General features: G+C 40.4%; 4 protein-coding genes across 4 annotated transcripts; 3 read left to right on the top strand and 1 right to left on the bottom strand.

Moving 5' to 3' along the window:
• Positions 1–4,247: 4,247 nt before the first annotated feature.
• On the bottom strand, positions 4,248–14,995 carry LOC307250333 (zona pellucida sperm-binding protein 3-like). Its single transcript, XM_080027381.1, has 10 exons — positions 14,837–14,995; positions 13,123–13,311; positions 12,537–12,649; positions 11,747–11,865; positions 11,032–11,135; positions 10,233–10,410; positions 9,002–9,119; positions 7,926–8,008; positions 6,486–6,556; positions 4,248–5,301 (listed from the first exon to the last, which is right to left on the bottom strand). The coding sequence occupies exons 1-10, from the start codon at positions 14,964–14,966 to the stop codon at positions 5,204–5,206; spliced, it is 1,203 nt and encodes a 400-aa protein (XP_079883507.1). The 5' UTR covers positions 14,967–14,995; the 3' UTR covers positions 4,248–5,203.
• Positions 14,996–19,153: 4,158 nt separating this feature from the next.
• Positions 19,154–28,203, top strand: LOC307250331 (zona pellucida sperm-binding protein 3-like). Its single transcript, XM_080027379.1, has 10 exons — positions 19,154–19,316; positions 21,326–21,514; positions 22,229–22,341; positions 23,022–23,140; positions 23,705–23,808; positions 24,476–24,653; positions 25,405–25,522; positions 26,411–26,493; positions 26,839–26,909; positions 28,109–28,203. Exons 1-10 carry the CDS (start codon positions 19,187–19,189, stop codon positions 28,171–28,173), a joined length of 1,170 nt encoding a protein of 389 aa, XP_079883505.1. The 5' UTR covers positions 19,154–19,186; the 3' UTR covers positions 28,174–28,203.
• Positions 28,204–31,466: 3,263 nt separating this feature from the next.
• Positions 31,467–37,698, top strand: LOC307250925 (zinc-binding protein A33-like). Its single transcript, XM_080028196.1, has 2 exons — positions 31,467–31,590; positions 34,764–37,698. The coding sequence occupies exon 2, from the start codon at positions 34,773–34,775 to the stop codon at positions 36,186–36,188; it is 1,416 nt and encodes a 471-aa protein (XP_079884322.1). The 5' UTR covers positions 31,467–31,590; positions 34,764–34,772; the 3' UTR covers positions 36,189–37,698.
• A 2,710-nt stretch (positions 37,699–40,408) lies between these two features.
• Positions 40,409–62,447, top strand: LOC307251150 (uncharacterized protein; the record flags this gene model as incomplete). Its single annotated transcript, XM_080028471.1, has 4 exons — positions 40,409–41,842; positions 54,995–56,038; positions 56,783–57,166; positions 60,038–62,447. 4 exons carry the CDS (start codon positions 40,409–40,411, stop codon positions 61,568–61,570), a joined length of 4,395 nt encoding a protein of 1,464 aa, XP_079884597.1. The 3' UTR covers positions 61,571–62,447.
• Positions 62,448–63,766: the final 1,319 nt, after the last annotated feature.

The following is a 63,766-nucleotide window of genomic DNA, read 5'->3' as shown; positions in this document are numbered from 1 at the left end:
CACACACACACACACACACACACACACTCACACACACACACACACACACAGCCCTCCCCCCACACACACATTTAAATATAACAAGCACCAAATAAAGCCACCCAACAAAAGCAGTAATAAAACGTTGGCCCAGCTGTGCGAATGAAGGTATCAGCCTGGACAGCGGCCGAAAGATATTTACGATCGATCGCGGGGACACACATCACGTCGTTTATGTGAGGAGACGTTTATGTGACTGTTACTAAGAGATTGATGGGACCGTCCCGACCACAAGCAGTTTTTGCGTCTATTATTTTTCTTTATTAAGTGATGAGGCGATACATGACAATAAAAGCTACAGAGACATTACAAAAACAGCATTGTGTCGGGGACATGACACTATGTGAAAAAATTAGGGACAAGCAAGCAATTACTCCCCTCCCCCCAACAAAGTAAAAATAACATTAAAACATTTAAAATTAATAAAAAATTAAATAAAAAAGATTAACAGTTTGAAAAAATAAGAATATTAAGATTTTTTTTAAAAATTAAAATGTAAAGCAGGGATTCATGGCATATTGTGTGCATGTACGTGTGTGTCTGTGTGTGTGTGTGCATTCGTCTCCACCTTCAATCGGCCCTGGCTGTCCATCACGTCTGGCAGAGATTATTGTCTCAACGCAGCTGCACCCGATGACTCATGAGTTGAACTGAAAAAACATCCTCTCAGCTTTGCTCTGGAGAACTACGTATTTCTTGTGTGTATGATAAATCAAGAAACTTTCTGTGTCTATCTGTGTTTTTTTTTTTCTAACCTTTATTTATACAGGTAAATCCCATTGAGACCGAAGACTCTTTTGCAAGGGAGACCTGTTTTCCTTTCCCACGTTACCATTCACACACACATTCATACACCGATAGCAGCAGGCTAACTATCGACATTCACACGAGGCAAGGTGGGTGAAGTGTCTTGCCCAAGGACACAACAACTATGACACAGGTGGCAGGGCGGGGATCGAACCTCCAACCCTTTGATCATCGGCCGACCCGCTCTACCAACTGCGCCACAGTCTGTCTGTCTGTCAATGTGTTGGTCTTTCTGTCTGTCTCTCTGTCTGTCTGTCTGTCTTTCTCTGTCTCTGTCTATCCGAGGAGATACTGAGGTTCAAGCTCTTTAATAAGAAGCAGATTTCTAATAAATTAGTGCTAATAGCTAATAGCTCACCCACTATTTATATCAGACTAATGCAGCATGATGAGCTACGGTCTCAATTACAGAATGTTTCACGATATAATAATTGATGTTCATCTCTGTTTCAGTTCATTCAGATAAAGAGAGAGAGGGAGAGGGAAAGAGGGAGGGAGGGAAAGAGAGGGAGAGAGAGAGAGAGAGAGAAAGAGAGAGAGACAGACAGAGAGAAAGGGAGGGAGAGAGAGGGTGAGAGAGTGAGAGTGAGAGTGAGAGTGAGAGAGGGAGAGAAGAGGGGGAAGAGAGAGAGAGAGAGGGAGAGAATAGGGGGAGAGAGGGACAGAGGGAGAAAGCTCAATATTGTATTTCAAATCAAATCAAATCAGTTTTATTTGTATAGCCCAAAATCACAAATACATTTGTCTCAGTGGGCTTTACATTTCATACAATATGATACAATATGACACCCTGCCCTTACACCCTTAGCTCGGCTGAGAAAAAAAAAACTCCCAGTAAAAAACCCTTTACCGGGATAACAATTTTTGAAGAAATCTCAGGGAGAGTCGACAGAGTAAGGGATCCCTCTTCCAGGACGGACATGCTGCAATAGATGTCATAAGTAGAGAAAATCACGAAGGAATTTGATCATTGACCAGATGTTTACATGGTAATACTAAGTAAAGTGCGAATAGTGTGGATGTAGTTACATCATCTTCTAAATGTAGTAAGCTTAATCAACAAATAAGTAGCCTACTCTACTAGGCAATAGAAAAGTGTAGAGGACACATTAAAACTGAATTGGAATAATTGTTTCTCTATCTCACATTTTCCATGTGATATTATCACTACTTGTATCACAAACTGATAATTAGATGATCAGGTTTAAAGCAGCTCCGAGTCACATTTAAATATCTTTTAAACAGCCTCATGTTTCCTCTGAAAATCATAAATTACCTTTAACAGCAAACGAGACCATCAGTGCAAAGAAAGACATTTTTAAATAGTTTTTAAAACTGCTTTTGGTCTGGTCGCACACCCAGTCCTCACACTTTCAACACACGGACATGCACTATATTGCGCCCTTCTCAGTTCACACTCGCGCGCCTGGCACGCGCTAGAAAACAGCTTTGCGACAGCGGGCGTCGTAAAAATACTACCGCTTTTGTCCAAAGGGGACGCCAACGTGCCATCTTACTCGTAGAGGCTTTAACTAGTGTGTGCCTATACCCAGACAGTTCTGCTATACACCTTACCTCATGTGATGTGTCCAGAAGAACAGGGTACAAAGCTTCATATAACCTCATTTCAGTGATTACTTTAATTAATCACAATCACAAAGTGTCACACCATAACATTTTATGCAGTTTAGAACATGTTAATTCAGATCACGTGCTGCATTAATAAGTAGGTCTGCGTGCTGCTAATGCAAGACTAATAAATGTCCTATATCAATTATATTTATGATTTGCAGTTATCACATCAAAGCACAATCAGTACAAATGTATAGTAAGAGCTTACCCCACAAACAAATCACAAGATTTGGACTTTTTAAAATATTTGTGGATTTACTAAACATATACATGCGGTCAAAATGAAAAATACAAATCAACCAGTTTAAAACTAGAATGCACTCACAATTGCATACCTCCAAGTAAAGTTTTGTATGGCGTTATTTTATTAAGAGAAAATGAACAAATACCCAAAATGCTCTGGCATGTGCCGGAACAAGACTTTATAAAACAAAACATAAAACTAGTAACTTAGTCCTTGGTCTGTAGCCCAACTGTTTACCATATTTAATCAAAATCTCCCCTACCTTTTAATATGTCTAACAAATAAACAGGACTCAGTATGTCACCTCATTTACTGCAATCAATATGATTATGAATTGAGTATGATCTGACTTTGTCTAGATTTATAATAATCACAATCTAAAAACTGAAAACAAATTGTGTGTAGAGTGTAGAGTCAGACTGATGTGCTGTGACTGCCAGGTGAGTTCCACGCTGCTCCATCTTCAGAGATCTTCTCAAGGCAGCAGGAGCAGTGAAGTCTTCAGTTATCTGGAGTGTCCGTGACCGTCAGTCCAGACACTGCTGTGGCTCCGGACAGAGATTGTGAAGCAGCTCAGCTGTTTATTAAACCACCGCAGGTCCTGGTGTTTAATGGGTATCCCCTTCTCAACTTCACCGTGTCACGTAATAAGCCTCCTGTCCTGTCTAAAATGATCGGGAAACCACCTCAAAGCTAGCTAACGCGGCTTATTTACTGTTACAGACACCTTGGACTACTTTTCCTCAAAGGCTGGAGTACACAATATACTTCTCCATTACTTAAAAAAATGCAATGTAAAACTACAGAAAAAAAAGGAACACACTAAATGACAACAGTTCAATTCACTACTACCTACTACTTCGCATTAGTTTGGTAGTTTGTCGCTCATTTAGTCATTTCCTACAATTTCTGGTGAAAAGAGACGAAGGAAAAAGGCGTTTCCTCCATTTGTTCAAAAGCTGACGTCACGGGTCCCGACCGGCGCTGTCATTGGATTATGGACAATGTTGTCCCGCCCACCAACGCTCTGCTTCTGCAGATACAACTCTGTTCTACGGGTACGAAATACTTTTGCACCACATTTACCACCTAGACGTGGTGCAAAACAACCTCCAAAAAAAACCCACTGCTGAGACTTGCAGGAGCAGATTCGAGCAGAGAAAACCCTCAGCTGAGACTTGCAGGAGCAGATTCGAGCAGAGAAAACCCTCAGCTGAGACTTGCAGGAGCAGATTCGAGCAGTTGTATCGATGGATTTGTGCTCGCTCATTAAAATGCTGTGCTCGATATCATTTTATTTGTGAGCAAATTTTTCACAGATGTGCAACTTCTGATGCATTAGTTCACATTTGGGTTTACGAACGCACAAATTTTGGGCATGTTCTTGTAGCCGGCCTGCTGCTGCTGCTGCTGCTGCTGCTTCGGCTAATTCTGCGTTGTGTAATGAACGTGAGTCGGGACAACTGCTTTCTTGCCGAGGGAGTCTTTATTTTCCTGGGATCAGTAAACAATAAACCAGCACGGCCAATAATGATGTGCTCGACACGTGAACTCCTCTCTTCATCATGGCAAATTGCCGACTCGAGAACATATTACAAATATGCTTATTAAACAAATGCAATGAATTAAAAGTACATTCAAATAAATACACAGAGAGCTCACATACCTGGGATCAGACAACAAATAACCAGCACGGCCATTAATGATGTGCTTGACACGTGCACTCCTTTAAAACACAAGGAGACACGACAACAAAAACTGCCATACTGGATATATAACAACATTCCTACACTAAAACGAGCGTCTTACATCACTAAACAGCAACAGCAACTTCCTCAAAACATTATTTACAAATCGGTTACAGGTTATACCGTGTTTAATCACTTTTATACACTCATTTAGAGGAGCACTGTACATTCTTACCTCTCTTCATCATGGCACATTGCCGACTGAAGAGGCTAGCGCGAAATAACAGGAAGTGACCTCACGGGTAACAACAGAATCACACATCCCAGGGTTTCAAAATAAAAGCTCTCAAAACAAACATTCATTAATACAGAAGTGTATTAAGGAAAAATAATAAATTAAAGGCATAAAAGGATTATTGGTGAAATATAATTATACACCGGTTACACTCGCTCATTAAAATGTTGTGCTCGATATCATTTTATTTGTGAGGACATTTTTCACAGATGTGCAACTTCTGATGCATTAGTTCACATTTGGGTTTACGAATTCACAAATTTTGGGCATGTTCTCACATTATGAAACACGGGTGTGCAAATGTGTTTTGCACCAACTGTGCTGCAATGATTGTAGCAAAAGTGTCAAGCGCATGACTCTTTGGAGTTGTGATGCACAGGATAGGATTAGTGCAGCCGTAACAACGATTTGTGAACTCGTAGTAGCCCCTATTTTGTGTCCACAATGGTAGAACAAATATATTTACGACTTCAAATTTACTGTTACACATTTGTGACTTTAGTCTACGCATTCTAAACCTGCAGTTACATGTGCCACAGGCTTGTGCACCATATATAACTTCATACCAACCACCGTTTCCTGTTCCCACTGGGCGTCTGCAACACAGAGAAAATTTCAAAGTCATTCAAATTTCTTTTGTATCTTATTTTTCTATTCTGTATGTTCTATGTGATGTTAAGCGTCTTTGAGTGACCTTCCAAAAAAGCGCTATATAAATCCTATCTATTATCCGTTTATGCAATATTACCCACACGGAGCAATCAAATACATTTCCCACTGTGTAATAAAATAAAAGGTATACCAAATATTGTTAGGAATATTGCTGAAGCCTTTATATAACCTCACACATATCACCAACAGTTTTGTTTTTATAATGATGTCGGACAGCATCTGTATCGGCCAATATCTCAAACCCAAATATCAGAATAGGAATTGAAAAATAGTGGATCGCTGCACCTTACCAAATGCATACAATAAAGAAATCTCATTTATAGAATACAATTTCAATCCATTATCATCGACTGCTGTTAGCATTAGTGTTATTTTGTTGTACAGATATGCTCTCTGGGAGGCGCTATCGTTCTATTAAGACCAACACATCCAAACCTCTGAACGTTTTTTTTTTTTTTTCTCCCCATCAATGTGCTATAAAAGAACTGAACTCACTAGATATTATACTTCTGGAATTGTGCAACACAGACTATGCAATACCTCTTGTATCTGCTGCGCACAGTTTATAGGAGTGAGTTGGGTCTTTCTATTGATTCATTTATCTTTTAAACTATATTCTTTCGTACAGAGTTAGGAATTGCTCTAAATGTTGTTGTACAGCTGTGCAATGATTAAAAAAGGCATTCTGATTCCGAGTTTATATTGGTATAAATCGGCACAAATCAATTAACCCTGCGTTCCAAATCGCCTACTCTTTTGTATTCTACATACTACATCTGACCATTAAAATAATCTAGTTAGCATGCAGAAGGCATACACTTGCACTTTTATATCCGTTGTATCCCCAGTTGTTTTCATATGGAGGCTCTGTCGATGTGACCTCACTTTCCGTGTGCACTGGATTGTGGGTCAAAATCACCCAGATAGCATGCCGTTTTCAACACTAAAAATCTTGGGCGGATCTAGTAGACATCCAGGTATTTTTAAGCATACTAAATAGTCCACAAGAATTGGGACATCCTTAATCTATTTTCTACCACACTAAATAGCAGAAAGTATGGGGATTGGAACGCAGCCCATGTTTTTAGACGAGTTTGTGCACACTCACTCTTGCTTCCTGTGCCACAGTCTGTATCACAGCAGGAGCACGTGTGATGGCTGCCACTCACCTCACTCCACCTGTCAACAAACAAACAAAGATCCAAGTCATTTAAAGCTAAAGGGCGTAACTTTCTCACATAAATTAATTGTTGGTTACATTAGAGCCATTGTCTAAGGCAGGGGTGTCAAACTCATTTTGGTTCGAGGGCCACATACAGCCTCTCTGATCTCAGGTGGGCCGGACTAGTAAAATAATGGCAAAATAACTCCAAATCCCTAACTTTGTTTTTCAGTAATATGCTTTATCACTCAGCCTACATTTGTAACCTACATTATCACAGATCACAAGGGATCTCTGTACCCCCCAGGAGATGTCTTAGTAAAGGTTGCTGCCGGCCATGGGAATAGGAGGTGCGGCGCGCAGCGCCGCAGCAAAAATTTTGGGGGTATTTTGCTCAAAGATGCCAATGTGCACTAATGAAATAAACAACTGTTTATTTGAATACACAAATACAACAGGCACTGACCTTACAGTTGTCCAATTTTGTTTACTATATGTACAGGGACACATTTTGTGCAAACATGCAGACTGTACAAAATACAATTAAATAAAAGTGCAACTTCTACTGTTTTGATTTATTTTTAAATACAGATGTTATTGGTTGTTTTGGAATTCGTTTTTCCCAATTTAAAACATAAAAATAAAGCAGCATTGAAAATTAGGAAATAAATCTTGTAGGCCTACACTAGCATGCTCCTGCTCGTTTTGCGCACACAGAGCCGCAGACACACCACGCTTGCTAGTACATTAATTGTTCAGCACTAAAAATAAAAATAGTTTTATTTTTATAAAAAAGTAATAAAATAAATGTACTAAAAATAATTTTTTTTTTTTTTTTTTGGTTTTTACTTTGCCATAAAGCACTGTAGGAAACATTAATAGCGGTGAAGCAGGATTGCCATTTACCATTTCCCACGTTGCTAAAATGTGCTTTTTTTTTATTTAGGCTGCCCCCTAGCGGCAGGAGTGAGCATTTCGGTTATTTCTTTAAAAATTCATAACTCCTCACAGGAATGGGCTAGAGACTTACTTTTTTTTTTGACATACTCAGAAATTTATGCTCTACAGGTCGCGGGCCTGATCAAATCATCTCGCGGGCCGGATCCGGCCCGCGGGCCGTATGTTTGACACCCCTGGTCTAAGGGGTTGACACAAGGTTGATTAAGGGACCACAAAACTTTCTGTATGGCAGTGTCACACCCACCCCGCCCCCCTATTTATCACCTGTAGAACTGGGCAGGTAAGAAGAGTAAATACAAAACTAAACAAGATACAATAATATATAAACATGGGCTTAAACATTAAAAAGATAAGATACAATGATATATAAATACATAAGGATAAAAATGTAAAAGTTTACACAATAAAATCCATTATTATTTTTACCCGTTGGAGAAGGAACAGGCTTTGTGAGAGGCATCAACACCTGCAGCAGCGGTCCTGGCTCTCACTTTACACGTTATGTAGATCTAAAAGACACAAAAAAAAAGATACAATTAACCAAAACTATGGTTGCGTTCCGAATCACATACTCTTTCCTTTTTTCTATTCTACATACTACATCCGACGATAAAAATAATCTAGTTAGGATGCAGTAGGCATACTATTGGGACATACTTTTCTCTCTTATTTCATCATAACATGGCGCCTTGCTCTTGCCTCTTGCTTTTATATCCGTCGCATCCCCGTTTGTTTTCATATGGAGGCTTCGTCGATGTGACGTCACTTCACGTGCACACTGGATTGTGGGTCAGAATCGCCCAAATAGGATGCAGTTTTCAACACTAACAATCTTGGCCGCATGAAGTAGGACATCCGGGTACTTCTAACCATCCTAAATCTGGCCACAAGAATCGGGACATCCTAAAGCTTTTTTCTACATACTATAAAGTATGCGATTTGGAACGCAACCTAACATTCATTGACGCTATAACAAGTTCTAGGAAGAACTGCTTTAGATATTAATCTTGACTTATCTGGCCATGCCAATAACTACTGGCATGGCACTGGCTTTTGTATGGATTGTTATGGACCCATTTGAGAGTCTGAAATTGGTAGATAACAGCTACCTGAACAGGAGGAAACAATAGAAACACTAGTAACTTCACAATGAGCGGTAGATTAACGGGATGTGTGTCTTTATACTGTGTGTGTGTATGTGCAAATGTGTAAGTGTGTGTGTGTCTATGTGGAAATGTGTAAGTGTGTGTGTGTCTATGTGCAAATGTGTAAGTGTGTGTGTGTCTGTGTGGAAATGTGTGTCTATGTATAAGTTTGTATCTATGTGTAAGTGTGTGTGTAGGTATGGGTGTGAGAGTGAGTGAGTTAGTGAGTGAGTGAGGAAAAGTGTTTTTATATGCAAGTGTGTGTCTGTCTTTATACTGTACGTGTGTGTCTACATGTAAGTGTGTGTCTGTGTAAGTGTGTGTGTGTGAGTGAGTGAGTGAGTGAGTGTGTCTGACCATGCCACTGTTGTCCTGCTGGAACCTGAACGCCTCCAACTCAAACTGCAGCCGGTCGTCTTGAGACCGAGGAAGGAACCGAGAGCTGGAGCCCGTCAGCTGACTGTCGAACAGGCACCTGAAGGCAACACGGAGAAGCCGTCAAACAACATCACATTTGTTAAAGAAAATAATGTTGTTTCTATCCGTTCTATTTCTATTCATTTGCTTTTAAACGTTTTATTCATTCTTGCTTTTCTAATGTGTATTATGTATTTTAATCTTGCCCCCTGTAAAGCACTTTGAATGACCTTGTGTCTGGCGTGTCTTAAACCTGCAGTGTGTAGAATTTTGAGTTTTATTTCCTAGCAGATTTTGTAGAAAGTAATTATAATATCCATAAGTACATTTAATTTAGTGCATAATAGCTGAACATTTTTTTTGAATTCTTTTTTTTACCCTTAGAAAGGGTCTCATATATGTCCATATTTCTGCATATTTTGGACCAAGGCCTAGTGCCGCCATGTTGAAAGTGTCATAGTTGGAATGTCATCAGTTGCATTGTTTAAAATTTTGAATTGTTCTTGAAGGCCACTGTAGCTTCTGTTATTATTCGAAAGGGTTGGGGTTACCCAGGGAGCGTTGCATTCTAGAACTTTCTTGATGATGTCATATTACACACTGCACCTTTAACATTGGAGTTTTTAGCGGCATCTAGTGGTGAGATTCTTGACTGCAATGCTAAAGGTTGTTAACCTATTTCATTACATTTGTGCATTTCTTTTTCTTTTTTAGTCAAAGTGCAGTCTGAAGAGATGTGTTTTGAGGCTGCGGTGGAAGATGTGTAAACTATCAAATTACCCCTCCCTTTGGAGAATTTAAAGTCGCTACGGAGGCCTTCAAGGACAAAAAGCTAGTTACTAAAGCTCCTGAGATGAGTAACAACTATGATCCATTAGCAAGATTACTTTCAAATCTTGCATATTGAACCCAGTTTGTTTTGGCGTGGACTTAAAATAAATAAGCCATCCGGTATCTTAAGGCACTGATTAAGCATTTTTGAGCTACAGCACTTATACATGTCATAGAGTAACCGCTTTATTCCTATGTGCAATAACCCCCTGACATCTTGAATTCATCTACTGTTTTGTCATGCGTCTATTTGGCATGGAGCCGACAGTTTCACAACAATTTATGTATGTGACTAATAAATTCTGAATAGCAATTTAAAAAAATAAAAGCCAAAACTGACCCGTGGTTTCCAAGGAATGTGTATCTCGGCACTGTGTCTATGTTTGGGACGACGGTTGCCACGCAGCTGTCCACAGTCACTCGCAGCGGCGCGTGGTGAAACTGTTTGACTGACACCTCAAACTTCAAAATGTCGCCAAGAAGGAACTGAGCGGACGGACGAGAGAACCGCCAATCATCTGAGAGAAATGGGAAGAGATGGAGACGAAAAGCTTTATTTAAAATGAAAGTAAAAAGTTATCACACTGTCTGAGTGTTTCAATTGTTTATTGTCTACCAGTTTTGTATTTGAATTGTATATTGTGTTTGTATTGTTGTTTTTGCTTTGCATTTGTTCGACATCATAGTGAATAAGGGTCACACACACACACACACACACACACACACACACACACACACACACACACACACACACACACACACACACACACACACACACACACACACACACACACACACACACACACACACACACACACACACACACACACACACACACACACACACACACACACACACACACACACACACACACACACACACACACACACACACACACACACACCAATTGATCTCTCCAGTATAAATAAAGGTTAAATGCATATAGCAAATGTTTCTACTGTATAGTTTTGTAATTTTTATTGTAGAACCTGCCTAATGGACTACAGATGGAAATGAGCCCCCGGGCTACAATCTGGCATTTTTAGGTGTACTGCTGTACATGTTCATTAATGTGCATTGTCCTGAAACAAATGAATAAAAAATAAATGAAAAGTGAACTTCAGTGGGAGAAAACTCACCCGTCATGAGGCTGATTGAGAAGAGCAGACTTTCCTCTGACACGTGTGACTCAGTGAACGGATTCCAGGTCGGAGACACCACTCCTTTGCTCACGTCCTGCTTCCTAAAAAAATAAAAGTAAAGTAAATAAAATAAAAATAAATAAATCATTTTCACCAAACATCTATATAATCACTTCTCAAAAAGAAAAACAGACTTTCAATTGAGCCTAAAATGACAGGAACATTAGGTGGAGTAAGTGATTCTGATGCTTGTTGTCGAAATCCAGATTTTTTTTTTTTCCCCACATCAATTGATTTTTTTTAAACCACCCCTACACGTGCAGGTATTATATCGTGAGGAGATATTCAGTGATTTTGACAACAAGCGTTCTCCAGAATTGCTGAGTCCATCTACAAGTGGAGAGTTAAATGACCAAATCTTAAAGCTGGGGTGGATGATTTGTGCAGAAAATGGCAGCTGGGATAGAGATTCGAACCAAATACCTCAACCGCTAAACTTGTTCTCTTTGGTCCCTCCCCTATGGTCCCTCCCTGACATGCTCTACACCAACAAAGTCATACCAAAGTGAATGGACAGTCCCAACAGCCAATAAGAACAGAGAATCGGCGCCTCGCTCCGATTGGTCAAAGTGTACAGCTCATGTTAAACTTTGACCAATCAGAAATCATATACCCCAGCTTTAAGGGGTCAGTATATTGCATAATGTCTGACCTTTGGTAGTGACACTCGACGCTGACTTGGACTTCCCTGGTCCTGACGATCTGACTGCTCCCCAGCGGACTCGGTGTGTAGAAGAGCGTGAACGAGTAGACGACCGAATCCTCCGTCATCTGAAACCAAAGAGGTAACAGAATAAAGCCTGTTACAAACTCCGCGAGAACAAAGAACAAACTTCTCGCTGACAAGAGCTGCGAGAAGTTCTTTCTGGTCTGGACATTTCATACTTCACCAGAACTCAAGTGCTGAACTCCACATTCACGCGCTGTTACCATAGTAGCGCCAGCTGATTTTTTTCTCATTGACTTCAGACTGACCAAATCACACAATAGTTCTCGGACAAGCTGCGAGAAGAAAGTGACGTTGTTTTCTTCTCGCAGCTCTGTCAACGAGAACTTTCTTCTTGCGGAGTCTGTAACAGCCTTAACTTGTCAAGTTGCAATACTGTAGGAAATAATAACTAAGGTCAGTTGTATTTCAGTTAAATTTTACTCATTTGGACATTAGGTAAAATTAGAGCGTTTCAAATAAAGCAAAAAGAAAATTGCACTCGTTACATCTCCATGTAGCACTTGCGTGTGTGTCGTAGTTCAGTTTATTTGAAGCTACAGTACTGACGAGATTCCTGTTCTGAGTTTGTACCTTCATAGTTGAATGCACTTAATGGAAGTCGCTTTGGATAAAAATGTCAACTAAATAAAATGTTATGTAGTGTAATTCAGAAATATTAAAAAGTTCCTCATAGCACCTTTAACAGTATTGTTTAAAAAAAAAAAAAACACACATGCAGTTCGCTTCCACATCCGTGTAGCTCCGTCTCAAACACCATGACTTCTGCGTCCTCCGCTGTTGCCATACATCCTCCCAGAGTGACGTCAGCTGTTAGGACGGGCGCACCTGTCAGTGAAATTCAAATGACTAATTTATTAAAACCCAAGAGCTTCAATAAAAGACATCCGAGTCTGGCAGTTTCAAAGTCGGGTAGATTTTTTACTTGCGAGCAGAGAAAGGGATCAATCATGCATCACAAGTGTTTACAAGATTGAACAGAGAATTAACAGCTGTATATCCCCAAGATGTGTATGCGTTACATTTGGTTTGTGTGTGTGTGTTATCAAAACAGGTGTTGTCTCCCCAGACAAATATGCATAGGGAGTCATCTTGGGGAGATTTCTTTCAAGGTCTTCCAGTGTTTCTCATGGAAAATTATCCATGTGAAAAAGTCTATGTTGCATATGTGTGTGTAGCCAAAAACTTGGGTTTCTTTCAGTTACTGGAACAAAGTTTACAGCAAACAGCATGAATGTTTTAGCAATAAATGTTCATACAATCATTAGGGAAGAAATTAAAATCTGTTAACAGTACAGTACCGATCCCCAGTAGATCTCTCTTGGCCTCCACACGGACAGAGCTTTCCCCACACAGGGCGCTCACACTGTCGGCCGGCGATGGGACCTTCAGCTCAAAGTTTCCCGGGTAGTTAGGAGGCGCGGCGGTCGGGGGCTCCGGGTAACGCCACGCCAACAGCTCGTGGAAAGACTGTTTCTGTTGCTGCTTAGCTGAAAGGGAAAGATGCCAATCAATTAATGTTAAAAAAAATAAATGTAAGTACGGTTTGTTAGGCCCATAAAAAAAAAAGTCGATATATATAAATAACATGGGGATAGGTAGACGGACAAATAGATAATTGATCCCTTGGGAAGGTTTTTAATCAATATGTTTAAAAAAATATTAATGTACATTATGTTAGACAGGCCTATAGAAATAAAATCAACTAAAGCAGATAAATAAATAACATTCAGTGTATCAAAAAGAGTGCACCAAGCAGTTCAAGAGGGGATTTGTTTACATTCACAGCCTGCAGTTAGTTTACAAAACATATTTTCTCTACATGTAATTCTTAGTATTGAATACTTTTATCAACATAAAACTAAATTATTTTGGAGGAACCTGGAACCAAATGTAAGCCTAGAAATATGTTTGTAAACCAAACTGTGGGCCCTGCTGCTGTAAACAACAACAGTGAAACAGTAACTTTTCAGGAAGCTTTCTAACTTCAAACAGTGTTCCAGGGATCACATTTTCCCTGTGAGGAAAGTTTGTTTATTCAGTTATGAGAATATACCTTAGAAAATGTTCACTTCTGACACAACCAAAGTTACACACTGCAATGGACACACATCCCATCATGATGATTCCATTGCTTGTTTACAAATCTCTGCTGTGGCTCTGGGCCTAAATACATTTTAGACATTATTGTGCAATTATATAACCCTTGTACAAGTCATAGCGAACTTGTACTGAGGTCAAAATGGGGCTGGCCTATACTGGTTGTTTCAATAGATAGAACAGAACACATTGAAGCAGCATTCTGTTAATATGCAACTAAATCAGACGTGAAATAGCCTTCCATAGTATATCAGTAAAAGCTCAAATAAAAAAATCGAATTTACATAGCCTATTCCACTGTAAATAGTACTTTTTTTTATAGTTTAAAATTATACTCCATAACTTGTTCAATTGATTAGTTTTAGTGGAATTCCGTAAAGCACTTTGGAGTTGCCTTCGTGTAAGAAATGTGCCAGACGTGTAAAGTTGCCTCATCTTGCCTGAACCAAAAAGGCAGAAAATATTTCAAAATCTTCAACTAATCAAGGGCATGTTTGATCTGGTCCTTGACTGGTAAATATCAAACCACATTCAGGCGCTGTTTCCATTAGATGTTGAAATGCCAAGTGCAGAGTGTATCAGTGGATCTGTGTTGATTTGCACAATAAAAAAAACTTATGCAACAAATATAACAAATATACATAGGAAAGGAACATTTGAAGAGAAAGACATTGTGTAGGTGAAATGTTAAAGAGGCTTGTGTGTGTGTGTGTGTGTGTGTGTGTGTGTGTGTGTGTGTGCGTGTTCTTGGAGTACTGTGTCAAACCATGAAAACATTACAACTTTCTCAAGTAAGAAAATATATATATATTTCACTGAACTACCTCAAACTAGTGTGTGTGTGTGTGTCTGTGTTTAATAAAAATTAAAGTAATTTAATCCACAAATGTATATTGTGTAGTGAATCTTTCCCACCTGTTTGTTGCTTCGGTGCTTGTTGTTGTTGTGTTCTGTGGTTTCCAAATCTGCCGTTCCAGTCCCAGTCCTGAGCTGCTGCTAAAGCCGTACAGAGGAAAGACAGAAGTATTTGTAAGTACAGCGTCATTTTGCGAAGTGTTATTTACAGCTGTGTTTCTGTTGTTTGAGCCAGATTAACTGGGGCAGCAGTAGGTGGTTTTGTAGAGTTGATTTTTAGGCCCTGCCCCCTTCCCTCCTACCATTGATTGACCCAGGGGCGTTGCACCAAATTCTGGGCCCCTATAGAGGAAGCACTGATGGGCCCTCTGAGAGGCGGTCTTACAATACAAACGTGTAAAAGCTATGTTTGTCTATAGTCCAAAACGTATGAGTGACTGGTCCCTCTCTGAGCCAGATAACACAATGTTTCTATTGATGAATGACCAAATCATTACGCGTACTTGAACACAACCCCTGGTCTAATGACTCTTAATAACCATGCACACACACAGTGTTTCTCACAGGAATTTGGGAGACTGTTGGGGACCCTGGACCTTCTAGAGGGGTCCGGGGGAATGCTCCCCCGGAAGGATTTTTTTAAAATGTTAAAGTAAAATTCATCTGGTGCACTTTGAGAAAAAAACTAAGGCTAAATCAACTGTTTCCTATGTAAGCTATTTAGTACTATTTTCTGGAATAATGTATAGACACAGATGACCAAAAAGCAGAAAGAAGAAATGTACATGTTTAAAAAATCCAGTCAGCTTCTGGAATTTTTGCCCTTCGTTTGTATTTTTTAATGGGCCAATAGGCCCCTGATCTTCGTAGCCCCGAACAATGTTATTTAAAAAATAACAAAAATGTACTGACGAATGAAAGGCCCCTGATATCTGTTTCTTTTCTTCCTAAATAAAATTTTTCGGGGCCTTCAAAGATTAAGCCAGAAAAAAAAAAAAAAAAAAGTTTTTATTTTTTTGGGTGCAGTCCCCCTCTGCCTTGGGCCCCCAAGCCTGTCCGCAGTCCAACGGCCCTGAACGTAACTGACCATAGTCAGATACTCATAATTACCGAGTAGAAGTTGAATGCGTCATAATACAATTCAATGCAGCCTCTGAATGGGCGCATAGGCTACTGGAGCACTGTCAGACAGTAATATGTGTAAAACAAATAGTCACTGTAGTAGTAACGTTCAGTTATAGTTACTGTAGGAACCCTTGCTCTACAATGAACTGGCGACTTTTTATTTTTTTTTATTTTTATGAACTGGCGACTTGATCAGAGTGTAGCGCGGCCAGATGACAGCTAACGTAGGCTTCAGTCTGCGCCCCGTCAAAGGCAATGTTATGAATGAACAAGTAGTAGGCTAATTGTTTCAGCCTCCCTCTGTAGTTTTAAGCCCAGTTCAGACCAAAGATTCGCCTTGCAACTGCAACTCCTTGCGACGAGACGGCTGAGACGTTCTAAAACTGGACCTTGCAATTTGACATGTTGAATCTTCTGTGACGCCTTGCTTAATCTCACCATTCTTAGAAAAAAAAGTTTTTGATGTCCTGGGCCCTGCTCTGCTACTCATACTCCTGGCCTCCTTCTCAACTCTTTTCTGGTGCGAGCTTTTTTGGGGGCATCCTCGCCTGCTGGAGTTTGCTCGCGCTCACTTAATTACGATGAGGAAGAACGAACCGCGGGGTGGACCAAACCATTTTTTTAAGAGGGGGCCAAGGGGGTTATTGAAATGATTAAAATTAGAATTTTGTATGACTTGTGGCTTTGTTTTTATTCGGACTCATTCGTATGATTATATATTAGTTCACTGTCTGTATGCATAATAATTTTGTCATAGATTATACTGGGGGCTGTGTGGTCCCTAGCTGGCTGTGGGCCCTTGTAATCGTCATAACCTTTACCCCCTATACGACGGCCCTGGATTGACCTCATGGTTTTCTACAGCTGTGCCTCGTTTACCTGTGCCAACCTGCTTCATTCACACACACAGCAGAATTTTGTGTTTCTAAAAACGTTTTCGCTCTTCCATGAAGGTTGTCCCAAAAAAGCTGCTGACGTCATCATTGTGTGTGTGTGTCCGAGAACAGACCCTTGAAGTACTCCGTATTTCACGTCAGTGAATATGGATGTACTGTTGTTGTAGGAGACGCACTGAGTTCTACCGGATAGGTATGAGTTCAGCCAATCGTGGGCCGGCCCTGTAAAGCCAAACAGGTTTTCCAGCCGATCCAGGAGTATGTCATGGTCGATGGTGTCAAACGCTGCACTGAGGTCCAACAATAGAAGCACCGAGGCCGTATTGGAGTCCATCATCAACAGAGTATCATTGACTACTTTAGTGAGCGCGGTTTCAGTCGAGTGACGTGCCCTAAAGGCAGACTGAAACGGTTCAAAAAGTTGGTTACTAGTCAAGTGATCCGAGAGCTGTTGCGCCACTACACATTCTAGTATTTTTTATAAAAAAGGCAAATTAGACACTGGGCGATAATGACTCTGATCATCAGGATCCAAATTGGGTTTCTTGAGAAGGGGTTTCACCACAGCAGCCTTAAAGGAAGTGGGAACAGTACCAGTCATTAATGAAAGGTTGACAACATCATGTATTGTAGGACCCAGGGTTTGCCAGAGTTCTTTGAACAATGTGTCAGGCAAGGGATCAAGAAGGCAGGTCGTTGTTTTTGAGTTTTTGACTATTTGAGTCAGTTCTTCATACGCAAAGGGCTCAAAGTTATTAAGTAAACCGATATTACGCTTACACGCAGCTATCGTGCAGTTCGTTGTACTGAAGGAACTGATTTGGTTTCTAATATTGGTAATGTTACTATCAAAATAGTCAATAGAATTTTGCGCAGTGTGGATTGAGCGATTTGATGATTGCGTTTTTTTTGTAAGTTTGGCAACAGTGTCAAATAGAAATTTTGGATTACTCTTATTCCTATTAATAAGAGAAGAGTAATAGGCCTTCTTTGCTACATTCAGAGCACGTTTGTAGATTGAGACGCTATCTCTCCAAGGCTGGGAGGTGGACTCTTGTTTTGATTTCGTCTTCATTCTCTAAATTTCAACCTTCTTCTCAAAATGCGTACAAATAATAATAATACTCTTCTGTACTTTTGCACCATTTATCTCAGAGTGTGAAACAGAAATTATTTGTGCCCTTGAAGACCTAGGGTCGGGGCTAGCACAACCTTTTTGACACAAACACACAGACACACACAGACACACTCACACACACACACACACACACACACACACACACACACACACACACACACACACAGACACACTCACACACACACACACACACACACACACACACACACACACACACACACACACACACACACACACACAGACACACTCACACACACACACAGACACACTCACACACACACACACACACACACACACTCACTCACACACACACACACACACACACTCACACACACACACACATACACACACTCACACACACACACACACACACGTGCACACACACTGTGTAGGAATGTGATTATGGGTTGGATGGTCGAGGTCGGGGTTGAACTGAAATGCGACAATCAGCAGATTTCACCACAGCGCTCGCTTGTCTTCCAACCACCTCTGACATCAGACTGTCCACGCAACAAACTGTACACACACACACACACACACACCAACACATACGCATACACACATGCATGTACACATACACACATGCATACACAGAGATGCACATACACACACACCAACACATACAAACGCATACGCACATGCACACACCCACACGCATACACACACATGCATGTACACGTACACACACGCACACACACACACAGAAAAAACTGCTGCAACCTCCTGAGGCCAGCTCACCTTCACTGATATTAATGAGCGCTCTCTGCTCGTTGCCTTTATTTATTAACCGCTAAGTGTGTGTCTGTGTGTGTATGTGTGGGTGTGTCTCTCTCTCTGTGCATGTGTGTGTGTGTGTGTGTGTGTGAGTGTGTAAAGGGTTCAGTCATTTCACTTTAATTTCGTGTTATTTTTACGCAGACGTGGCTGTTTGGCTGTTTTGCTGTTTTTGTTCCTAAACGAAGCAGTTTATTAATGATGATGACGGCAGCAGCTTTTTGGGACGACCTTCATGGAGGAACAAAAGAGTTTTTAGAAACACAAAACTCTGCTGTGTGTGCGTGTGTGTGTGTGTGTGAATGAAGCAGGTTGGCACAGGTAAACGAGGCACAGCTGTAGAAAACCATGAGGTCAATCAATGGTAGGAGGGAAGGGGGCAGGGCCTAAAAAATCAACTCTACAAAACCACCTACTGCTGCCCCAGTTAATCTGGCTCACACAACAGAAACACAGCCTTAAATAACTCTTCGCAAAATGACGCTGTACATACAAATACTTCTGTCTTTCCTCTGTACGGCTTTAACAGCAGCTCAGGACTGGGACTGGAACGGCAGATTTGGAAACCACAGAACACAACAACAACAAGCACCGAAGCAACAAACAGGTAGGCAAGATTCACTACACAATATAGTCAAGTCAAGTCAAGTCAAGTTTATTTATATAGCACATTTACAGACGGCTAAGCCCCACCAAAGTGCTTCACATAAAGAACAATTAGTGCAGTAAAAACAGGATTTAACACAATTAACAATATACATTTGTGGATTAAATTACTTACATTTGCATTGTATTAACACAGACAGACAGAGAGACACTAGTTTGAGGTAGTTCAGTGAAATGTATATATTCTTACTAGAGAACGTTTTAGTGTTTTCATGGTTTGACACAGTACTCCAAGAGCGCGCACACACACACACACACACACACACACACACACACACACACACACACACGCCTCTTTAAAATGTCACCTACACAATGTCTTTCTCTTCAAATGTTCCTTTCCTATGTATATTTGTTATATTTTTGTTGCATAAGTTTAAATTTTTTATTGTGCAAATCAAATCAACACAGAGCCACTGATACACTCTGCACTTGGCATTTCAACATCTAATGGAAACAGCGCCTGAATGTGGTTTGATATTTACCAGTCAAGGACTAGATCAAACATGCCCTTGATTAGTTGAAGACTTTGAAATATTTTCTGCATTTTTGGTTCAGGCAAGATGAGGCAACTTTACACTTGTCTGGCACATTTCTTACACAAAGGCAACTCCAAAGTGCTTTACGGAATTCCACTAAAACTAATCAATTGAACAAGTTATGGAGTATAATTTTAAACTATATAAAAAAAAGTACTATTTACAGTGGAATAGGCTATGTAAATTCGATTTTTTATTTGAGCTTTTACTGATATACTATGTAAGGCTATTTCACGTCTGATTTGGTTGCATATTAACAGAATGCTGCTTCAATGTGTTCTGTCCTATCTATTGAAACAACCAGTATAGGCCAGCCCCATTTTGACCTCAGTACAAGTTCGCTATGACTTGTACGAGGGTTATATAATTGCACAATAATGTCTAAAATGTATTTAGACCCGGAGCCACGGGAATGATTTCTAAACAAGCAATGGAATCATCATGATGGGATGTGTGTTCATTAATGGTGCAGTGTGTAACTTTGGTTGTGTCAGAAGTGAAACATTTTCTATGGTATATTCTCATAACTGAATAAACAAACTTGGAACACTGTTTGAAGTTAGAAAGCTTCCTGAAAAGTTACTGTTTCATTGTTGTTGTTTACAGCAGCAGGGCCCACAGTTTGGTTTACAAACATATTTCTAGGCTTACATTTGGTTCCAGGTTCCTCAAAATAATTTAGTTTTATGTTGATAAAAGTATTCAATACTAAGAATTATATGTTTTGTAAACTAACTGCAGGCTCTGTGAATGTAAACAAATCCCCTCTTAAACCGCTTGGTGCACTCTCAATACACTGAATGTTGTGTTATTTATTTATCTGCTTTAGTTGAATTGATTTTATTTCTATAGGCCTGTCTAACATAATGTACATTAATATTTTTTTAAACATATTGATTAAAAACCTTCCCAAGGGATCAATTATCTATTTGTCCGTCTGTCTATCCCCATGTTATTTATATATTTATCAACTTTTTTTTATGGGCCTAACAAACCGTACTTAAATTCTTTTTTAACATTAAAGGTGCAGTGTGTAATATGACATCATCAAGAAAGTTCTAGAATGCAACACTCCCTGGGTAACCCCAACCCTTTCGAATAATAACAGAAGCTACAGTGGCCTACAAGGACAAGAACAATTCTACATTTCTAACAATGCACCTGATGACATTCCAACTATGACACTTTCAAGATGGCGGCACTAGGCCTTGGTCCAAAATATGCAGAAATATGGACATATATGAGACCCTTTCTAAAGGGAAAAAAAAATTCAAAAAATGTTTTCAGCTATTATGCACTAAATTAAATGTACTTATGGATATTATAATTACTTTCTACAAAATCTGCTAGGAAATAAAACCCAAGATTCTACACACTGCAGGTTTAATTGATTGGCATCTTTCCCTTTCAGCTAAGCAGCAACAGAAACAGTCTTTCCACGAGCCGTTGACGTGGCGTTACCCTGAGCCCCCGACCGCCGCGCCTCCTAACTACCCCGCAAACTTTGAGCTGAAGATCCCATCGCCGGCCGACAGTGTGAGCGCCCTGTGTGGGGAAAGCTCTGTCCGTGTGGAGGCCAAGAGAGATCTACTGGGGATCGGTACTGTTAACAGATTTTTTTTTCTTCCCTAATGATTGTATGAACATTTGTTGCTAAAACATTCATGCTGTTTGCTGTAAATTGTTCCAGTAACTGAAAGAAACCCAAGTTTTTGGCTACACACACATATGCAAAATAGACTTTTTCACATAGATAATTTTCCATGAGAAACACTGAAAGACCTTGAAAGAAAGATCCCCAAGATGACTCCCTATGCATATCTGTCTGGGGAGACAACACCTGTTTTGATAACACACACAAACCAAATGTAACGCATACACATCTTGGGGATATAATATGGGCAGAGATATGTGTCAGTAGAACTTGAATTCGAATTGATCGACTTGAATATGAATTGATCAACTTGCATTTGAATTATTGATACTTGAATTCGAATGTATACACTTGAATATGAATTAATCAATTTGAGTTCATTATACTCGAATCTGAATCAGTTAATATTCGAAATGACACATTCAAATAAAAGTTCTAAAATTCAAGTCGATCAATTCAAGTTCTACTGACGCATATCTCTGCCCATAATATAAAGCTGTTAATTCTCTGTTCAAATTTTGTAAACACTTGTGATGCATGATTGATCCCTTTCTCTGCTCGCAAGTAAAAAATCTACCCGACTTTGAAATTGCCAGACTCGGATGTCTTTATTGAAGCTCTTGGGTTTTAATAAATTAGCCATTTGAATTTCACTGACAGGTGCGCCCGTCCTAACAGCTGACGTCACTCTGGGAGGATGTATGGCAACAGCGGAGGACGCAGAAGTCATGGTGTTTGAGACGGAGCTACACGGATGTGGAAGCGAACTGCATGTGAGTGTTGTGTGTGTTTTTTTTTTTCACAATACTGTTAAAGGTGCTATGAGGAACTTTTTAATATTTCTGAATTACACTACATAACATTTTATTTAGCTGACATTTTTATCCAAAGCGACTTCCATTAAGTGCATTCAACTATGAAGGTACAAACTCAGAACAGGAATCACGTCAGTACTATAGCTTCAAATAAACTAAACTACGACACACACGCAAGTGCTACATGGAGATGTAACGAGTGCAACTTCTATTTTTGCTTTTTTAAATTTTACCTGATGTCCAAATGAGTAAAATTTAACTGAAATACAGCTGACCTTAGTTATTATTTCCTACAGTATTGCAACTTGACAAGTTAAGGCTGTTACAGACTCCGCAAGAAGAAAGTTCTCGTTGACAGAGCTGCGAGAAGAAAACAACGTCACTTTCTTCTCGCAGTTTGTCCGAGAACTATTGTGTGATTTGGTCAGTCTGAAGTCAATGAGAAAAAAATCAGCTGGCGCTACTATGTTAACAGCGCGTGAATGTGCCGCGGTGAGGAGTTCGGCACATGAGTTCTGGTGAAGTATGAAATGTCCAGACCAGAAAGAACTTCTCGCAGCTCTTGTCAGCGAGTAAGTTTGTTCTTTGTTCTCGCGGAGTTTGTAACAGGCTTTATTCTGTTACCTCTTTGGTTTCAGATGACGGAGGATTCGTTCATCTACTCGTTCACGCTCTTCTACACACCGAGTCCGCTGGGGAGCAGTCAGATCGTCAGGACCAGGGAAGTCCAAGTCAGCGTCGAGTGTCACTACCAAAGGTCTTATATTATTCAATATACTGACCCCTTAAAGCTGGGGTATATGATTTCTGATTGGTCAAAGTTTAACATGAGCTGTACACTTTGACCAATCAGAGCGAGGCGCCGATTCTCTGTTCTTATTGGCTGTTGGGACTGTCCATTCACTTTGGTACGACTTTGTTGGTGTAGAGCGTGTCGGGGAGGGACCAAAGAGAACAAGTTTAGCGGTTGAGGTATTTGGTTCGAATCTCTATCCCAACTGCCATTTTCTGCACAAATCCTCCACCCCAGCTTTAAGATTTGGTCATTTAACTCTCCACTTGTAGGTGGACTCAGCGATTCTGGAGAATGCTTGTTGTCAAAATCATTGAATATCTCCTTACGATATGCTACCTGCACGTGTCGGGGTGGTTTAAAAAAAATAATCTGGATTTCGACAACAAGCATCAGAATCACTTACTCCACCTAATGTTCCTGTCATTTTAGTCTCAATTGAAAGTCTGTTTTTCTTTTTGAGAAGTGATTATATAGATGTTTGGTGAAAATGATTTATTTATATTTACTTTACTTTTATTTTTTTAGGAAGCAGGACGTGAGCGAAGGAATGGTGTCTCCGACCTGGAATCCGTTCACTGAGTCACACGTGTCAGAGGAAAGTCTGCTCTTCTCAATCAGCCTCATGACGGGTGAGTTTTCTCCCACTGAAGTTCACTTTTCATTCATTTTGTGCACATTAATGAACAATTACAATAGAAACATTTGCTATATACATTTAACCTTTATTTATACTGGAGAGATCAATTGATGTGTGTGTGTGTGTGACCCTTATTCACTATGATGTCGAAGAAATGCAAAAACAATACATATACAATGCAAATACATCAAATACAAAACGACTGATACAGAGACAAAACAATTGAAACATTTAGACAGTGTAGTTGTCAAACAGTGTGATAATTTTTTAAATTTAAATAAAGCTGCTCGTCTCCATCTTTTCATGTCTCTCTCAGATGATTGGCAATAACCCTGCGTTCCAAATCACATACTTAATCTTTTTACTACACACTAAAGTACTGAAGAGGTTTACGGCCACAGGAAAGACAAACATAATTAGATGAGGAAGATATTTTTTTTTTTTCATTATGTTGAGAAATGTCAAGAATAAAGACGAATACTGCTAAAAGCTATTGGGACTTATTGGTATTTATGTATTTTCAGCATACTACAATTGACCTGCATGTTTTGGGACGTCCTAAATCTTTTTCTGGCCTACTAAATAGTAGGGAAGTATGGGGATTGGAACGCAGGGTAAGATTTTATTAAATCTTTTGTCAATTTTCCTGTTTCTCTCAGATGATTGGCAGTTCTCTCGTCCGTCCGCTCAGTTCCTTCTCGGCGACGTGATGAAGTTTGAGGTGTCAGTCAAGCAGTTTCACCACGCGCCGCTGCGAGTGACTGTGGACAGCTGCGTGGCAACCATCGTCCCAAACATAGACACAGTGCCGCGATACACATTCCTTGGAAACCACGGGTCAGTTTTGTCTTTTATTTTTTAAATTTGCTACTCAGAATTTATTTGTCACATACATAAATTGTTGTGAAACTGTCGGCTCCATGCCAAATAGACGCATGACAAAACAGTAGATACATTCAAGATGTCAGGGGGTTATTGCACAGAGGAATAAAGCGGTTACTCTATGACATGTATAAGTGCTGTAGCGCAAAAGTGCTTAATCAGTGCCATTAAGATACCAGATGGCTTATTTATTTTAAGTCCACTTCAAAACAAACTGGGTTCAATATGCAATATTTGAAAGTAATCTTGCTAATGGATCATAGTTGTTACTCATCTCAGGAGCTTTAGTAACTAGCTTTTTGTCCTTGAAGGCCTCCGTAGCGACTTTAAATTCTCCAAAGGGAGGGGTAATTTGATAGTTTACACATCTTCCACCGCAGCCTTAAAACACATCTCTTCAGACTGCACTTTGACTAAAAAGGAAAAAAAAATGCAGAAATGTAATGTAATAGGTTAACAACCTTTAGCATTGCAGTCAAGAATCTCACCACTAGATGCCGCTAAAAACTCCAATGTTAAGACAAGCCAGACACAAGGTCATTCAAAGTGCTTTACAGGGGGCAAGATTAAAATACAGAATACACATTAGAAAAGCGACTGAATAAAACGTTTAAAAGCAAATGAATAGAAATAGAACGGCTAGAAACAACATTATTTTCTTTAACAAATGTGACGTTGTTTGACGGCCTCTCCGTGTTGCCTTCAGGTGCCTGTTCGACAGTCAGCTGACGGGCTCCAGCTCTCGGTTCCTTCCTCGGTCTCAAGACGACCAGCTGCAGTTTGAGTTGGAGGCGTTCAGGTTCCAGCAGGACAACAGTGGCATGGTGAGACAGACACACACACACACACACACACACACACACACACACACACACACACACAGTATAAAGACACACACACACTTGCATATAAAAACACACTTACTCACTCACACTTACACATGGATACAAAATTATACATAGACACACACATTTCCACATAGACACACACTTACACATAGAAACACACTTACACATTTGCACATAAACACTGGCACACACGGTATAAAGACACACAACCCGTTAATCTACCGCTCATTGTGAAGTTACTAGAGTTTCTATTGTTTCCTCCTGTTCAGGTAGCTGTTATCTACCAATTTCAGACTCTCAAATGGGTCCATAACAATCCATACAAAAGCCAGTGCCATGCCAGTGTTTTTATTGGCATGGCCAGATAAGTCAAGATTAATATCTAAAGCAGTTCGTCCTAGAACTTGTTATAGCGTCAATAAATGTTAGGTTGCGTTCCAAATCGCACACTTTATAGTATGTAGAAACAAGATTTAGGATGTCCCGATTCTTGTGGCCAGATTTAGGATGGTTAGAAGTACCCGGATGTCCTACTTCATGCGGCCAAGATTGTTAGTGTTAAACTGCATCCTATTTGGGCGATTCTGACCCACAATCGCACGTGAAATGACGTCACATCGACGAAGCCTCCATATGAAAACAAACGGGGATGCGACGGATATAAAAGCAAGAGGCAAGATCAAGGCGCAATGTTATGATGAAATAAGAGAGTAAAGTATGTCCCAAAAGTATGCCTACTGCATCCTAACTAGATTCTTTTTATCGTCGGATGTAGTATGTAGAATAGAAAAAAGAAAGAGTATGAGATTCAGAACGCAACCATAGTTTTGGTTAATTGTATCTTTTTTTTTTTGTGTCTTTTAGATCTACATAACATGTAAAGTGAGAGCCAGGGCCGCTGCTGCAGGGGTTGATGCCTCTCACAAAGCCTGTTCCTTCTCCAACGGGTAAAAATAATAATGGATTTTATTGTGTAAACTTTTAAATTTTTATCCTTATGTATTTATATATCATTGTATCTTATCCTTTTAATGTTTAAGCCCATGTTTATATATTATTGTATCTTGTTTAGTTTTGTATTTACTCTTCTTACCTGCCCAGTTCTACAGGTGATAAATAGGGGGGCGGGGTGGGTGTGACACTGCCATACAGAAAGTTTTGTGGTCCCTTAATCAACCTTGTGTCAACCCCTTAGACAATGGCTCTAATGTAACCAACAATTAATTTATGTGAAAAAGTTACGCCCTTTAGCTTTAAATGACTTGGATCTTTGTTTGTTTGTTTGTTGACAGGTGGAGTGAGGTGAGTGGCAGCCATCACACGTGCTCCTGCTGTGATACAGACTGTGGCACAGGAAGCAAGAGTGAGTGTGCACAAACTCGTCTAAAAACATGGGCTGCGTTCCAATCCCCATACTATCTGCTATTTAGTGTGGTAGAAAATAGATTAAGGATGTCCCAATTCTTGTGGACTATTTAGTATGCTTGAAAATACCCGGATGTCTACTAGATCCGCCCAAGATATTTAGTGTTGAACAGCATGCTATCTGGGTGATTTTGACCCACAATCCAGTGCACACGGAAAGTGAGGTCACATCGACAGAGCCTCCATATGAAAACAACTGGGGATACAACGGATATAAAAGTGCAAGAGTATGCCTTCTGCATGCTAACTAGATTATCTTAATGGTCAGATGTAGAATACAAAAGAGTAGGCGATTTGGAACGCAGGGTTAATTGATTTGTGCCGACTATACCAATATAAACTCGGAATCAGAATGCCTTTTTTAATCATTGCACAGCTGTACAACAATTTAGAGCAATTCCTAACTCTGTACGAAAGAATATAGTTTAAAAGATAAATGAATCAATAAAAAGACCTAACTCACTCCTATAAACTGTTAGCAGCAGATACAAGAGGTATTGCATAGTCTGTGTTGCACAATTCCAGAAGTATAATATCTAGTGAGTTCAGTTCTTTTATAGCACATTGATGGGGAAAAAAAACTGTTCAGGGGTTTTGGATGTGTTGGTCTTAATAGAACGATAGCGCCTCCCAGAGAGCATATCTGTACAACAAAATAACACTAATGCTAACGGCATTCGATGATAATGGATTGAAATTGTATTCTATAAAGGAGATTGCTTTATTGTATGTATTTGGTAAGGTGCAGCGATCCACTATTTCTCAATTCCTATTCTGATATTTGGGTTTGAGATATTGGCCGATACAGATGCTGTCCTACATCATTATAAAAACAAAACTGTTGGTGATATGTGTGAGGTTATATAAAGGCTTCAGCAATATTCCTAACAATATTTTGTATACTTTTTATTTTATTACACGGTGGGAAATGTATTTTCGATTGCTCCGTGTGGGTAATATTGCAAAAACGGCCAATACATTTAATAATAATAGATAGGATTTATATAGCGCTTTTTTGGAAGGTCACTCAAAGACGCTTAACATCACATAGAATATACAGAACATAAAGAATAGAAAAACAGGAAAACAAGAAACAAAAGAAATTTGAATGACTTTTACATTTTCTCTGTGTTGCAGACGCCCAGTGGGAACAGGAAACGGTGGTTGGACCAATCACAGTGAAGGAGAGACCTATGAAGTGAAAAATAAATAAAGTTTTATTTTTAACTGAATGAAGCCTGGTTGAGTTGATTTATACAGATGAACTTACTGCACAGTTGTCTATAACTAACGGCAGCGGCTATCTGTCGTAATTGTAATAGGGTGTGACCACCAAAGTAAGATTTCATGTTTTTTCTTTATGTATTCATTGTTTTACCATATTGTTTTTATGGTGGAATGCATGAAAAATGGCCCAACTGAACACAAACAGACGAGGGCAGAAACCAGCCGCTAATTAGGCTTGTGTCATGTGATATCTAAACAAAATTAAAAAAATATAATAAAAAAAAAAACTTAACCACCCATGTTTTTAAATGTTGGCGATATTGGAATTATATTTTTACCATAGGCTTAAAGGTGCTGTAAGCGGAATGTTTTTTTTTTTAGCTAACTTCTTGTCAGTTACTGCAGTTAGCAGTCCCCTCCCTCGTCCCTACGTCACCACATTAATGCACTGCGGTCTTCAATCATCTCAGATCCATAAGTGTGATAAAACATGATTTAAAAACAGACATTGGGAAGGATTTTTACCTGCTCTGCCATTGTAGGCGCATAAACATTCACCCATGTGTCGCTCTGGTGTGCACCGGCAGTGAGACAATGAGTGAGACGGGTTCCGGTTTGTAGCGTTCTCTCTTGTGATTGGATATAAATTTCGAGATCCCCCGAAAAGTTTATTTGCCGATTACATGCAGAGCAGCTGACTGAGAGATTGGCTTTATAAAACGCGCACATTATGTAAGTGATCACTGTATGAATAAAGAGCGTTTAACACTTATATTAACATAAATAAACCGCTTACTTCACCTTTAATATTGTGTAAACAAACTACAACTATTTCAAACCATCAGCTAAATTGCCTGCAAAGCTGCTATCGCGTGTGACTATCTAAATAATAACATCCTAGTTACAGTGAATAACTATGGGCTGGGCAAGAAAACAATCATCCTACATTTATGATCGTCAGAGGAAAAATTAGACAGTTTCATAAACATCAAAGTACCCAAGTCTCTTTATAAAACAAATGAGAAACTTTCTTGTTCAGTCTTCCAAAATGTGAAAAAAATGTTTTTAACAAGAGCAAAAGAGACAAAGTAAACACTTATCTTCAGGGATGGCTGGTATCAATGGGCTAATGGGGCTAAGCCCTCCCTATCTTTTCTAACTTAATGAAAATATTAAAATATAATATTACTAAAACTTAGAATTGGTTGATTGTGGTGCAACGGGAGAAGCATCAGCACCAAATAATCACAAAAAAACGCAGCATACGTTATGTAGGCTTAGAAAAGTCAGCCCAGACGATCTGCCTGGGCTGACTTTTCTAAGTCCACACATAAGAAAATCAGCATCCAATCGGTGTCGTCCAATCGTGATTGACAGGTATCATGACATACCCCCTTGATTTAGAGACCATTTGGGCTAAATTAATATAGCCCAGCCCATTGACTTTCTGCAAATCACAGTAGCCTACAGTGACTGTAGGCCCGCCTCCAACAGTGACAGTGACTCTCACTGGTGACTCTCACTGTTGTAGGCGGGAGAAAAAAAGTGATGACAACAATGGCCAGCGCCAATGTAGTTAACGAAGTGGACTACCTCCTAACGCATCCTTTTTCGTTGATGTCTTTAGAAGAGAAAAAAAAAGAAATAAAAAGACTGGGGGCACATCGGCCAAAGGATGTCCAGATTAAACAAAAAGACACGCGACAAAATCGTTCATTTTGCGTCTCTTGGTTCGAAAGGAAGGACTGGCTAACGGCGAGTGTAGCTAGGAGCGCTCTCTTCTGTTTCCCTTGCGTGTTGTTCGGAGGAGACACAGCATGGACCCAACAAGGGGTTGTGGATTTAAAACGTGTCATGTAAAATCAAGAAACATGAATGCAGTTCTTCTCACATTGGAAACTGTGTGAAGCTTTCAATGTTGGGCAATGTAAATATTGTCTGTCAGCTGGATGACGGCCACCACATCTCCGTACAGAGACACAACGAGCAGGTGAAGAAAAACAGACATTCGCGGTCACGGATTGTGGACTGTGTTAGGTTCTGTGGGGCACACGAGCTAGCTCTCAGGGGCTCAGATGAATCGGCAACTTCACTCCAGTGGGGCGTGTTTCTTCAGCACACTGAAGAGGATCAACATATTTCTCCGAAGTACCAGATAGATAGATAGACACTTTATTGATCCCTTGGGAGTGTTCCTTCAGGGAAATTCAAAAATCCAGCAGCTGTAGTACATACAACATGACACAAAACAAGTAACACAAGCTAAAATGCATCAATATACATGGTAAAAAAGTAAAATACAGATTTATATTTATAAATACATTTAAAAAGAAGCAGCAGCAGATGTTAGCAACAGTTATTAATTTATATTTGTGTTTGACCTTGTTTAAGAAATGGAGTGTGTAGCAATAAATAAATAGATTATGCAAGCTGTTATTGTTATTAAGTTCCATCAGTTCCACCAGCCACTGTACTCCTCCTGCCCCCCCTCCTCCCTCCATGTGTGGAGTTGTGGAGTGTGATGGCACGATGGACAAATGAGTTCTTGAGTCTGTTGGTGCGGCAACTTGACCATGGGACAACATAGGCTTAACGCCCTGGCCATGCTGTCTACTGAGCGGTACCTCATCCAAAAATCACCGGACTTCAATGACATGGTGATTAACCTGTTTGCGTCTCAGAAAGGCTGTCGATGCGAGCTTCTCTTCAAATAAGGTAGGCCCAAGCTCCCATAAAGAGGAAAATCACTCCTTTTAGCTTTTATTGGTCCATTGCCTGCTGTCTCCCTGCATTCTATTTGTTGTGACTCAAGGCCTGTTACTGATTTTATTTGGGACGTGATGCTTGCTTGATAATGTTTGTGATAAAAACAGTGCAGTTGGCGGTCGTTACAGTGCGAACACGTTTTGGAGTGAGTGAGTGTGTGTGTGTGTGTGTGTGTGAGAGAGTGAGAGAGAGAGAGAGAGAGAGAGAAACTTTTGCCATCAGAACATGTTTGTAGCCTACTTCTCTAATTTTTTGTAGAGCATTATTACTTGCTGTAACTTGGTGCTGTATCACTGGACTGTACTTCAGATGTGAATTTGTTGTTACTGCAGCGTGAACTATTATCTGGTACTGGCCCTAGGCGTAATGCATTTGTTAGCCCCCCCCCCCCCACCCAATATCACCACCAGCCGCTTATCTTCCAAAAACTATGTTGCAAGCTTGGTTACAGAGCTACACTAAGAGGTGGAGCAACATAAACGGGAGAGCTGCTGCAGCGTCACAGAAATGGAGGTGAAAGTTTGTCTGAGAGGGAGCCCAGCTGCAGTCCAGACACGTCTCTGTTTCTCTCTGAACACAAACTCAACTTGTTCTCAACTAAACGGCAGAATCTCTGATAAACACTGGTGAGTACACAGCCCGAAATCCAAGATATAAAAGTAAAAACCAAACCACAAAGAGTGCATTCTGGTTAGACATAATGCAGACCCAGCTAGCTTAGCTTTAACTAAATATCCTACCCTTTTATGACTTGTTTCTTTCCAATACTCTAACAATCTTAAAGGTTTTCCAAGGAACTTTCAGGTTGTGTTAATTATTGCACCAAAGCGGTAATGTTGCAGGGTGTGCTTACCCATGACAAAGCATTGAGAAAAACTATAAACAAATAGCATTCTTTGCACTGATTCATGCTGTTACTGTTATTTTTGCTGTTACATGTAATTAATGATCATCAGAGGAAACATTCGACTGTTTCAGAAATATTTAAAAGTTCCTCATAGCATTTTTTTAAATACACATATCAACATAGCGACGCTTCACTGTCACTGCAGCTGTCTGTGTTTGTAAGACGGGAGAGAGGGGGTGGTGTCGGTGAGCAGACGCCCTCTCTCCCTCCTGGGACACTTTCCAGTTAAACATACAGTACATATCAGTGTGTTATCCACTGAGCTAACCAAAGCTAACCCCCGCCAGGGAAGTGGAGACGCTTCTGCTCTGTGCCCTGTGAAGTAACTGGGAGGAGCTTAGACCTGAGTCGTGTTTGCAAAACAATACCAACAAATGGTACTATGTAAATAACAGACAGAGAGAGGACTGTGCAGATAAACAAACCCCCACATATAGCTCTGGACAAATTAAGAGACCAGTCTGGATTTTTTATAAATCTTCATGCTCTAAATTACATTTTTTGGACATTGGGTAAAAAATTTGAGAGTAGGTCATAGAATAAAACTGAATGTGTGACTATTGAAATTCAAATGAAAGATAAATGTTAATTATCAGCTGTGTGTACAGAACACCCGATTCAAAAATGGAAGACTTTATAGAATACATGGAAGAATTACTTTCAAAGGCAAATCAAAAGAAGATATTTATCTGTGGGGATACAAACATTGAATTACTTTTTTTTAAAAACTCATTCACTGACTGAAGCATTTGTAAATACACTGCATGTTATGGGCCTGCAGCCGAGGTCAGCAGACAGACTGACTGTTTTGAATACTTTTGCAGATGTGTTTAGACTACTAGAGAAGAAATGGACAAGGCCATATCACTATCTGCATTGTCACAGGCAGAGAGGAAAATGGAAAGCATGTATGTTATACACTGGCAATGAATAAGGAGACCTAAAATTGTCTGTGTATTGGAATGCATCTTCTTTAAAAAAAAAAAAAAAAAAAAAAAAAAATGTTTTAACTGTATCAGTAGCTGTGTATCTGAATCTTATGGCAGTGGGGGCAGGACCTGATAAGCCTTTGGCTTCTCCTGCCACCTTTCGGACGATAACACAAAGTATAAATATATGTATGAATATGCAAAGAGAAAATAGTTTATTGTGTGTAATTGTCCGGAAGAATAAAAAAAGAAAAAAAAAAGAAAAAAGAAAATGCAATATGCAAGGTTTGTTTTATTTCTAACATTATTCTATCAACACAGACATTTACATCTATAGTCTGGCATTATAATTGATTTGCCTTGGGTGTACTGTGGAGTGGGTAAGACTGTTTTAGTAGCAGGCTAATTAGACCCCAATCCTGTGCGCTAGCCTAGCACGAGCAAATTCTGCAACTAGAAGGACTGAATGAAATGTGTCCTCGCCCAAACTACCTTGACTATTTCTGAAAACATTTGAAAACGTCATGTACGGACAATCTAATGCTATGTGCTGATTGTGTTTAGCCTACATAACAATCCGAACATTCTCCGATTTTATCGATAGCTTCCTAAATCATGTTTGACGAAAGTGAAACTAATATCTGCTCCGCTGCCGTGGCAGAGCAGAGACGGGCGAGCCCTACGACGGCCGACGTCACGGAACACACCAAACGGATTCGTGTCCCCGCCCCCTCCAGACTCTCCGACCATGTCCGACGCCCGATTATCGGGCCGGTGTGTCCTGGCCTTAAGGGTCCTGTGTTCTGACCCCCAGACTGTGTTTTAATCTAACTGGTTCTACCGGTCATTTGAATGTTAATCATTGAATATGAATTATATGTTGTATTTAATCAGAGTTACTTTCAATGTTTAGAAAAAAAATTGCTTAATTGACCAAACCTCTAGTAGTCCAACATTAGTTTTGGAATATTTGATTTTCTGTCAAGATTCTAACTTTTACAACATGTGTTGTTATGGTAGCTTCAGAGTGGAAAAAGTAAGTGGATCAGTTTACCCCCTTGATTTCTCTGTTCTGTCTCAGTTTACCCCCTAAGCTGGGGTAAAGTGAGACACAAGACAAAAAAAATCATATTTTAACTGCCCTTCGTCCTGAAAAAAATCTAATAATGTCCATTGCTAGTAAACATCCTGAATTAATGGGAAATGTGTACATTTTACTGATAAATCATTTTAGCTTGCTTAGAGGGGAGCAAATGTAAAAAGTGTCTCACTTTACCCCACTCTCCCCTACACATATTTGTTACAAAGGTGTTCTTTGGGGTTAGGGTTAGTTATGGCAGCTAAGCCTGGCCTTGCGAAAACATTTTTGTAAATTGCGGCTGTGTTTCATGACCGATCTTGTCTTCTTAGACATGTGTAAGTCAGTCTCCCTAGGCGGCAGGCCAAATTTGGAAATGATGAGATGAATAAATTATCCAAGTTGTTTTTTTGTAGAGCACGTTGAGCTAGACTTGTGTTTAAAATGTCATGTTAATCTGAATCACAGGCAATGTTGAAGTACATCTGTTTGGCATTTGTGGCCCCCCAGTTTAAAAGTGCTGTTGGGCAGTCTGACTGCTGTCACTGAAGGAGCTACTCAGTGACGTAACTAAGTCATGAAGGACTTGTGACCTGTTGTGCAACATTGGATGACAGCTTCCACATCCATCGGTTCGAGGACAGAACTGGCTTTTTTAATCAGCTTATTTAGTGCAGCAGACCTGCTGCTGCTGCTGCTCTACCACAGCCAATAATGTACAATGAAACTAATTAATGCAAGCTCAAGTAAATCCTGAAGAACTGAAGTAAGCCTCCATATTCAGATACAACACAGCAGCATTAATACCATATATAGCAGGTTTTAGACATGCCATCAATGCCTAAGTTAAATGCATCACATTAAATAAACATTTATTTCCCTCAGATTGTAGCCATGTCTGCTGCCAACTGTCTGCTGACTGAAGATCAGTTCCTGTGCTCCATCTGTCTGGATGTGTTCACTGATCCAGTCACCATCCCATGTGGACACAACTTCTGTAAAGCCTGCATCAGGAAACACTGGAAAAGAAGTGTCCCCCGTCGCTGCCCCAACTGCAATAAGGTTTTCTCCACAAGACCTGAGCTGCTGGTCAACACCTTCATCTCTGAGATGGCTGCTCAGTTCAGAGCGTCAGCTAAACAGGAAGCCAGCAGCAGCAGCTCAGAGCAACAAGCTGCAGAACCAGGAGAAGCTAAACAGACGACAGCAAAGGTTCCATTCTACATATTCTCAGGGACCAAACTGAACGCACTGATGTTCTGCCTGGTGTGTCCGATATGTGTATGCATGCTTTATGCTGTCCTAGTCAACAAAACACATGATGTTGTTCCTCTGACTGAAGAATATGTAGAGAAGATGGTTGAGCTGAAGAAAACAGAGGCTAAAATCCTGCAGATGATCCAGACAAGACAAATAAAGATTCAGGAGATGAGACGCTCAGTGGAGCTCAGTAACGAAGGTGCAGACAGAGAGATAGCAGCCGTCAAAGAGAAGCAGAGAGAGACAGAGAAACAGGCTGAAGGCTTCATCAAAGAGTTGGAACAGGAAATCTCTGAGCTGGAAAAGAGAAGCACTGAGGTGGAGCAGCTCTCACAGTCTGACATAAACACTGCTCCACCCACCAACGACTGGACAGAGATCAGTGTCCGTCCACCTTCATATGGAGGGACTGTGAGGAGAGCTTTGCAACAGCTGGAGGAGAAACTCAGTGAACAGATGAAGAATCTGTTGGATCTGAAGAGGGTCCAGCAGTATGCTGTGGATGTGACACTCGATCTTGATACAGCAGATCCATTTCTCATCATGTCTTATGATGGAAAACAAGTTAAACATAATGATGCATGTCAGAATCTCGCGGACAATCCAGAGAGATGTGATACTACTGCTGTTCTTGTCGTATCAAAGCAGAGTTTCTCTTCAGGCAGATTTTACTATGAGGTTCAGGTTGAAGGGAAGACTCACTGGCATTTAGGAGTGGTCAGAGAGTCGATCAACAATAAGGGAAGAATCAAAGTGAGCCCTGAGCATGGTTACTGGACCATATGGTTGAGGAATGGCAATGAGTACCTTGCTCTTGCTGGCTCTGGAGTCCGTCTCTCTCTGAAGTCCCGGCCTCAGAAGGTGGGGGTGTTTGTGGATTATGAGGAGGGTCTGGTCTCCTTTTATGACGTGGATGCTGCAGCTCTTATCTACTCCTATACTGGCTGCTCCTTCACTGAGAAACTCTACCCATTCTTTTGTCCCGGTCCACATGATGGTGGTAAAAACTCTGCCCCTCTGATCATCTCTCCTGTCAATCACGCAGAGTAGAAGATCTATTTTCAACAGAAAAATTCACCATTGTGTATAACATTTATTTAAATTTTTGTTTTATTAGGTTGTCATCAACACTTTTTATTCTTTTATTTCTGGAAATATTTTTCTTTGATGTATCACAATGCTACTTACTGCTACAACACACTAATTTGATCATGCTGATTGATATTATCTAGTGTTGTCTGATTTATTCAATAACTGCCTACTCGGCTTCTAGACTGTTCAATCCTCGGAAAACAATGTTCTCAGGGATAAGAAGCATTTTCATGTTCATTAAATGTCTGGGGCCGTATTCACAAAACATTTTAAGGCTAAGAGTAGGTCCTAACGTGCTGATTTAGGAGTAACTCTCAAAAATAAGGGGCGTTTCACTCCTAATTTTAGGACTCCTAACTTTTTAAGATAAGTTTAATTCACAAAGCATTTTAGCGCTAAAACTAGCTCCTAAATCTATGAAAAGCTAAGAGTCCTCGAGAGGACTCCTAAGTCACCAAGAGTAATTCACAGACAACCATTTGATGGCATTTTGGAGAGATTTAATGATAGTGAGCTTAACAAAAGGTACCTTTAATAACTGTGAGGGTTTAATGATCTTAGTGAAGTTATATTTAGAAAGTATAGACACATTTATATGTATTATATTCATATATATATTTATTAAGTTCCTTTTCCTGCAGTTGCTTTGGGTTTACGATGCGCTGAAAGTTACTGTTGGTGTCACGTTTGGGTTTAATTTCGTACTAGAGTAGGCCTATAGCCTATGTGGCGCTTCGCAGCATCTCCTCCGTTCCACAGGTCCGCTGTCTGTATAGGTGCGCGTCTCGCCTTTTTCCTTCCGCATGCACTTTACGATTTCGCCGGCTGTTGTTTCCAAATTGTGAATTTCCTGGTTTGTCGCTGTCTGACTATTGCTGCATAGTCGCCGTTGAGAGAAATACCGTGAGAGTGCATGGCGTGCAGCTGTTCAATGAGGATATTTGTCCCGATTCAAATCATTGTAAAATGTAAAATGAATAGACCTATGTGGCGCTATTGTAGCCTATAGGTTAATAGTGAACGAATGTGTGGGAAACCCTGCAGTATCTTGGTTTCATGTTAAATCAGTGTCACTTGTCATTAATTGTATTAAAAACTCTTAACTTTAATACAGCGACACGATATGGATATCTCCCACAGTGTTTCTATCATAAATTCACTCTTAGCTCTCATTCCCTTTCAGCCAATCACTGTGGGCATAGAAGGTATGAACATGACGTCATCCATAGCAACAGGGTCAACCCCGCCCCCTCATTTTAGCTTAGTAGTCCCTCCCATTCCTTAGTAAAAGTTGGTCTTATCAGCTTTGTGAATAGGTTTTAAGAAATGACTCCTTACTAAGAACTTTTAGTGCTCCTTAGGAGTACTCTTAGCGCTAAGATAAAATGTTTTGTGAATACGGCCCCTGGACTTCAAGTTGAAACCTGTTTATTGTCTGATCATTGTACATATAAGAAGTGTTGCAAACTGACACAAAATACTCAAATTATGTTCATGAATCAGAGAGAGGTAATTTGCTTTTGTGTCTGCTTTTCTTTTTAAATAAAAAAGCTAAATAAAATAAATTGTGTCAGGTTGAGTTATTTTGTTTTTGATTCATATCAAAGATTAAAAAACTATTGATGTTAATATAATGAACAAGTCACATGATTAAAAACACCATCAGCTGTTCTCAGACTGACCCCATCACATTTGAAATGGTCGGTAGTGTGAGATAATGTTGCACGTTATTAAAGGTTTGAGTTGTGTTTGAACAGCTGATACAGTATGAACACTAAACCAGTGCCACTAGTTTGTAGAGAATAAGTGAAATCTGATGCCGCCCTCTAGTGGAGTTCATAACAGACTGCAGCCTGTGGCCATATGAGGACACGCTCTTAAACAACTACACTGTCTGATGCTGAAGCAAGTCACATGAATGCAGGAGCACAATGCAATATTAGTCTTATTGGAGGGATTACTTTGCCTAGTGTCATTGATGAGTATGTAAAGTGAAAAATATCGTTATTCCATATGGAGTGGAGTGTATAACAAGCAAATTATCTTTATAAATAACTATCACAAGACTGATATCAATGCTGGTTCTGATAACAGTCCTGTACCTTAAAATGTCTACAGTCCCAGATTATGTAATTGATAAACAGATACAGTAACTATGATAATTATAAATATATTGTATTTTATTAGACACACTATGGATTTTCCAGTGGTGGAAAATAATTAAGGCTTACTTCTCCTTTGAACTATAGAGTGTTTTCCTAAAATATACTATCTTAATTTCACTTAGGTTCTCTGAAATATATTTTATATTACTAATTTTCCAAACTAAAATTCTAAATAAGTCAACTTGTAGGGCAGTGATGAAGATTTGAAATATAAACAAAGTGTATTAACTTTTCTCCATGTAATGTGTTAAGGTAAGACATCTTTCTCGTGAAGAAAATATGGTGAACTGTTTGGAAATCAGCAGAAAGTGAAATTACTGCCATAACAGTGACTGAACATTGGGTTGTTTGTGGGATTGTAGAGGGACTTCTAAGGGGGCTCTAAAGGGAGCGTTGTAGCCTATTGATCAACAGATACAGTATGGTCCTGAAAATCTTGACTGACCTCCTTGGTTATATTGTCTAGTTGTAATTGTTTGTTCTTTTGGACCCTGTGTGATTCTACTGTACAAAAAAAAAAGAAAAAAAAACAAGAAAACTCCTCGTGTTCCAAAGTTATGTCAGTTCATAAAGAGGCAATAAAAGTTGAGTCACAGAGCTACACTGAGAGGTGGAGCAACACTGAAAGGGGAGAGCTGCAAAGACACATTCCCTCAGGTAAAAGTTAAAGTTTGTCTGAGTGACAGCAGGACAGCATTCAGGACGGGTCTATCTGAAAAGACAAATTCAACTGAATCTATCAAGTTTTTCTCAACTAAACAGCAGAATCTCTGACAAACAGTGGTGAGTACACTGCCTTTCAAAGTCAACATTCAATGACACTCAGTAAATACTTGCTCAAAGTTAAGTTAAAACAAGAGTATGACTGTTTAACGTGTCTTTTATATACAGAACATTTTGCCACAGAAATGTGTCATCTAGACAGAATAATATGAAGATTCTGACAGAACTACAGGGCAGCTGTAAAAACCGAACCACAGTGACTTCAGCTTAATATGATTTAAAAAACGTCTTGTGTGTCGTGTAGTTAAAACATTAATATTTATCCTCAAACATTTTAGCAATTAAGTTTGTGAAACCGCATACATATATGATGCAGCAGCTAAATCCAACCATAAAGAAGTATAAACTGGCCGTGATTGATGCTGACTGGTCTAGTTTAGATGCCCTTTGGATTGTACAGTTACTGATTTCATCTGACAGCTTCTTCTATTGCATATAAAGTCATAAAATGTGACATTCCTATACAGATTTTATAACTTTATATGCAATATAGAGGCTGTATGACTCAGTGGGTAACACCACTGACTTTCCTACAGGACACCCCTGTTAAGATTCAGGGTTTGCCAAGTCAAGTATTGGCCCCCAGGCAAGACCCTTAATACTATCTGCCTACCTAAAGTTGGAACGTGCTTTGGATTAGGGGTGTCAACATTTACAGAAATCTCTAAACGGTTATGCAACGGAAATGTTTTGGGGGGGCATCTTGTAGGCAACACACAGATGTTCATACACATTGTAGAGTAGCATAACATGTTTATTAATTCTATCAAAGTATCACCATGGACTGTGTATTATCCAGAGAATTAGTTTGTTAACCAACTAACACTAACTAATGTTTACGGCTGTGAAGTAGTGGGTGTGGTCTTGGCAGCGAGTACATCGCATTGTGGTAGTTTGAGCAAAAATGACCCTTTCTGCCTTTTTTTGGGCCAGAAGGTGTCAATTCCAAAACATTACTGGGCATTTATACTATATCGGTAACCCAATTTCAACAAACCTTGATCTTTCCAGCGGTGATATACTCCATTAAGGATTCAAAATTACTTTCTAATATTCCAAACTATTCAAACATTTTATCATTACTGCTTAGATTTCTCACATTTTTATTTGTGATGTTAAAGTGTAGGATTCAAGATGACTCTTTATATTGCATTAATCTGGTTTGACTTTTACTAAACAAATGATCAAGAAACAGATAAATACATTTTTTTTTCACCTCATATTGTAGCCATGTCTAATGCCAGCCGTCTGCTGAATGAATATCAGTTCCTGTGCTCCATCTGTCTGGATGTGTTCACTGATCCAGTCACCATCCCATGTGGACACAACTTCTGTAAAACCTGCATCACTGAACACTGGGATAGTAAAGTCCCGTGTGACTGTCCTAACTGCAAAGATGTCTTCTCCACAAGACCTGAGCTGAAGGTCAATACCTGCATCTCTGAGATGGCTGCTCAGTTTAGACAGTCAGCTCAACAGGAAGCCAGCAGCAGCACGTACTGGTACGTATTCTCAGGAACCAAACTGAAAGCCCTGATGTTTTGCCTGGTGTGTCCGATATTTGTCTGCATGCTCTATGCTGTTTTTTTCCACAAGACACATCATGTTGTTCCTCTGACAGAAGAATACATAGAGAAAATGGCTGAGTGTAGGAAGACAGAGGGTAAAATCTTGAAGTTGATCATGAAGAGACAAATGAAGATTCAGGAGATGAGACGCTCAGTGGAGCTCAGTAACGAAGGTGCAGACAGAGAGATAGCAGCTGGTGTTCAGGTCTTCACCGCTCTGAAAGAGTCTGTGGAGAGAAGCCAGGCCGAGCTCATCAACACCGTCAGAGAAAGGCAGAGAGAGACAGAGAAACAGGCTGAAGGCTTCATCAAAGAGCTGCAACAGGAAATCTCTGAGCTGGAGAAGAGAAGCACTGAGGTGGAGCAGCTCTCACAGTCTGAAGACCACCTCCACCACCTCCAAAACATCCAGTTCCTGAAGACTGTACCACCCACCAAGGACTGGACAGAGATCAGGGTCCGCCCAACTCCATATAAGGGTACTGTGGTGAAAGCTGTGAATCAGCTGGAGGAGAAACTCGGTAAACAGATGAAGAAGCTGTTCGAAGCCGAGCTGAAGAGGGTCCAGCAGTTTGCAGTGGATGTGACACTCGATCCTGATACAGCATATCCCTATCTCATCCTGTCTGACGATGGGAAACAAGTTACACATGGTGATATAAAGAAGAAGCTCCCAAATAATCCAGAGAGATTTGATTGGTGCTCCTGTGTTTTATCAAAGCAGAATTTCTCTTCAGGAAGATTTTATTACGAGGTTCAGGTTAACGGGAAGACTAAGTGGGATTTAGGAGTGGCCAGAGAGTCGATCAACAGGAAGGGATCAATCACAGCGAGCCCTCAAGATGGTTTCTGGACGGTATGGTTGAGGAATGGCAATGAGTATAAAGCTCTCGATGACCCTCCAATCCGTCTTTCTCTGAAGTCCCGGCCTCAGAAGGTGGGGGTGTTTGTGGATTATGAGGAGGGTCTGGTCTCCTTTTACGACGTGGATGCTGCAGCTCTTATCTACTCCTTTACTGGCTGCTCCTTCACTGAGAAACTCTACCCATACTTCAGTCCCTGTCTTAATGATGGTGGTAGAAACTCTGTTTCTATGGTCATCTCTCCTGTCAATAACTGAGTAGTAGACGGATTCACAATCATTTATTGTAAAGAAAATTAAATATTTACGAGGGCACTGTACTGTAAATGCTTTGTTTTTCTCGCCTTTTTACATACAATAGCTTTGACTCAAAACACTTAGATTTCTGTGTAATGCTGAGATTCTTTGGAAATATATAATTTGCTAATTTGTGTGCAAATTCCTAAACGCATAACAAAAAAAAAGAATAGTAATTTGCTTTGATGTTTTTTTTTACATGTTTAGTAGGGGTGTGTAACGGTACACGTATTTGTACCGTACCGTGACGGTACAGGCACGTATTTGGTGTTACAGAGGTGGACCGCGGTCCGTTCGTGGCGTACATAACGTTATTATATGGCTAATGTACAGGCTTGTTTTGCTGTGTGGAACTTAAAACTTGTCGTCGGAGTTCCCCCCGGACCATTTAGCCTGCGGCTCGGCTCGCACGTGCGCAGTAGCAGCTAGCGTCGCGATTGAGAGTCTATTAGCTCCATGGTGAGCATGAGGGTCAGGCAGTGTTAGCAACTTAGCCGCTATATTCAGCGACTTTTCAGACCCCTCTGGCGACTCTTTTTTTTTTTAAGCGACCAGCGACCAATCTAGCCGCTTCTTCTGGTGTTATTGGTGACTTTTGGAGACCCTGTGCTGTCGCTAAAGCATGTATCGCTCTTAACACTTCTAAACGAGCAGCGGGTGCCTCAACGGCCACTCCCCCCGGTCCCACAGCACTGACAGGCGGCCGAGTCCTCACGCAGCAGTCCCTCCCAGCTGCAGTCAGAGCAAGAGATACACACCTCTCCGCTCTAGTGTTCCGTTTGCATCACTATTAGCAGTTGTAGGAGCAGCGTCCCCCCCTCTTTTCTGTCTATGAGTAGTGCAAATCAAAATGTTATACAGTGCTATCAAACAGAGAGCGAACTGCATGGCGAAAGACAACAGGAAACTGGAGCGCGCAGGCGCCCCCCTGTCATTCAAATCCCGTTTGAGGGATAACTTCGGATTCCAGGTGAATTATGAAAACAGTAATAGACGTGTGGAACAATGTCGGCACACAGGTTATTGTTTCACCGCGATCGCTTATGTAGGAGGCAACACGTCGAACATGCATACGCATTTGAAAAGGCACCATCAGGTGTTTGGCTACTCTCACCATTACTGTGAAGAAAAACGAGCTGGGCAAAACCCAGACATTATTTTCTTTTTTATACTGAATATAAACAAGCTGTCATTTAATTAATGCTGCAGTAGCACTTTTATTTGATAATTTTTATATTTATAAGAGCACTTTAGAGTTTAAGAGAGCTGCAGCAATATTTATTTTTTTAAAGTCAAAAAGACCCTTAAAGATGACACCCTTTGTTTACACCAGCTTACAGAGCCTGCTGAGCATTAACACTATATTGTTTCATTGCAATTTTAGTTTATGCTGCACCTACACTAGTATTTAATAAGTACTTTATTTATTGGAGAATTGCAGCAGTATTTGTATATTTGTTATGCATTGTATTTATATCAATCAAACTTTATTTATATAGCACTTTTCATAGAATCAAATGTAACACAAAGTGCTTAATACAACTCCCCCCCCCCACACACCCCCCACCCAGAGATATGCATACATGCAAAAACATTCCCCCTCCCACCCATCCATACCCCAAAACAAGAAATTCATTAAAAACAGGAAGGAAACTGCACTGAGGAAACGCCATCATCAGAGAGAAAACACTAGAGACTGTAAAACTAAAACAATTCAAAATAAATATGTCACTGTCAGCTAGTTACTGACAGCTAAAGCTGTTCATTCTCCGTTAACTATGAACAGTACCGTACTGTACCGTACCGTGACTTCAAAACTGAAGTACGTACCAAACCGTGACTTTACTGTACCGTTACACCCCTAATGTTTAGTCATTTTTGTTCACCGACAAATACTTAAAAAAACCTGAAAATAGCAAATAAACACCTAATGAGATAAATCAGTTGGAGATGCTTAAAGTGTTTGTGAGTGTGCAGACTCATTTCTGTATCGAGTGTGTTACCTGAATAATCAGAATGTTTGGTTTATGATGGTTTCGACTGTTCCTGCTGCATTCATCGCTCTGCTGGATACGTTTCTCCATCTGATCTCAATTAATGAAAAAGAAGAAAAAAAACATTTATTTATGGTCCGCATTACATAAGTCAGACTTAATTTACCATCATATTGTTTCTTGTTTTACTGACTGACTATAGTAAATCGATTGGAGATGCACCTAGGATCATGGCGCACACAATTTAGAAAACATAAGCAATTTACATCCAACATTAGTTACAGTAAAATTACATAAACATTTCCCCCAGTCCATTACAATAGCTGGAGTTAGCTGTATTAGCATAGTCACAACTTTATAGCCTAGCTTAATTTAGTCAAAATGTTTAACATTACATTACCTGACACATCCATTCTTGCTCCAGTGGTCTTGAGCTCGTCTGTTGATATCATGGCCATGGACGTCGATTTGGCTAAAGAAGTGGGGGGGACAAACAGGCATTCTGGAGTGCATTTTCAAAAGTGGGGGGGACAATGACAAAACATCTTTTTTTTTCTCTTTAGTGCAGGTAATGAACGGTTCTGAAAGACGGCATACCCGCTCACTAATGAATAAAATGTATACAAAACACTGATGTCTGACACATTTGATGAAAAAAGCATTTTCAAAAAGCAGCGGACATATGAGCCACTAGCTGCTCCCCGTAGCCCAACCAAACATGACGTAAACAAAAGGAGCTTGGGAAGGTAGTTCCGATTTAGCAATCTGATTGGTCGAAGGCATTTTGACCGTGCTCAAATCGAGCCGAAGCACGGCTGGACTGTCGCACAACAATATTACTCCGCATCGGTCTCCATGGCAACCTAGCTAGTAGCATAGCCATGATCAGCTTCAATTACTTCTTGATAAACAACATCGTCAGTATCCATGTGCCGCGACACAAGCTGCTGTTAGTGTCCGCTACATTTACAGTCATTAGTGGGCATAGAGGATGGTAATCCCTACAGTTTACACTTAACAACGGGACACTCGCCGTTGTCTCCAGTGACGTGCGGTGAGGTCAGTGAGTGGGTAGGCACTGAGTTCTGAAAGCCAGATTTCTCTAAACCTATATATTGTTAAATCAAAAACAATAAACAACAAACAGGCACGCACGGCCGATTTCAAATAAGTTCCTCCCTTTCTTTCTTTCTTTCTCTCTCTCTCACTCACTCACTCACACACACACACACAGACAGACAGACGGGACGTATATGAAATGTCACGACGGTGACTTCAGGTTTGCCCGTAGCCTGTAGTTTGGTCTAAATGATTAAACATCGCATCCATCGACTTAACGGACCCGTCCCTCACACCGAGGGCCGAAAAAACGTAAGGCAACAAGTCAAACCTTCGCCGATTCAAACTACCGGTACTATTTCTATTCAACTTAAAAATAAAAGACAGCATTCATCATTATGTAGGACTACAGCATAACTGATGGCAACTCCACTCCATAAACTTTATCTTAATAGATAAAGTACCAGTAGTGTATGCCCCATGGACCTGTCCAGCATCAGAATGTAACCATTTATCCACATTGCTGAGCTTAGGTTTGTCCGTCAGTAACAATGAAAACACAACTGCTCAATTGAATATAAAATGCAGAATGGATTGCACTCGGTATCAATTCATCCAACTTTATTATTAAATAAACCCCAAAAAAGTTTCTGACTCACCAATCTGACTCCCTGGCTGTAGAAATAAGCAAGACGACAGTAATCCAGTAGTCTGGCATGACCACTTCCGCCAGCGTCTATTCGCTTGCGTCGAAAAGCTACGCAGCCCTGACGCAGCCCCCTCCTATTCCGGTTGCTGGCTTTCCCCTATTGTGATCCCCCTCAAATTCGGAAACAATTCGCTCAGTCAACCCGTGTGCTTATGTGCAGCGCTCTCTCTCTCTCTCTCACACACACACACACACACACAGGGTGTGAGAAGTCACATTACTGTAGACAGAAATAAAGTGTGGCGATACTTCGGGATAATAATATTGGCGGCGGCGGTCCGGGATGCATCCTAGCTTAGCCTAGCTGTCCAACTTCATTGTACAACTACCCCCGGGCAGAAATACCCTCATAAACTCTGGAAAATGAAGCGTGGGGGTTTGAATTGAGCACCGGAGCTTATAACCAGCTAGATTAAGATCCGCCGTTCCCTTTCTTTGGTGAATTAGGGACTATGCAGCGGTGTTTTAGCGACGGGGAAAGATTCCAACGGCTTCCACTATCACCTAGCAACTCTTACGGCTACTTGCTGCAGTTGGTGTAGCGCTCACAACGTCAAAACCCTGTTCTGCCTGTAAACAGACGGACTACGGCTCTGACTACAGCGATAGGAGGTGGTGACAAGTTCTCGAATGCTAAAAAATTCTACTCGACCGCCGTAGCCGTCCTCTCAACCGCCGATGATAATGTTACCAGAGATAACACTACGTGGGTGGCTAGTTAACTCCGGTTAAGTTATCCCGTGAGCTCCTCGGGGGCTAAAGTGTATGGTGTCTTGACATGCTGGTTAGAAAGCAACACACTATGTATATTCCTTTTGTCTTTAATAGTTTTTGTGTGGCGTTTGCGGGTTTAGCCATTTCTCTGACAGTCTCTGGACGTGAAGACGTTCCATCAAAACAAGTTCCCCCCCGGCACTATTTTGCAGGACACCGCTGCTGCTTCCCGGGGTTAGCCCCGCCCTAGATGATTGTGATTGGTTTAAACAAATACAAACAGGCTAGCCCAGTTTCCCCCGGTTTCCCCACCCGAATAGACGGCTCTAAACAGAGTGCTTCCAGACCCTACTACTTGCTGTAGTTTGGTCTGGCTTTGCGAGACTAGTAATCCAGTGACAGTCTGACTGACAGCACAGCTAGCTTGCATCCTTCAGTTCATGTAGGCTACCTGTCCGTTTGAAATGCTCGAACATTGTTTGTCCCTGTTGCTGCTGTACACCGTCCAAGGCTGGCGCAGGCCTTTCTCTTGCTATTCATTCTGTTCCTTTTAAAATTATAATCCAATTTGTTAAAATTCCTCCAGTCTGAAATATCTGCGGGCACGGACAGGGCAGCTGCAATGTTGACTTAAAAATCCGCGGGGGTAACACGACGTGAATGAGCATTGCCAACGTAATGACGTTGGCCTAAGCTGCGTAAATGTCTAGTAATATCTCGATTTTAATTGGTCCATGAATGATATGTAACGTAAAGGCTTATGTGGCATACCATTTACGTAAAAAAGGCACTAAGAATTATGCTTATTTGCGTACATGTTAAATAATACAGAATCAAGTGCGCATGCGCGAAAACTTTGCACTGATTCTTTGCCATACACAATGAATGGGAAACAGCAAAGGCACAATATTTTTTTGGCGTAATTTACTAACTGCCACGTTTCTAATCAAAACGTCTACACGTTTTTAAAGTAATCGCGGAGAGAGAGAGAGAGAGAGAGAGAGAGAGAGAGAGAGAGAGAGAGACCTTGACGCTGTGTTTTAATACGGCTGGACGCACTCCATGTCCGGCTTAAAAAGTGGGGGGGACAAAATGAGTCTTGACGAAAAGTGGGGGGTACATGTACCCCCCATCCCCCCGTAATCGACGTCTATGATCATGGCGGATATTTATATGTAAATGGTAAATTACCAGGACATCACTTTCAGAAAGGATGATTCTCTTGTCCATTCTGATAATCTTCGATTCAACCGTCCCATAGAAAACAAACTTGTCATTTTTATTCTATTCAAAACACATACATTGTACTTTTCCAGAACAAGTTTTGGTGTATGGTTGATAAGTTAGTATTTCTATTTATTTTAGTTTTACTTCACTTTATAGTTTTACCGAAAGCAATTGGTCACACTTAAAACAGGTTTGTGCATGTCAGCATTTTTTATCTAAAATAATGTTGTCAACAGCATAAAAGTAGCCCTGTAATTTGTCAACAACAATAAATCTATTAGAATCCTAAATAGCAACTGTGTCCATTTGATAAACTCATTCCATGGTTACATGGAATTTAAAGATGCGAATAAGTTATGTTTAAACTGATGTAGGAACTGTTTTGAGCCTGAAAAGAGACGGTAAAAGGAGTGTTTATCATACTGATCATACATAGCATGATGGATTGACACTACTTGTTTTGTGGTCTGTTAGAGCATGTTATATACTACAATAAAATAGATATAATAATAAGACTAAGTGAAAAATATCCACCAACCATCCTTACAATACTTTAGTGCTTTGCTGCAGCTTAAACACACCTTGTACCAAAAGTGCGTCAGGAATCCGGTCAAACCTGCAATGCAACAAATACTCACCTGCAGAGAAAAAAGAGGTGGAGCAGCAGACGAAAACCACAACATGTACTGACGTCACCTTCCTCAACTGAAACACAACTTTAGTCGGAGCGACAGCCGAACTAAGGACTAGACACGTCTCTCTGGAAAAGAAGAATCTGAAATAATCAGGCCAGGCATCAGTCTCTGCTAAAGACGGGTAAGTACAGCTGATAATATTTACTGTGTTTCAACGAACATTTACATAATACTAATCTACTCATAATGTTGTGTTTGTTTTAATGTCTGGTCTCAAAACAGATTTCTGCTAAAATGCAAAAGAAAATTCAAAAATCAAGAAATACTTCACTTTTTAGCAACCAGCTTTGTATCATTACAGAATTGGTAGTATATAGTACAATGAAGGAGATTTGTCTTACCTCAGTCTTCCCTGGGCCCAGCTGTCCTGATTTCTTTAGTAAGAACTGTATTCCAGTGACGTCAAATCCTGGGAAAAAGATCACACTGTAGAGTACCATATACAAAGTGTCTGAATTTGTCAAAGTATCACCATAAACTGGATATCACCAAGGTAATTAGCTTGTATTCACCAACTTGCACTCTAACCAGGGCTGGACTGGCCATCGGGCGTACCGGGCAATGCCCGGTGGGCCGGCAGGCATGTCCATGGCCCTTCCCTCTCGGGAGTGCCATGGACATATAAATGTGCGTGCAGGCTGTCAACTTCACCTGAAAGTTAAATAAAACTTTGTCCCAGGCCATTACTCATTATGATTGGTTCTAGGCTGGGCCTGGCCCAATCACACACACAGCAGAGGGCCGCCCATTCAGAGGCTGCACTGAATTGTATTATATCGCATTCAACTTCTACTCGGTAATTATGAGCATCTGACGATGGTCAGTTACGTTCAGGGCCGTCTGACTGCGGACAGGCTTGGGGGGCCCAAGGCAGAGGGGGACTGCACCCAAAAAAATAAAAACATATTTGTTTACTGGCTCAATATAGGCCCCTGATCTTTGAAGGCCCAGAAAAATGTTATTTAGGGAAGAACAAAAAAATATCAGGGGCCTTTCATTCGTCAGTACATTTTTGTTATTTTTTAAATAACATTGTTCGGGGCTACGAAGATCAGGGGCCTATATTGGGCCATTAAAAAATACAAACAAATGGAAAAAATTCCCGAAGCTGACTGGATTTTTTAAACATGTACATTTCTTCTTTCTGCTTTTTGGTCATTCTGTGTCTATAAATTATTCCAGAAAATAGTTCTAAATAGCTTACATAGGAAACAGTTGATTTAGCCTTAGTTTTCTCCTCAAAGTGCACCAGATGAATTTTACTTTAACATTTTAAAATCCCCCAGGGCTCAACGCTAAGGTTTTTTTTCACTTGCCCGGTCGGGCAAGTGGGTCTGAATTCTACTTGCCCGAAGTCAATTTTTACTGGCCCCTATACAATTTTTTTTTATATTAGTCGTGTTCAAATAATTGTTATATTTGCTTTTTATTGACAATGTATAAACAAATCATGGACAGTATTATAGATGAGTTAAGGGTCATACTGAAAGTGGAGGCTATAATTCAAATATTATTTGAGTTGGAACATTTGTAATTTTTTTGTTTCTAAACCTACAATAACTGCAAACAAGACATGTTTTATGCAAACAAAAATCATGAACTTTAACAGCACTTATTTTTATTTGTTTTACCTTATTCCTTTTACAACAGCAATTCTTTAAAACTTATTTCTGCAAAAAAAAATTTAGGCCTACAACAATCTGTTTTAAAGTTAAAGGCTATTATTTTAATGTGTGTATGAGTGATTCGATTCAAAATCTCCAAATTTGGCTCAGGACAGGCTGTTTTGAACACTTTTCCAGTAGCTTACTTTTAAGCTTCCACTGCCTCATGGTATGTGAAGTCAGACACCTCTGGGCCATTTATTGAGATCTATGCAGGCTGTAGAGATGTTCCTCTGATAACTGTTGCTGATGTTTGTGTTGAACTGCACATTAACTGATAGTAGGCTACTAGCAGCAGAGCTAACGTTAGCATCCTCGCTACTAGATTCACGTTGGGTGCATAATGCATTTAAAAACGCGGATATTTTCGCTGCTTTTCAGACGGTCGGGGTAGACTTCACTCCATTTATAATGTACTCGTTGGCTTTTGGACTTTCTGTCACACCAACCTACTGCGTGTAGTTCTCTTCTCTACCTCTCTAACTGGGTGTGTGTGCTCACCGGTGTTGTGCCGAGTCTGCGTGTGTATGTGTGTGTATCGGCAGTGGAGCCCCGCCCCCCCTTCACAAAACGGAGCAGAGAGGAGAGGAGAGATGCAACGGAGCAGACACTACGCGCACAAAAATTAGCGTTAATGTAATAATTAGCACCAGTTAAATATGAAAATAGACCATAGATAGATTATGTGTATTTGGCGATTCAAAAAAATAAAACAAAAAATATGATTTTTTTTATTATTCAAGAATTTCAGCGGAACCTCCCAGTTGCCCGGTCGGGCATGCCAGTTGTCATAGTTACTGGCCCGACATGGCATTTTACTTGCCCCGGGACGTCGGGCAATCCTTATTGTTGAGCCCTGTCCCCCGGATCCCCCTAGAAGGTCCAGGGTCCACGACACAGTCTCCCAAATTCCTGTGAGAAACACTGTGTGTGTGCATGTTTATTAAGAGCCATTAGACCAGGGGTTGTGTTCAAGTACGCGTAATGATTTGGTCATTCATCAATAGAAACATTGTGTTGTTATCTGGCTCAGAGAGGGACCAGTCACTCATACGTTTTGGACTATAGACAAACATAGCTTTTGCATGTTTGTATTGTAAGACCGCCTCTCAGAGGGCCCATCAGGACTTCCTGTATAGGGGCCCAGAATTTGGTGCAACACCCCTGCCTCCGCATATCGTATAAATAATCATGGTGGGCTGCCATGGCCAAAAATGCCAGGGCCGATTTTTTGTCCCAGTCCAGCCCTGACTCTAACCCTGCGTTCCAATACCCGTTCAACATGCCCTCGTTCACTTGCCCTAGGCACTTGCCCTCGGGGGAATCCCCGCCGCCATTTTAAGTGTCGTTCCAATTGTCTGGAAACTGAAGTGAACTTCATGATATAGACCCTCGGAGGGCTGAGTGATCAAGTGAACATCCATGGTCACTCCGAGGTGGATATCATCCACAGTGCATTGCAGTTCGTCTTCTTCTTCTTCTCCTTTTATTTTCCGGTAGACTGTATGCTTTTAGGGACATCGCGGCCACCCGCAGGACAAATATATATATAAATATATTCCAAAACGCCTCAATTAGGCTATCCTATTTCCATACGAACAATCCAGTGAATGTATTGCAGTTTACACGTTGCTGCTATAACACAGATGGCTGCCAATTAGAGGACTATTTAAAACAAATGTTTTTGGTTGAAACTAACATAAATAAGAAAATATGTCTGAGCAAACAATTTACATGTGTAAGTAACAATATCTTGATAATCTGAGTTACCATGTCGAAATTCAATGTTTGTTATGCTATGGAAATGGCTTTCAGCAACATAGGCTACCTTAGCAGAATGTTATAATTCTGTATTATTTGCATTCAGAACTACCTATGTAACTGACGGTCCATTGCGACTACAAGGGCAAGTGGGCAAGTGGGTTCCATTTAAATCCCCCGCTCCTCCCCCGCCCAGTCTCCCTCCGCGCTCCAAGTTCCCTCCGTGCAACGTATGCTGTTACGTCATACCAAGGGCTGAGGGTAAATGAACGAGGGGAAGTGCAACTATTATTGGAATGCAGCTTAAGTAAAGTTTCTGGCTGTGAAGTAGTGGGTGTGGCGTTGAAAGGCAGCGAGTGCAATGCATTGTGGTAGTTGTAGGCAGAGCCGGCCCGAGGCATAAGCGAACTAAGCGGTCGCTTAGGGCCCCCGACCGCCAGGGGGGCCCCTTTTTTTTTTTTTAGTTTGTGTTTATTATGCAAATGTGAGTTATCAAACAAGAAAAGGAATAACATGTTTTGGTCTAGATAATTAATAGACAAAAAATCTGTGAGGTAATCCGAAATTATCTGATCATGTCACGTTCACATAAATGCACAGTATGTATTGAGTTTATTTAAAAACAATTGGAAATGGGGCTGCCCTCAGTTTCCCATGCACTGTGTATAGTCTATAGCCTATTTCAGCCTCTTCTGTGGAATAAAAGATAGCTGGACAAGAGTTCTTCTGCTTCGTTCCTCTCACTGCATTTAAATGCATTCATTATATTACAGAGAAATATGTCCCGTAAAAGAAAAAGAGCTCCAAGCCCAACCCAGAGGACCCTCCATAATATTTTATTTTATATTAATAGTTTTATGGAAAATCCATGTGTCCTTCTTCAATAGCTTCTAATTCATGTGACCCAGTGTCTCCAAATTATTTGTTCACACTAAATTTCTCAGATTTAGCCTCTTAATTTTCCTCTCAAAGTGCACCAGATTCATGCATTTCACTTTAAAAAGGGCATACCCCCGGACCCCCCTAGGAGAGTCTGAATCTCGGCTGTCTAATATCTTTGCACAACTGCACAGTGGAGGCACTAGCGGAAAACACTGGGTGTGTGAATGATATTTAACAAGGAACTATCATTTCAGCAGCGCTAACATTGGAGAGGGGCCCCCTAATCATATTTCGCTTAGGGCCCCCTGAAGGCTTGGGCCGGCTCTGGTTGTAGGATTTCTACCGTTTGAGCAAAAAAGACCCTTTTTGCCTTGTTTTTGGGCCAGAAGGTAGGGATGGGACGATCCACTTTTTTTAGTTCCGATCCGATACCTAGGGTTTGGATATCGGCCGATACCGATACTGACCGATACGATATCATAATTGTTATACATTTTTTTGTTGGTGGTGATTTTATGTATTAGGCTAGGAAGGCTTAAGCAATTCTAATTTAAAAGAGCAATAAATATACACAAATGCATATAGGTTTATCTTAAAGGCAGAATTATAGAGTCACACAAAAAAAATCCTTCTCAATGATCACTTCTGCCCCACTAGAATATGTGGTGGTCTGTTTGTCTAAACCAGGGGTGTCAAACTCATTTTCACAAAGGGCCGAATTACGACATGATAATCACACGAAGGGCCAGACATGTCGCTTACTGACATGCCTTCTTTTTAATCCAAAACTCAAACAACATATCTAGGTATATAACCTGCGTACATACGAGGCATAGGCTAGATTTTGTTTACATATTTTGGGGGACAAATTATATGTGGGGGGTATGGGGGTGCTCCCCCAGAAATTTTTGTGCGTCAAACACTTAATTTCCTGTATTCTGGTGGATTTTTCTGTTTTGGTTTTCTGTGCCTTTTCTGCGTCAATTTATTGTGGAAATGTCTTTATTTTTGTAAAGGAAAAGACAACATTCAGGTTCCTGGTGAAACAATTATAAAGGACTATAATGCAGTAGGGCTCTCAGGCATCCTGGATTGAGCCACAATATGTTTTCTCTTGGATTTTTCAAAACTTTCTGCACATTCAAAACATATTACGTTTTTTTATTTTATTTTTTTATAGGAATCATGACCCAGCACCAGTGTTAACTATTTATGTCACTTTACATTGGTAATGAAATGCAAAGCCACCATTGGAAACAAAAGGGGTGGGCTATCAGCGGGTATCTAACGTTAGTTAGTGAGCTATATTGTAACTTCAGGCAAAAGTTAGAAACCAGATAATGTTAGCATTCATCCTTAGACAGTTGACACAATCAATCATCATATTAGCATGCTATTTAGCCCCATAGATTGGCCTATTTACAGCCATTAGAAAACTGACATCTTTTCTTCAATGCAAGTTCATCAATTCATGGCTTAAAATCCTGAGCTGTGGAACTTTCAGCAGACATTCCTAGTGGTAAGCTATGCGAGTGTCCTAACGGTTGGGAGCGTGTGCGACGTGCCAATATGGCACAGGCTCCACATGAGAAAAAAAAAAAAAAAAAAAAATCATGATTTTTTTTTTTTTTTTTTTTTTTTTGCGGGCCAAATTGAATGGAATTGCCGAATTGGTTCGCGGGCCAGATTAAATATTGAAACGGGCCAGATTTGGCCCGCGGGCCAGAGTTTGACACCCCTGGTCTAAACAGTCTTCCTCTCTCTGGCTGTATTTTACATAGTAGAATTTGTCTCAAGCCTCTCCACTTCCTTGACTTTGATTAGCTTTGGTTAGCTCACTGGCTAACAAACTGATATGTACTGTATGTCAAATTATAAAGTGATGTCCTCTCTCCCTCCACCGAACGTCGGCGCATGTTCGCTCTAACATAGTAAAAAAAAAAAAAAAAAAAAAAAAAATTATAAAAAAAAAAAAAATCGGATTTTAATATCGGAGCTGTCAGTCCGATATCCGATACGCAGATTTCGGCCATATCGGACCCGATACCAATTACTGGATCGGATCGGCCCCATCCCTACCAGAAGGTGCCAGTTCCAAACATTAATGGACATGTCTACTATATAGGTAACCCAATTTCAATAAACCTTCATCTTTCCAGCGGTGAAATACTACATTTAGAAATAATTCTAAAAAACTTCCTGATATTCCAAACTAATCAATATTATATCATTACTGCTTTTGTTTCTCATGCTTTCATTTGTGATGTTTGAGTATAGGAATCAAGATGACTCTCCTAATATTCCATTTATCTGGTTTGACCTTTATTGAACAAATGATCAAGAAATAGTTAATTACATTTTCTTTTCATACTTTTTGTCCTCAGATTGAGGCCATGTCTGCTGCCAGCTGTCTGCTGACTGAAGATCAGTTCCTGTGCTCCATCTGTCTGGATGTGTTCACTGATCCAGTCACCATCCCATGTGGACACAACTTCTGTAAAGCCTGCATCAGGAAACACTGGAAAAGAAATGTCCGCTGTCGCTGCCCCAACTGCAATAAGGTTTTCTCCACAAGACCTGAGCTGAAGGTCAATACCTTCATCTCTGAGATGGCTGCTCAGTTCAGAGCGTCAGCTCAACAGGAAGCCAGCAGCAGCAGCAGCTCAGAGCAACAAGCTGCAGAACCAGGAGAAGCTAAACAGACGACAGCAAAGGTTCCCTGGTATGTATTCTCAGGAACCAAATTGAACGCTGTGATGTTTTGCCTGGTGTGTTCGATATGTGTCTACATGCTCTATGCTGTTTTTGCCCACAAGACACATGATGTTGTTCCTCTGACGGAAGAATATTTAGAAAAGATGGTTGAGCTGAGGAAAAACGAAGCTAAAATCCTGCAGATGATCCAAACAAGACAAATGAAGATTCAGCAGATGATACAGAAGAGACGACTGAAGATTCAGGAGATGAGACGCTCAGTGGAGCTCAGTACTAACAAAGGTGCAGACAGAGAGATAGCAGATGGTGTTCAGGTCTTCACCGCTCTGAAGGAGTCTGTGGAGAGAAGCCAGGCCGAGCTCATTAACACCGTCAAAGAGAAGCAGAGAGAGACAGAGAAACAGGCTGAAGGCTTCATCAAAGAGCTGGAACAGGAAATTGTTGAGCTGGAGAAGAGAAGGACTGAGGTGGAGCAGCTCTCACAGTCTGAAGACCACCTCCACCTCCTCCAAAACTTCCAGTCCATAAACGCTGCTCTTTCAACCAAGGACTGGACAGAGATCAGCATCAGTCCACCTTCTTATGGAGGGACAGTGGTGAGAGCTGTGAATCAGCTGGAGGAGAAACTCAGTGAACAGATGAAGCTGTTTCCGCTGAAGAGGGTCCAGCAGTTTGCAGTGGATGTGACACTCGATCCTGATACTAGGGATGGGGCCGATCCGATCCAGTATCGGTATCGGGTCCGATCTGGCCGAAATCTGCGTATCAGATATTGGACTGACAGCTTCGATATTAAAATCCGATTTTTTTTTTTTTTTTTTATAATTCTTTTTTTTTTATATATTTTTTTAATTTTTTATTTTTTTACTTTGTAAGAGCGAACATGCGCCGACGTTCGGTGGAGGGAGAGAGGACATCACTTTATAATTTGACATACAGTACATATCAGTTTGTTAGCCAGTGAGCTAACCAAAGCTAATCCAAGTCAAGGAAGTGGAGAGGCTTGTGACAAATTCTACTATGTAAAATACAGCCAGAGAGAGAAAGACTGTTTAGACAAACAGACCACCACATATTCTAGTGGGGCAGAAGTGATCATTGAGAAGGATTTCTGCCTTTAAGATAAACCTATATGCATTTGTGTATATTTATTGCTCTTTTAAATTAGAATTGCTTAAGCCTTCCTAGCCTAATACAAACATCACCACCAACGAAAAAATGTATAACAATTATGATATCGTATCGGTCAGTATCGGTATCGGCCGATATCCAAACCCCAGGTATCGGAATCGGATCGGAACTAAAAAAAGTGGATCGTCCCATCCCTACCTGATACAGCACATCCCAAACTCATCCTGTCTCATGATGGAAAACAGGTTAAACTTGGTGATATATGGAAGAATCTCCTGGACAATCCAGAGAGATTTGATAATTGTGGCTGTCTCTTATCAAAGCAGAGTTTCTCTTCAGGAATATTTTATTACGAGGTTCAGGTTGAAGGGAAGACAGAGTGGATTTTAGGAGTGGCCGGAGAGTTGATCAACAGGAAGGGACAAATCACACTGAGCCCTAAGAATGGTTACTGGACCATATGGTTGGAAAATGACAATGAGTACTCAGCTCTTGCTGACCCTTCAATCCGTCTCTCTCTGAAGTCTCCTCCTCAGAAGGTGGGGGTGTTTGTGGATTATGAGGAGGGTCTGGTCTCCTTTTATGACGTGGATACTGCAGCTCTTATCTACTCCTTTACTGGCTGCTCCTTCACTGAGAAACTCTACCCATACTTCTGTCCCTGTAATAATGATGGTGGTAAAAACATTGCCCCTCTGATCATCTCTCCTGTCAATCACTGAGTAGTAGACGGATTCACAATCATTTATTGTAAAGAAAATTAAATATTTACGAGGGCACTGTACTGTAAAATGCTTTGTTTTTCTCGCCTTTTTACATACAATAGCTTTGACTCAAAACACTTAGATTTCTGTGTAATGCTGAGATTCTTTGGAAATATATAATTTGCTAATTTGTGTGCAAATTCCTAAACGCATAACAAAAAAAAGAATAGTAATTTGCTTTGATGTTTTGTTTTTTTACATGTTTAGTCATTTTTGTTCACCAACAAATACTTTAAAAAAAAACAGAAAATAGCAAATAAACACCTCCTGACAAAAGATCACTGTTGGAGATGCTTTAAGTGTGTGTGAGTGTGCAGACTCATTTCTGTATTTCTGTAAGTGTGTTACCTGAACAATCAGAATGAGCACCGTTTGGTTTCTGATGGTCTCGACTGTTCCTGCTGCATTCATCGCTCTGCTGGATACGTTTCTCCATCTGATCTCAATTAATGAAAAAGAAGAAAAAAAACATTTATTTATGATCCGCATTACATAAGTCAGACTTAATTTACCATCATATTGTTTCTTGTTTTACTGACTGACTATAGTAAATCGATTGGAGATGCACCTAGGATCATGGCGAACACAATTTAGAAAACATAAGCAATTTACATCCAACATTAGTTACAGTAAAATTACATAAACATTTCCCCCAGTCCATTACAATAGCTGGAGTTAGCTGTATTAGCATGGTCACAACTTTATAGCCTAGCTCAATTTAGTCAAAATGTTTAACATAACATTACCTGACACATCCATTCTTGCTCCAGTGGTCTTGAGCTCGTCTGTTGATATCATGGCGGATGTTTAAATGAAAATGGTACATTTCCAGGATATCACCGACAGGAAGGATGATTCTCTTGTCCATTATGATAACCTTCGATTCAACCGTCCAATAGAAAACGTTAAACTCTTGTCAACATTGCCAAGTGGAAAGCATGTGCAGATCACGGATGCAACAGATTCTCAGGAGTTCGCTCGCTTGTCACTTCGACTGTTATTTCCCGCTCGCCTTTCATTGAAAATGTATGTTACGTTAAACTGGAGTAATCTTGCCTGACCATATTGAGATGTTTTAATAGAGGTTTAAATTCACAACCGTGAAACAATGTCTAGGCTTACTGAAAACACTATCGTTACCTGGCTGTCACCATTAAAAGCAGGTAATTGAGATGTGGATGCTGCCCCACAGACTGCTCGATGTTTCCTGAGCTAATTAAGCTGAGTGGGGGACAAACACTTTTCATTAATTTTCTATACAGAACAGACATTGTTCTTTTCCAGAACAGGTGTTGATGTATGGTTGACAAGTTAGTACTTCTATTTATTTTGGTTTTTAATACACTTTCTAGATTTATCTATGCCTGAAAGCAATTGGTCATACTTAAAACAGGTTTGTGCAGTTCAGCATTTTTTCTCCATAATTATTTTGTAAACTACAATAAATCTAGAACATAAAACAGAGTCCCAAATAGCAACTGTGTCCATTTGATAAACTCATTCCATTGTTACATGGGATTTAAAGATGCTAAAAAGTAATGTTTAACCTGATGTAGGAATTGTTTTGAGCTTGAAGAGAGAGATTAAAAGGAGTGTTTATCCCACTGATCAACATATACAGTATATTTTAGCATGATGTATTAAAACACTTCTTTTTGTTTTCTCTGTTAGATCATGCTATAGACTACAATAAAAGAAGAATAATAATAAAACAAAGTGTACAATCTGTGCCAACCATCCTTACAGTACTTGCTGCAGCTTAAACACACCTCGTACCAAAAGTGCATCAGGAATCTAGTCAAACCTGTAATAAAACAAAGGCGCACCTGCAGAGCAAAAAGAGGTGGAGCAGCAGCACTGGAAAATCACAACATGTATTGACGTCACCTTCCTCAACTGAAACAAAACTTTAGTCGGAGCGACAGCCGAACTAAGGACTAGACACGTCTCTCTGGAAAAGTAAGAAACAGGAAAAATCAGGCCAGGCATCAGTCTCTGCCAAAGACGGGTAAGTACAGCTCATAATATTTACTGTGTTGCAACAAACAACATTAGCACAAACTAATCCACTTAGATTTCTTTTTAATGCATGGTGTAAAATAAAACTTTTTCTTGAATGCAAAACAACTACAAAAGTCAAAGGAATACTTCACCTTTTAGCAACTAGCTTTGTATCATTACAAAATCGGTAGTATAATACAATGAAGGAGGTTTGTCTTCCCTCAGTTCTTCCCTGGGCCTAGCTGTCCTGATTTCTTTAGTGAGAAAAGTATTCCAGTGACGTAAAATCCTGGGGAAAGAACACAGTGTAAAGTAGCATGCAAATTGTCTGAATTGAGTATCACAATGGACTGTGTATTATTACTGTCCGGGAATTAGTTTGTTTTCACCAACTAACACTCTAACTAAAGTTTCTGGCTGTGGGTGTGGCCTTGGAAGGCAGTGAGTGCAATGCATTGTGGTAGTTGTAGGATTTCTGCCATTTGATCAAAATTGACCCTTTCTGCCTTTTTTTTGGGCCAGAAGGTTCTGATTTCAAACACCACTGGACATTTCAACTATATAGGTAACCTAATTTCAATAAACCTTCATCTTTTCAGCGGTGAAATACTACATTAATGATTCTAAATGACGTTCTGATATTCCAAACTAATCAATAATTTTATCATTACTGCATTGATTTTTCACGCTTTCATTTGTGATGTTAGAGTGTCGATTTAAGACTCTCCTAATATTCCATTAATCTGGTTTGACTTTTACTGAACAAATAATCAAAAAATAGATAATTACAGTTTTTTTCACATGGTTTGTCCTCAGATTGTAAACATGTCTGCTGCCAGCTATCTGCTGAGTGAAGATCAGTTCCTGTGCTCCATCTGTCTGGATGTGTTCACTGATCCAGTCACAATCCCATGTGGACACAACTTCTGCAAAACCTGCATCACTGAACACTGGGATATTAACGTCCTGTATGAGTGTCCCAACTGCAAAGAAGTCTTCTCCACAAGACCTGAGCTGAAGGTCAATACATGCATCTCTGAGATGGCTAATCAGTTCAGACAGTCAGCTAAACAGACCAAAGAAAAGGTTCCCTGGTACGTATTCCCAGGAACCAAACTGAAAGCCCTGATGTTCTGCCTGGTGTTTCCGATATTTGTCTGCATGCTCTATGCTGTTTTTGTCCACAAGACACATGATGTCGTTCCTCTGACAGAAGAATACATAGAGAAAATGTCTGAGTGTAGGAAGACAGAGGGTAAAATCCAGAAGTTGATAATGAAGAGACAAATGAAGATTCAGGAGATGAGACGCTCAGTGGAGCTCAGTAACGAAGGTGCAGACAGAGAGATAGCAGATGGTGTTCAGGCCTTCACCGCTCTGAAGAAGTCTGTGGAGAGAAGCCAGGCCGAGCTCATCCACACCGTCAAAGAGAAGCAGAGAGAGACAGAGAAACAGGCTGAAGACTTCATCAAAAAGCTGGAACAGGAAATCTCGCAGCTGGAGAAGAGAAGGACTGAGGTAATGCAGCTCTCACAGTCTGAAGACCACCTCCAAAAATTCCAGTCCCTGAATGCTGCTCTACCCACCAAGGACTGGACAGGGATCAGTGTCAGTCCACCTTCATATGAAGGGACTGTGGTGAGAGCTGTGAATCAGCTGGAGGAGAAACTCAGTGAACAGATGAAGCTGTTTCAGTTAAAGTGGGTCCAGCAGTACGCAGTGGATGTGACACTCGATCCTGATACAGCACATCACTGGCTCATCCTGTCTGATGATGGAAAACAAGTTAAAATTGGTGATGTAAAAAAGAATTTCCCAAATAATCCGGAAATATTTCATAGTCCCTGTGTCTTATCAAAGCAGAGTTTCTCTTCAGGAAAATTTTATTACGAGGTTCAGGTTGAAGGGAAGACTGACTGGGATTTAGGAGTGGCCAGAGAGTCGATCAACAGGAAGGGATCAATCACAGCGAGCCCTCGGTATGGTTACTGGATGATATGTTTGAGGAATGACAATGAGTACATCGCTGCTGCTAACCCTTCAGTCCGTCTCTCTCTGAAGTCTCCTCCTCAGAAGGTGGGGGTGTTTGTGGATTATGAGGAGGGTCTGGTCTCCTTTTATGACGTGGATGCTGCAGCTCTTATCTACTCCTTTACTGGCTGCTCCTTCACTGAGAAAATCTACCCATACTTTTATCTTGGTATTGTTTTCCGTGGTAAAAACTCTGCTCCGCTGATCATCTCCCCCGTCAATCACAGAGTAGAACATCTATTTGATCTTCAAGAGAAAAATTCACAATTCAGTATAACATTCATTTTAGTTGTATATTATATTCATATTTTTCTTTGATGTGTCACAATGCTACTTACTGCTACAACACACCAATGTGCTGATTGATATTATCTAGTGTCGTCTCATTTATTCAATAACTGCCTACTCGGCTTCTAGACTGTTCAATCCTCAAAAAACAATGTATTCAGGGATAAGAAGCATTTCCATGTTCATTAAATTTCTGGACTCCAAGTTCAAACCTGTTTATTGTCTGATCATTGTACGTATAAGGAGTGTTGCAAACAGACACAAACTACTCAAATGATGTTCATGAATCAGACAGAGGTAATTTGCTTTTTTGTCTGCTTTTCTTTTTAAACCTGCAGTGTTGTTACGCGCTCCCACGTTTTTGCTCCTCCCTCCTCTTCCCTCCTACACTCTCTCACTCTCAGGTGTTCTGGAGCTTGATTGGCAGCAGGTGCGCCTAATTAGGTGGGGCTTAAAGGCTTGGCCTGCGCCGGTCTCTCGCTCTCTCTCTGCCTGCCTGTCGGACCTGCTGCCGCTGACCTGCTGCGGCCGCTGATAGCCGCCTTAGTTTGTAGGTTTACTTATGGGGGGCTGCTAGACGGTGTTCTTTTTGTTTTCGTAGTTTTAGAGGGGCCGGGGTTATAGTTTAGCTGGAGGAAGACCTGGGCAATATAGCAGTCAACTGTGCTGCCCCAGGTTTTCCTCCCGTTTTCCTTTTTGTTTGCAGCCTCCTATGTTGAGTTGTGTTGTGGGATTATTTTGTAATAAACCACCTTATTACTTGGATTCATGGTTTCATTTGGTTTATTTTCATGTTTACTGGCCGGCTAAACGAGCCTGGGGTGGCCGGCCGTAACAAGTGTGTAGAATTTTGGTTTTTATTTCCTAGCAGATTTTGTAGAAAATAATTATAATATCCATGAGTACATTTAATTTAGTGCATAATAGCTGATTTTTTTTTAATTATTATTATTTTTTTCCCTTAGAAAGGGTCTCATATATGTCCATATTTCTGCATATTTTGGACCAAGGCCTAGTGCCGCCATCTTGAAAGTGTCATAGTTGGAATGTCATCAGGTGCATTGTTTAGAAATTAGAATTGTTCTTGTCCTTGAAGGACACTGTAGCTTCTGTTATTATTCAAAAGGGTTGGGGTTACCCAGGGAGCGTTGCATTCTAGAACTTACTTGATGATGTCATATTACACACTGCACCTTTAAATAAAAAAGCTAAATAAAATAAATTGTGTCAAGTTGAGTTATTTTGTTTCTGATTCATATTTAAAGGGACACTGTGTAACATTTTAAGTAATTTATTAGCTAAAATCAATATCCTCATTTATAAATATGTCCTCATTGGTGTAAAATCACCTCTGTCAATAATCTGAATTATCCTCCTGAGCGCAGAATTACAAATATTAATATTACATTTTGTACATTGAGCAGGCAAGTCTTATGGAGGCATCCATGTTGGTTGGAATGTCATCAGGTGCATAGTTTAGAATTTAGAATTGTTATTGTCCTTGAAGGCCACTGTAACTTCTGTTATTATTCAAAAGGGGTGGGGTTACCCAGGGAGCGTCGGTAATGGTAAATGGACTTGTATAGCGCTATATCTCCGTTTATCACAGACTCAAAGCGCTTTGCATTGTTTTGTTTTTTTTGTACACATTCACCACACACATTCATACACCGATAGCAGCAGCTACCACGCAGGGTAGGCTTAGCACTAGGGTGCTAAGCTAACTAAGCTAACTATCGGGAGCAATTCGGGGTTCAGTGTCTTGCCCAGGGACACTTCGACATGTGGCGGGGAGACGGGGGATCGAACCTCCGACCCTGCACACCAGAGGCGAATTCCCTACCCACTTTGCCACTGCCGCGTTGCATTCTAGAACTTTCTAGAACTTTCTCGATGATGTCATATTACACACTGCACCTTTAAGATGAAAAAAGTGTTGATTTCTAATGATGACCATATCAAGGTTGCGTTCCAAATCGCATACTCTTTCTTTTTTCTATTCTACATACTACATCTGACGATAAAAAGAATCTAGTTAGGATGCAGTAGGCATACTATTGGGACATACTTTTCTCTCTTATTTCATCATAACATTGCGCCTTGATCTTGCCTCTTGATTTTATATCCGTCGCATCCCCGTTTGTTTTCATAACATGGACCTATAGGCTTCGTCGATGTTACGTCACTTCACGTGCGCACTGGATTGTGGGTCAGAATCGCCCAAAT

The sequence above is a fragment of the Ammodytes marinus genome (assembly GCF_949987685.1).
Source record: "Ammodytes marinus genome assembly, chromosome: 5".
Classification (NCBI taxonomy): Eukaryota; Metazoa; Chordata; class Actinopteri; order Uranoscopiformes; family Ammodytidae; genus Ammodytes; species Ammodytes marinus.
Note: the sequence above shows the minus strand (reverse complement) of the source record. Positions and strands in the feature narration are given on the sequence as shown.

Excerpts from the sequence above, each read along its gene's own strand:
- LOC307250333 (XM_080027381.1), bottom strand. The coding sequence starts at position 14,966 with ATGACGCTGTACTTACAAATACTTCTGTCTTTCCTCTGTACGGCTTTA. Across the intron at positions 12,650-13,122 it reads GAGAGATCTACTGGGGATCG|GTGCGCCCGTCCTAACAGCT; the intron begins GTACTGTACTGT and ends TTTCACTGACAG. Across the intron at positions 11,866-12,536 it reads GATGTGGAAGCGAACTGCAT|ATGACGGAGGATTCGGTCGT; the intron begins GTGTGTTTTTTT and ends CTTTGGTTTCAG.
- LOC307250331 (XM_080027379.1), top strand. The coding sequence starts at position 19,187 with ATGACGCTGTACATACAAATACTTCTGTCTTTCCTCTGTACGGCTTTA. Across the intron at positions 19,317-21,325 it reads AGCACCGAAGCAACAAACAG|CTAAGCAGCAACAGAAACAG; the intron begins GTAGGCAAGATT and ends TTTCCCTTTCAG. Across the intron at positions 25,523-26,410 it reads AGCAGGACAACAGTGGCATG|ATCTACATAACATGTAAAGT; the intron begins GTGAGACAGACA and ends TGTGTCTTTTAG.
- LOC307250925 (XM_080028196.1), top strand. The coding sequence starts at position 34,773 with ATGTCTGCTGCCAACTGTCTGCTGACTGAAGATCAGTTCCTGTGCTCC.